This window comes from Ranitomeya variabilis, chromosome 3 (assembly GCF_051348905.1).
Source record: "Ranitomeya variabilis isolate aRanVar5 chromosome 3, aRanVar5.hap1, whole genome shotgun sequence".
NCBI classification, from domain to species: Eukaryota; Metazoa; Chordata; class Amphibia; order Anura; family Dendrobatidae; genus Ranitomeya; species Ranitomeya variabilis.
In genome coordinates, this window is record NC_135234.1 from 250964717 (window position 1) to 251036805 (window position 72089).

Below are 72089 nucleotides of genomic sequence, written 5' to 3' on the forward strand. Positions count from 1 at the left end.
TCGGTCTACCGGTTACCGGTATCTGCGCTCTATCAGGGAGGTAGCCCAGTCGCAGCTATTGTCCCTTGTTGTAACTCTCCTGTGCTTTGCTCTCGGCACGTTAGCTAAAGGCTGTTCTTCCTTCTGTATTTCGCTATCTAGGAGCTACAGCACCTCAGGCCCCTCACCTGTCCTTCTGCCTCAGACTGCTCCAGTCTGCTGTCCGGCACCAACTTCCTCACTGCCTAGCAACTGACTAGTACCTAACTCCTCCTCCCAACCAGAGAGAGCAGTTCCCCTGAAGTTGGGTGTAGAGCTCCCCCTTCTGGCCTGGAGTCAGAACGGTGTTATATGTGCTAATTACCTGTTAAGAGGAATCTTCCATTGCTTCCAAATGTGACATCTCCCCGTGAGGAAAACAATGCCACTGTAAAAACCAGGTCCCTGGGGCGTCACACTAGATAAATATTTAGCCCATTGTGATTAAACCTTTAAGGGCCAGGGATTTTTTAAAGTTTTTTTCACTTTTGTTTTCATTCTCAACTTTTTCCAAGAGCCATACCATTTCTATTTTACTGTTGATACAGGCATATGAGGACTTATTTTTCACAGGAGAGTTGTAATTTTGTAATACCATATAATGTAATATAAAATCTGAGCAAAAAGTCCAAATGGGGTGAAATGGTAAAAAAAAAATACAATTCTGCCATTGTTTTTTGGATTTTGTTTTTATAACGTTCATGGCATGATAAAAATGACCTGGAAACACAATTATCCAGATCTGTCCGACTATGGCAATACATACATTATTTTTCTTCTGTTTAAATGGCAATAAAAATTGTGAATATTGTAAAAAACATTTTTTTGCTTGACCTATTTTCCAAGACCCATACCATATTTTTTATGTTGTTCATGAAGCTAAATGAGGGTTTGTTTTTAATGTGGTGAGCTAATCTTTTACTTGATACCAATTTCCCGTACATACAATGCTTTGATTGCTTATAATTATTAGTGATGAGCAAATACATTCGGCACTATTCGTTACTTGCAAGAATAGTATTTTATTCAGGCTATTCATTACTCGGTATCACTCGAGGTATTCACCTCAGTATAGTCAAGTGACCTTCCCAGCATGTTTGGCACTTTATTTGCAGCCAATGAACATGCTGGGCTGGCTTGCCAATCACAATAATGCTGGTGCCATCTTTGGTCTGGCATTACTGTGATTGGCTGGCCTTCCAGAATCATAGGGACAATTTAAAGGCTGCCGATGCCATCTTGCGCACATTGCAGCCGGAAACAGCATAGGGAAAGCGTAGTTCCAGCATAGTGTGAGGAAGTGACCCCTGTTACAGCTAGGGGGGCACTGTTTGTTCTCCCCAGGATGCGCACAGAGGCGTAGTGAGGCCATGAGAGGGGTTGTAGTCGCAGGTGTAGCTGTGATTACAATTGTTAAAAGTCCTGTAGTATTGAGAGGTTTTAGAATTGAGTCTGAGGAGTCTCAGGTGTGTCAAGGTCAGAGTGAGGCCTGACAACCCACAGCATACACAATAGTGCTGCTGTCCATGATGACTGATCATGTATGTGGACAGGTCTTGTTCCCGGAGATGAACCAAAGGTAGACTGTCCTGTGCCGAAGGAAGGACTGACGTATGTCACAGCTGCAGACAGGAGGATGTCAAGGTCTGTGTAAGGCTGTGAGTAGAGACTGTGATTCAGCGGTGCAGGACACCCACAAAACTAGTCAGAGGAGGACTAGCGTGTGTAGTGACTGCAATCTAAAGATCTAAAGCATGCTGTTATGAACTGGTGTGAATTGAACACTGAAGTTATATGCATTGAAGTTATATGTTTGGAACCTTTTCTGTGTGAAGATAACACATTATATAGACTTTTATGTTTGAACTTTGTGGGTCACTGCCTCTTCACTGCTACTGGTGCCTTACAGTAGTGAGAGTGAAAGTAGCATAGGGAGAGTGATTGGAGATTATAGTGAGCATTATTTATTCAAAGAAGCTCTTTTAAGAGCTGAAGATTGTCAAGAGATTACTTGTTTGTTAGGTGAGGATTTACAAAAGGAGAGATTTAATATGAGGGAGGTGAAAGGCAAATACCTGGGTGTTCTGATCATTACAAGTACATGTTGCAGATCTCTACTATTTTCCACTTAAAATACATAATATTTGTCTAGAAGTTGTGCAACTGGTGCAATCTAGGTAGAGATAATTGTACGCGAGAATTTAGCAGGGGCAATAATCTTCATTACTCCGCATTTGGAGTATGTCAGCAAGCTGATTGAAAAAAATCACAATTTCCTATCGGTTTAAAAAATAGCATATCTTTATCTAGCAGTTGTGCAACTGGCGCAATCCGGGTACAGATAATCTTACATGACAATTTAGCAGGTGCAATAATCTTCATTACTCCATATTTGGAGTATGTCAGAAAGCCGACTGAAAAAAAATCATAATTTTCCACTGGTTGAAAAAATTGTGTATCTTTATCTAGCAGTTGTGCGACTGGCGCAATCTGAGTACAGATAATCGTACGTGACAATTTAGCAGGGGCAATGATCTTCATTACTCTGCATTTTGAATCGATAGGGAGTGCAAGTTTCACCATAGCCTAATGTGCCAAGTTTACACAAAGTACAAAACATTAGCCACATAGGGTACACATACATGACCACTAAGTACTTATTGCAGAAGCAGGAGGAGCAAGCGATTTCATGATCAAAATGGATTTGAATGATAAGGGATGGATGTTAAGACAATTTACCAAACAAAACATGTGGGCTGCTTTTAAATTACGTTGCTGTCATCCGTAGGGCTTATAAATTTGGCAGAAATCCAGCCCTTGTTCAATTTTAGAACAGTCAGCTTGTCTGCATTTTCCGTTTACAGACATGTGCGCCTATCCCTTATAATTGCACCAGTCAAACTAAAACCCCTCTCAGACAACACACTTGCAGCAGGGCATGGCAGCACCTCCAAGGTGTAGAAGGAGAGGTCGGGCCAAATGTGGAGCTTGGACAATGAATAGTTACAGGGTATTGAAGAATAAGGAAGGACACTGGTATGGTCACTTAAGCAGTCATTCACTATCTTGGTCAACTTCTCCCCTTTCGTCATATTTACACTCACAGATAACCCTTGCTGATGTGATGTTCTCATGAAAATGGCCCAGTTGGTGGGCATTCCCCCCCACTGAGTTGCACCTGATGTTTGTGGCCCTCCCATGTAATCCTTGTGGCTGAAAAGCAGCATTGTCTGAGAGAAATCTTTTGAGCAAGTCTTCCACAATGGCCCTCTGGCATACATGCATTGAAAATGGCACTTCTGCCTCTTACATGAGAGAAGCAAATTTCTCCTTGTACCATGGGTCAAGAAAGGTGCACAGCCACTATTTAATGGTGGACAAAATGTGTTTAACGCAATGTTCTTGGGAAAGGCATCTGGAGATGAACTCTGCCATGTGTGGCAGACTACAAAGAGTCAAGGAACCAGGAAGAACAGTAACCATCCTCTCCTCCTCACGACACATAGCCTCCTCATCAGGCCATCCATGCTTGAGAGGCATGAAGCTGGGATTGGGAGTCCCCTCTGTAGCGCAGAGGAAAAAATCATGTTCCTCCTCCTCCTCCTGTTCCTCATCATCACCCTACTGTATGTGGCCTGCACAATATTGCTCCATAGTCACCTGCTTCCTCTTTCAGATTCTGCAGCAAACTCTCATAATAGCATCATCAATGCTTATCATCTTGGTGCAGTACATTGGAATTCAGAGACTGCCCTCTAATGCTCACTAAGCTTTGCCAACATATGAAAGAAAGAATTCCAGTGTATGAGCAGGTCACAAATCATTCGATGACAAAGAAAATTAAAGTGCTGCTGCAATGAAGCTAAACCGGTGAAAGCCTGAGATGACTTTTGGAAATATACGTTGACACGGCGTACCTTTGCAAGTAGGTCTGGCAAGTCAGGGCTTGTTTTTAAAAAACGCTGCACAACCAAGCTCAGCACATGGTCCATGCATGGAACATGTACTAGCTTGCCGAGCTTTAAAGCTGCCACCAAGTTATGCCCATTGTCGCACACAACCAGACATGGTTACAGGTTCAGCAGGGGAGAGCCACTAATCGTTCTTTTCTTTTAGCCCTTTCAACAGCTCGGCTGCATTGTGAGCTTTATCACCTAAACAGATGAGTTTCAGCAGAGCGTGCTGCCGCTTTCCCAAGCCAGTGCTGCAGATTTCCTAGCTGGGTAGTGATGGGGAGGCTAGCTCCGCTGAGGATGAGGAGGAGGAGGAGAGAAAGGAATTGGAATACGAGTAGACCCTGAAGGAATTTGGGCCCGGTATTCTTGGTGTGGGTAAGATGTGTGATGTCCCAGGGTCAGCACTCCACTTTCTCATGACCGTCATTAATGGTGCATGTTGAGAGGCCTGACAATTTGCAAGGGAATGTAAACAGTTCCTCCTAGTGGCCAGTGTTGGGGTCATATGCGCTTGGACAATGAACTGGACGTGGTTGCTTACTGTTATGTCTGTGCAACTGCAGGTTGTGGGCAGGAGGCATCAGCGCCTGCTTCACGGACAGCAGATTGGGAAGACCATAACACAGGGGAAGAGGCAGTGGTTTCACCATCAAAGATTTTATACCCAGGTGTTCCGCCCACCTACTGCTGGTGCTTGGTTGCCATGTGCTTTTGCATGCTGGTGTTGCTCAGGTTGGCAGTGTTCTTGCCTCTTCTTCGCTTGGTTTGTCAGACGATGCAAATTACAATTGTTTGTTTGAAGGACTTTCAGAAAAAGCTGCCATACAGGGGAACAACGCACCCTTGGCCTGTTATCTAACCAAGTGGGGGGGGGGGGGGGGCTCTGTTGCACAGTTGACAAAGTTCTCCCTCTGGTCAAACCACTACCTCTTCTTGCCTGTTTTTGTGCTATGTACCAATCCCTGTATGCACTGCTGTGCTCGCTAGGCATTCCACCATACCAGGTTGGATCAGTGGCCTCATCATCGACCACGTCATCTTCCAATTCATCAATCTGATTCTCCTTTTGAGTTGCGATTTTAGACTGACCTGATGACAACTGTGCGTCATGATTATCATCCACCTCTTCAGACATGAATTGACCTTCCCCAACGTGGCTTTCTCCTGGCCGTGGGTGCTCAAATGTTTGGATATCACTGTACTCCACCACCTCATGACCCTCTTTAATGGTGAAAGTTGAAAGGCCTGACAAATTAGAAGGGAACGTAAATAGTACATCAGAGTGGCCAGCTGGCTGACCATATTTTGATAGGAAGCTGAACGAGATCCAGTTACCTTCTGATCTGTAACACGGCCTTGACGGGCACCACCACATCCACGTTCCTAAACATCAACTTTTCTCATATTGAATGCTTTAGGCTTATGAAAAAAAAATTCCTGGCTTTATTTTTGACAGGTATCCTCACAGAGGTGTTATGTACAAATTCAATATATCTAGCAATGTGTGGCAATTTTTTTAAGATATCAGCTTTATTACACAACGCAATGGCAGACACACGGAAATTTTAGATAAATAGTCACGTTTGCATATCTCTGCAAGCTTTGTGCCAGTCACACAACTGCTAGATAAAGATATGCTATTTATTTAACTAATAGAAAATGGGTAGGCTTGTGCAGATAGGTCAATAGCACTCCTGGCTCTTTCCCTAGAGGAGGCTGTTTCCAAGTAAAATGAGGCTAGTACATGTTCCTGAGATGGGTTTCAGGCATGACAACTGACCACAATACAGGCTCTCGCTTGCATACACTGTATTCAGAATTTTATTCTAATGCTTTTGGTGTCTGGTAGAATCCAGTTTACTGACATTGATCATACAGCTCCCCCAACTCCTGTATTATATTCACCTTACAGCGGCTTCACACGCTATGACAGTTGTTCCATTGAGATTCGGTGGCAAAAATGAAATGTGGAGCTTATAAAACACAGGTTTTACAGCATCTGCTGGCCCTCTGCTAATTGTTAGCGAGGAACGCATAATGACATGGTTGTGGACATGGTGGTGGGCAAAGCCCAAAATTCAAATGGGCATGTTTAATCTGGCACTGTAAAGTGATGGGGAATACGTATTCCACTATCTGGCTAACTATTTGGCATGAGGGAGGGACCTCCCGAATGTAGGAGTGAGAGCACTCCCAAATGTATGATACAGGGCCACTTGAGGGCCCTTACCAAACTCAGGTTCCACAGCACCTGCTGGCACTCTGTTAACTGTCAGAGAGGGCCGTATAATGACATAGCTGTGGACATGGTGGTGGTGACGGGCGATGCCCAAAATTAAAACGGGCATGTTTGTAATGGCATTGTAAAGGGATTGGGAAAATGTATTCCACTATCTTGCTCACTATTTGGCAAGAAAGAGAGTCCTCCCAAATGTAGGAATGAGAGCCCTCACAAATGTTAAAGTTAAAAAATAAAGCCAAAACACTCTGTGTGAGTGTACGCTAAAGGGGAGGTATATATATATATATATATATATATATTTTATTTTGTGTTATACAGTGGGGGAAATAAGTATTTTAACCCTTGCTGATTTTGTAAGTTTGCCCCTGACAAAGACATGAACAGCCTATAATTTTAAGGGTAGGTTGATTTTAACATTGAGAGATACAATATCAAAAATAAAATCCAGAAAATCAATCATAAATTTATTTGCATTTTGCAGTGAGAAATAAGTATATGATCCCCTACCAACCATTAAGAGTTCTAGCTCCTACAAACCAGTTAGATGCTCCTAATCAACTTGTTACCTGCATTAAAGACAGCTGTCTTACATAGTCATCTTTATAAAAAGACTCCTGTCTAGAGTATCTGTTAGGCACCTTGGAAGACTTCAACGGAAGACTTCAACAATGATCGATTATATTATATACTGCAGTTCAACAGTATTATGACCTTCACTGGAGGGCCAGGATGGCAGTGACCGGGGTCTTCAGCAGACCACCAGCTATCATAGTAGCCCATCGGTTGTCCGAGGTAGATAGGAGCTGGGGCGGACGAACATTGGCATGCATCTATTTAAATGCCGATTTCAGAGATTGAGAGTGGTGTTTAAGTGGGTAATTTCACTGGCCAGAACTCTGTTCCGACCATGGTTGCTCAGAGACTAATGTGAAATGATGCAAACTAAATCTTATACAGAAAGCTATACTCCAGAGCAGGGTTTATCAAACTTTTTCTACTGGAGTTCACTAGACATTCCCAGTTGATGCCTGGCGCCTTACTGATGAGGTCTGCCACACAGGTTAAGAAGCATGGCCCCAGGTGAACTAGGTGATTTTTTACAGTTTTATTTGTCTATTATTCTGCGTGCCTTTGATGGCATGTTTCATGTTTTCTTGTCATACATTTTGTGGGCGAGTCTGTTCAGTGTAAAAGGTGAAAGGTTTGGATTGGAAAAAAGCAAGAACATCAAAGCAAAATTAGTTACGTAATTCTTGCGTGATATACACTTGCATTTCTGTTCAGGCTGAAGTGACATTTAAAATAATAGTTATCTATGGATAATAGTTAAAGAATAAGTCAGTGTCAAAAATATGCAATTTTTGATGAAGGATGGAGGTAGATGAAAGAAAAAACAACTCTTGAAATTTTCTATGCATATTTTCTTGTTGGCATAATCTTTGGGTGCATACAATGTTTTGATCGCTAATTTTAAGTATTTTTGCTTTACTAATAACGTGGCACTTAAAGATTAGCTTAAAGGAGTTAACTGACCAGTGAAAACAAGAACTCCTCTATCCACATGCTGATCAGGGGGTGTCCCTTAGAGAATGAATGGAACTCCATAGGGAATGAATGGGATAAAGGTTGAGCATGCGCATTGCAACACAATTCTAATGGAGATAAAACTTGATTGGACACCTACTGATCAACAAGTTATTACCCATCCTGGGATAGGTGATAATATGTCTTCACTGGAGAACCCCTATAATTTTCTTTCTGATTTTTCATATATGCAGGCACTTGAATTGCCTATGGATCAGTGAGATTACACATGCTCAGTCCCCATTGATAGCATGATAGACTCCCAAGGAGTGTCCAGCTCAGCAGACAGGAGTGCACAGGAGAAAAACTTGTGCTGTTTGTTGAATCTGTATTTTAATCTGTGTGTGTACTCTATTAGGAGCTCTACATTCCTGTCTGCTGAGCTGTGAACTTCTTGGTGTGGTTCTAAAGACCCAGAATCCCACCAATCTGCTGGAAATTCAAGTTAAAGCCAAACCTGAAAAATCAAGAAGAAACTTTAGATACTTTATAAATTTAAATGGCTTGTAACCCACAGGTTTGTTAAAAGCTTCAATACTAAAGCTATTAATCTAAAGCAGACAATAAAAAGCAAAAATTAACAGACTTCAGCTTTTACCTACCTAATGGCCCATCTTCAGAAAATAGCTTATAGAACAATGTTGCTAATATTATGGCTTGTAGTTTTAGAGGATTCCCCAATGTATGAAACCTGATGACAGCACTGGGTTGGTACTAAATTGCTTGACTTGTGAAGACAAATTGTTATGTAGGGATGTCCAAAAATGTCCGCACTGGTTCCAAGCCTAGGGTCCTTTGGTGGCTTAGAACTAGGCTCATTTTAGCTGTTTTAACTTATGCATTTCAATCTGCTCCTGATGGTGAATGAGCTACCTTGAAATAATTGCATTTGAGAAAGAACGCTGTAGACACAATCAGGCTCCAAACCCAAAAGATATGTATTCAGAAAACAGGCAAGTTATATATAAATCGCTCAAATAAATTTATTGAAGACAAAAAACATAAGACACAAGGGAATTCAAGAAAGGTTGATTGCTGTATATGATGATGTTGATGCATCTTCCCACTATCAAGTAAAGTTTTGGGTCAAGCAGTTTAAGTCGGGTAGGGAATCAATTAAAAATTACCCCTTTTCAGGTCGACCTGTCAAAGCATCTTATAAAGAAATGTGCTGTAAAGTGGAGGCCATAATTTTGGAAGATTGTCAGATCAAAGTCAGTGTTATAAATCATGAATTAGGCATTTCAGTTACCACAGTTTCTAGTGTCATTCATGATGTTTTATGATGTCAATGGTCAATTCCGGTGGGCGCCACAAATGTTGATACCTGAGTAAAAACAGCAATTTAGCCAAGAGAATGTAGACATGCTTGTAGAAAATCCAGGAGACTTCTATTCTCTAATTATCAAGGGTGATGAAACATAGGCCACCATAATAATCCTGGCACCAAACAAGAGTCCATGAACACAAGCACAAGGGGTTACCAACTTCAAAAAATTTTGTGTCCAACAGTCAGCTGGAAAAATGACGGTAACAGTTTTTTGGGATGCAGAAGGCATTTTATTACTAGAATTCATGCCACACAAGATAAGAATTACTGGAGACACCAATGCCTCAATAATGAATTAATTACATGAGGCAATCAAGAGAAACACCGTGGGAAGTAGTCGGCAGGTTTGTTGCTGCTTGTCGAAAATGCGCCAGCTCACAAGTCTCACAAATCACAAGCTGCTATCAGAGAATGTGGCTTCATGGAACTTAACCATCCTTCCCACAACCCAGACCTGGCTCCCAGTGATTATTTTCCATTTCAGAACGATTTCCAGATAACAATGCATCCAAAGAGGCAGCAACAGGGTTCTTGCAGCTGCAAGATGTCTCCTTCTATTCTTCTTCTTTTGTAACCTAGAGGCATCCGATCACTGGAGGAAAAGTGGAATGAGTGTGTTGAAGTCAAATGTGATTACATTGAAAAGCAATAAGGTCAAGTTTGTCCGAAAATTCTATTTTCTTATTCAGGTAGATAAATTATTGAACACCCCTCATATGTATTTAAATATAGACACTGCATGGAAAACTATGAAAATATGTATAATAATATTTAGCAATCAGTCTGAAGTATAGAAGCTGAGATGTCAGTCTTCACTGCCTTCTGCATTGATCCTGTTATTATGCATTTATCTTGCAGATGCAGACCCCTTAATTTGACATGCATTGTGATATGCATGACAGAAGAAACACATTGCAGTGCTTGCATCAGCAAGCACAGATGTGTTTGCTATCCTCTGCAATGACCCTGCCAATGCTTTGGAGCTCATACATTGTCCTCTTCAATTGACAAGCAAATTGCAGTGTCACTGCAGTCTACTATGCACTCCAAAGCAGCCAATATATAACTGAGGTTGCGTACTGCAGACTGATTATGTCTGTCGAGCACATTCTCAGAGAAATGGTCACTCGATTTAAGACAACTTCAAGCTCATCAAGAGCGGAATGACATGTTACCCTCATTTTATCTTTAGTAGAGAGGTAGATGGACATTACAGAGCAGGAAGGGTGCTGGCATGTCAACAGTGGATCATTTAGCCTGCACCCATATTCGTTCAGAGAAGAAGCACGGATAATGAAACTATGTTAGACAAGCATTGAAGACTTAGGACATATGAAACAGGGTCAAATAGTAATGGAAATTGCTAATAAAAATAACTATGTTTATGCTATTTTTATAATTTATGAAGTGGTGCATGCTCTTATTGTATAGGAATTGTTAGTAATTCTGACAGAGTCCAATATTAACCAGTGTTAAGTAACTCAGCAGCATATTATAGGTTTGCATTTATTTCTTTTCATTGTTAAACCGAAAGGATGCAAACAAAAATGCCAAGACTTTATTATTTTACAATTAAATTTTTTACCTCTACAAAGGGGCTTCCAAAGCAGCTTCAGCTACAGGCAAATCAGCCCTGCTTCAATGTCAGCTGTCACTGATAGGGCTGTTCTAGATGTAGTTAGACCCAGCAGCTATCGTTGTTTTCCTCCGGAACCAACAGAGGCAGCCAAAAGAGGCAGCCACAGTACGTGTAAATCGCTTTTGTCTTTCTTCCTTAGGTGCTCAGCTGTCTCTAGCAGCATGAAACCTGACATTCAGCTGCCAGTCCACCCAGTAAAAATGTAATGTCTTATCTTAAGGACTGTCCACTACCCATAACATTTCAGTGGGTGATCCTTAAGTTGTAAAGTAGCTTTGGTAATCAAAGTTTACATATGTGTTTTAGGTCATTACCCTGCCGCAAAAGGAAATCTGCTACACTTTTTAAGGAAACTTGACAGCTGATACTTGCTGCCTGAAACATGGGCAGCATTTAACAGACATTGGGTCCATCAGGGGCGTAATGATTGTGGTTGCAGGGAATACGACTGCTACCGGGCCCATGAGGGAGGGGGGCCCAATGATTGCTGCTCCTATTTCAGCTGGATGTGTGTCCGAGGATGCATATCCAGCTGAAAAGCACTGCGGTGCAAAGACCTGCTGGGTCCCTGCATTGCAATACACTCCCAAAGCCAACCAAGGGATTGAAAATGCTACAAAGGCCCATGCATCTGACAACAAGCAGGTAGGGGCCCATGTCTGCAATAAGAATGTTTGATGTCACAGAAAAAGCTGGATAATGTACAATAATAAATCTAATGTTCATGCTAGAATAACATATTTCCTTTTATTGCAATAATATATTGTGAAAAGAAAACAATACAGTATTCCGATTAAGCTCTATGCTACTAATACAGAAAAAAAATAAAAATGCATTCACATCTGAAGTGAATTATGGCCATATATGGCAGAAAATCTCACTAGATGTTGGGAGGCCAATGTCCTGGCTGACTGTAATGCTTCTATTTTTTTAAGTCTAAAGTGAGTCATTAGTTGGAATATCACAACCCTATCTGTTTTTAAAAGAGCAGTGGACTGCACTCTTCATTGCGGGTGCACAATTATATAATGCATTGCTATGGTTCAAAGTGTTGAGCCCTTGAGGACTGTTTGCAAAACAGTTCAGAGAAGCTGCTATAAATTCAGCACTCAGGCTGATGAGAATTACATTTATTAGAAAATGGAATAATTAAATTACTACAAAAAATAGTGTTATGTTCCAGATATGTTTCATTGCAAAATATGCTGGTCAGTACAAGTAACTAACCACAATGGTATATGCCAAATGTTTATCATGATGCCCTCATGAATTTCTTGGCCTCATTTTGTGGACCTTTGTATTTCGCTAATAGACTCCCATAACTGTTGCAGATATTAACAAAAGTCCCAGACAAAGTCCTGGAGAGTTGAAGTTTACACTAAATGCTATGATTGACTATTCTGTTAATAAGAACTAGCTTAATCATGTCCTCCAGCAGTCACTCAAGCAATCCAACAGATGTGTGACAGTTGCATACAATTGGCCTCATGGGTGACATGTCACACGTGTGTGAGGGTTAATCACAGTTTACTGTATTGTTGGAGATTTGTGATGTAATATATGATCTGGCCAGTAGAAGGCATCAGCAAGGGACAGGAGTTGGAGCATGGGGGTTTTTGGCAGTTGGTGGGCGGTTGGGAGGAGCGAAAGGAGAGTCCAGTTGAAAGTAAATCTGCGATCCTTGGAGAAAGTCTAGATAGAGCGGTGTTTCTCTAGATCTGCTGTTGGTGACTGTGGGACCAGTTGTTAGGTTTGACATGAGCCGTCTCGGCAAGGACAACCAAGTACACAGCATCTTGGGCTATTCCACTTGCGGACTCATCTCTAAGGACTTAGGGAAGCCCTTAGTTGGAGAGATCGGCATTCCCTAAGAGGTTGAAGAAGGTATTTTTATCTCTTAGGACTTAGGGAAGCCTTGCATTCGGGAGATCAGCATTCCATAAGAGCTTCATGTTTGGTACTGAGCCCAGCAAGAACACTTTTATTTCAGTTTCAGGACACACCGGTACCATCTTATGTGCCACACAACCATATGGATGCAGCTCTTGAATGTGGGTGTTGTTTATGTAATTTTTACAGGTGAAACTATTTTTTTTAAAACCTCCTACAAGCTAATCCAATTGACGTAATTTATTAAAATATAACTTTTAGCATTTAATTTAAAAGTCCCAAAATCATACAATTAGAGTTTCATTAAAAATTTAGAGTCTCACAGCACTGGAGGTTATTAGTATAGTTACTATTCAATTATTTGATTTGTCCTATATTATTATTATTTTAAAGTGTACAATGTCTCAATTATGAGACACTTTCTTCCTAAATAAAATTGTTGCTGAGTAATGACACCTGGCTATTCCTATAGATGCTATTGTTTTTAAACAGTTTGTGTTAAGCTAATACTGATTACTAAAGATGAGCGAACCTTTCAAGGTTCGGTTCAGCTCTGTGAACATCCCGATGTTTGCTGAACATGTTCGGCCAACGGTTCAATGAACATATCTGAACCCTATTGAATTCAAAGGGAGGCAAAACAAAATGCATAGACAACACCTTCTGGAGGGATAAAAAGCTGCCAAAACAGCTCAAATTAGGGGTAGATACCAGGAAAAATGTTATCAATTGACCCATCATTTGCTTTATAAATAAATGAGAAAATAATAATTTTTTTTATTACCAGACAGACAAAACTGATGGCTGCGGGCTGCAACTCTCAGCTGTCAGCAACGCTGGATATCAATAATAGAGGGGTCCCCATACTGCTTTAATTATTTAAGTAAATAATTTTAAAAATGGCATAGTGTTCCCCCATTTTTAACAACCAGCCAAGCTAAAGCTGATGGCTGGGAGCTGGTATTCTCAGGTTGATAAGGGGTCATGAATATTGGCCCCCTCCAGTCTAAAAATAGCAGCCCGGAGTCATCCAGAAATGAACATCTCTTGGCCCTTCCCACTTTCCCTGTGGTGGTGGCAAGTGGGGTTCATATTTGTGGGGTTGATTTCACCTTTGTATTGTCCGGTGACATTAAACCCACAGGTTAGTAACGAGGAGGGGTCTATAAGACTCCTATCCATTACTAATCCTATAGTTATATTGTAAATAAACACATACCCAGAATAAAGTTCTTTAATAGAAAAAATGACACAGACTCCTTTAATGAATCTAAATTAAACCATACTCACGTCATCGCCCAGTCCACAGAAGTCATGGTCTCCTGTAACAGAATTAAAATAACATACATTATTCCTTACCTGTCCTCCAAGAAGATAATAATGATACTCCAATCAGCCACAGCCTGCTCTCGCTGTTAACAGTTGACTACAACTCCCAACATTGTCCCCTGCTAATGCTCATCACAGTGCGAGCAGGGGACAGTGGCACGAGCTGTCTTTACTTCAGCATGCAGTGCCAGGGAACAGGGTGAACAGTACTGCTGATTTCCAGGCGCTGTTATGTGTGACATTGATGATACACAGATGTCATCTGTCATGATCCAGGATGGGATTTTGTCTTTGTCCCATCCTGATCAGACAGGGGTTAATTGTTTCGGCCTCTCTCTGGCAGAGGGCGGCTATTTAGTTGCCAATTGATTTAGGTCTGCTATCAGTTATACTCCTGCCCTTGGCTGAGTTGGTTGACCTCTTGCGTGCCTGTGCCTTGTGCCTGATATCCTGTTGCTTGTTTAGTTTTGACCCGGTCCGTCTCTTTGTGTGTTTGTCTACTGTCTTGGTACTGTGTATTTGCCAGTTCTGGTTTTCTGACCCCTTGGCTACGTCATGACTACCCTCTGCCTGCTTCTCTTGTACTGCGCTGTTCTCTCTGTGTATAACCCCTTGGCTACATCCTGACTATCTGTTCTGTCTAATCCCTTGGTAACTTTATCCGGTAGTTACCCTTCTAGGAGTTTTCCTTCTGCTCCTAGCTCTCGGAGCTTAGGCCACACCCCCAGCAGTCAGGTGCTTCAGATCCTATCTGACCTGAAGCAGTCTCTCTCTGCTAATGCTTCCTCTGAGAGACCTGTGGAAGGATCCGCCCCTTGGCAGTCACGTGCCCTCGTCTTCTGCAATAAAACAAAAAACAGAAAAAATAACAATATCCCTCATCTCTCCGTCATTCTGACCAATGCCAAAATCTTTATCTGGGGATTAATAGTTTTTAACCTGGACGGTGCCAAGATGCGACCGTCCAGGCTGAAAACCACTGGTGAATGAGCTTTTGCGAGCACAGCCTCAGTGACCTGCAGTGACTTCACTAAGGCTGCGTTCTCAGCTGGGCTGAACTCCTGTGACCTCAGTGAGATCCCCGCTAGCACCGTGAGAAAGTCGCATGGTGCAGAGGAGAGTTCACCGTAGTTCACCTGGAGAATTTCACTGTGGTGAATTTGAATGGCGGGGTACTCTCCAATTCACTGTGCAACTTTCTCACGGTGCTAGCAGGGATTTCACCGAGGTCACTAAAGTTCATCTAAAAACACATCCACAGTGATGTCACGACTAGTCACTGATGCTGTGCTCACAGCAGAAAATTCATCAGTGGTCTCACCTTGACACCTTCCAGGTTGAAAACTGTTAATTCCGTAGGCATGGATTACGGTATCGGACAGGATGATGGAGAGTTGAGGGGTATTGTTGTTTTTTATTTGAATTCTCTTGCAGCAGACAATGGCATCTGTAACGAGGTCGTAAGTATGGTTTAATTAAGATTTATTGAAGGAGTCTGTGTCATTCAATTAAAGTACCTTAGTCTTGGTGTGTGTGTTTTTATACAATATGACTATGGGGTTAGTAATGGGGGCATCTTATAGATGCCTCTCCAATACTAACCTCTGGACTTGATGTTACCTGACAATGCAAAGGCGACATCAACCCCCCCAACTATTACCCCACTTTTCACCGCTACAGTGCAAGTGGGAATAGCAAGACTAAGTGCAAGAATTGGTACATCTTAGAGATGCACCATTTCTAGGGCAGCTGAGAGTTGATGTTTTTAGCCTGGGGGGGGGGGCAATATTTGAGCTAGTACAGCCATGAGTCTTCTTAGGAATGATGCAACAAATTTTTCACACCTGGATTTGGAGATACTCTGCCATTCTTCCTTGCATATACTGTCCAGTTCTGTCAGGTTGGTTGCTGAATGTTGGTGGACAGCCATTTTCAGGTCTCTCCAGAGATGCTCAATTGAGTTTATGTCAGGGCTCTGGCTGGGCCAGTCAAGAATGGTCACAGAGTTGTTCTGAAGTCACTCCTTTGTAATTTTACCTGTGTGCTTAGGGTCACTATATTGTTAGAAGGTGAACTTTTGGCCAAGTCTGAGGTCATGAGCACTCCTAGAAGAGGTTTTCATCCAGGTTATCATTATTTGGCCACATTCATGTTTTCTTCAATGCCAACAAGTCGTCCTGTCCCTGCAGCTGAAAAACACCCCCATAGCATGATGCTGCCACCACCATGTTTCACTGTTGAGATTGTATTGGGCATGTGATGAGCAGTGCCTGGTTTTCTCCACACATACCGCTTAGAATTATCACCAAAAAGGTCTATCTTCGTCTCATCAGATGAGAGAATCTTATTTCTCATAGTCTGCGAGTCTATCATGTGTTTTTTTTAGCAAACTCTATGCAGGCTTTCTTATGTCTTGCACTGAGTAGAGGCTTCCATCGGGCCACTCTGCCATGAGCTGGTGGAGGGCTGCAGAGATAGTTGACTTTGTGAAACTTTCTCCCATCTCCCTACTGCATCTCTGGAGCTCAGCCACAGTGATCTTGGGGTTCTTCTTTACCTCTCTCACCAAGGCTCTTCTCCCACGATTGCTCAGTTTGGCTGGACAGCCAGGTCTAGGAAGACTTCTGGTGGTCCCAAACCTCTTCCATTTAAGGATTATGGATGTCACTGTGCTCTTAGGAACCTTGAGTACTGCAGAAATTCTGTTGTAACCTTGGTCACATCTGTGCTTTGCCACAGTTCTGTCTCTGAGCTCCTTGGTCAGTTCCTTTGACCTCATGATTCTCATTTGGTCTGACATGCACTATGAGCTGTGAGGTCTTATATAGACAGGTGTGTGCCTTCCCAAATCAAGTCCTATCTGTTTAATTAAACGCAGCTTGACTTCAATGAAGTAAAACTATCTCAAGGAGGACCACAGGGAAATAGGCAGCATGTGACTTAAATATGAGTGTCTGAGCAAAGGGTCTGAATACTTAAGACCATGTGACTTCAGTTTTTCTTTTTCATTAACTTTGCACAAATTTCTACATTTCTGTTTTTATCAGTCAAGATGGGGTGCAGAGTGTATATTAATATGAAAAAATGAACTTTTTTGATATTTTAAAGTGGGGTATCTCCGTCACACGCTTCACCTATCTGTGGGCTCAAAATTGTGGCACTTGAGACCTCCATTGAACTGTTTTTGCTGTGTCTTGGCCTCATTATTGACACCAGTTTGCTGGAAAAAAAACAAAAAATACAGGCCAGATATTTAAAAGTGGGGTATCTCCGTTACATGCCTCACCTATCTGGGGGCTAAAAATTGTGACATTTGAGGCCTCCATTGAATTTTTTTTGCTGTGTCTTAGCCTAGTTATTGACTCCAGTTTGTTGAAAAATAAATTGCTAGCTACAGGACAGATATTTTAAACTATGGTTTTCCCACACATGGATCACATATAAGTTCACTCCAAATTCAGCCATTGTAGTGAACGTGGAAAATATTGTACTCCATTTAAAATGGGCAAGGCGTGTGGTAAGGGACGGGGAAGTGGACGTGATGTTGATGGTGCATGCAGAGGCCGAAGCCATGGGCAAGCTGAAATTGGGCCCCAACAAACACCCACATCTTCTTGCTCGGCCTTCCTGTCCCAATTACTAGGGGACGACAGCAGCACACCATTATTGAACCGAGAGCAGTGTCAAAAAATTGTTGGTTGGATAGCGGATAATGGTTACAGTCACTTTGCCACCATCACCCTGTCTTCCACACAGTCAAGTCTGAGTAGCCGTGAGTTTGGACCACATATTCCTCACCGTGATCCTCCTTTCTCCCACCATGCCAAGTGCCCGGAGACAACTGATGCCACACTTGGACACTCCGAAGAGCTGTTCACTTTTCCATTTAGAGACTCAGGCCTCTCTCCTGGTCCACTTGAAGCAGGGCAAGATGAGATCGCATGTAGCAATGCCCAAATATTTGAGCAGCCATGGTCACACAAATGCGACAGTGGGAACGTGTCACAATAAGTGGATGAAGATGAGACACAATTGCCAGAAAGTCAAGAGGACGACAAGGGTGTGGAAATGGAATACGAGGTGGTGGATGATATAGTAACTGACCCATCCTGGCAGGAGGACATGCAGAGCGAGGTCAGCAACACACAGAAGGAGGGAGGCGTAGCACCTCAACAGACAGGAAGAAGCAGTGTGGTGGCTGCAGACAGAAGGTGGGCAACCGTTCCCTGTAACACCAACACAATGGAAGTTGGCAGTACAACTGTTAGGTCTTCCTGAGTCTGGTTGTTTTTTAAAGACTCTGCCGATAACCCCAAACAGGCCATTTGCAACACCTGCCATGTCCGCATCATCAGGGGTAGCAAAACTACCAGCCTGACCACCACCAGCATGATCAGGCACATGGCAGCAAAGCACCCGACTTTGTGGGCTGAACCCCAGGGTCCAGGAACAGTGTCTGCGGGTGACACCACTGCTTCTTCCGCTGTTGTGCTTGCCAGCCAATCCCCTGTCTATGGTGCATGTGAAGATGCCTCCTGCAATGTACCTGTCGTTGAACACACTCAACTAGCACCATCATCAAGCACGTCTTTGTCGCAGCCCAGCATTCAGTTGTCCATACTCCAGTCCTTGGAACGCAATCGGAAATACATTGCCAATGCCCCACAGGACACACTTCTAAATTCTCACATTTCTCGTCTGCTTACGCTCAAAATATTGCCTTTTAGGCTCGAGGAGAAGGAATCTTTCCACAACCTGATGACAGCGGCTGTCCCAATGGATTCGGTCCCCAGCCGCTACTATTTCTCCTGGTATGCCGTACCCGCATTACACAAGCACATGTCCAACAACATTAGCCATGCCCTCAATAATGCTGCTACTGGGAAAATCCACCTAACCACGGACACGTGGACAAGTGCTTCTGGGCAAGGACAGTACATCTCACTGACGGCACACTGGGTTAACATAGTGGAAGCAGGGACCCAGTCGGACCTTGGAATGGAACACGTCTTCCCAACGCTGAGGATTGCAGACCCTACGCCAATCAGGGTTTCCCCCATAGTCCACAACTCCTGCACCTCCTCCTCCTCTTCAGCCTCCATCTCTGAAATGACCACATCAGTCACAAGCTGGAAGCACTGCAGCACTGCCTCAGCCAAGTGGCAACAGGCTGTGCTGAAGCTAATATGCTTAGGTGACAAACCGCAAAATGCTGAAGAGTTGTGGACAGCTCTGAAAGAACAGGCAGATCTGTGGCTCACACTGCTGAACCTACAGCCAGGCATGGTCATGTGTGACAATGGCTGGAACCTGGTGGCCGCTCTGAGGCGAGGCGAGCTCACACACGTCCCATGCCTGGCCCATGTGCTTAAACTTGCTGTTTAATAGTTTCTCAATAGCTACCCGGAGCTACCAGATCTGCTTGTCAAAGTACGCCGCCTGTGTGCCCATTTTAGAATGTCAGCTACAGCTTCCTTCGCCCTTGCCATGCATCAGCAGCATTTGCAGCTTCCAGCTCACCGACTGGTGTGTGATGTCCCCACGCGTTGGAACTCTACACTGCAGATGTTGGAAAGGATTTGTGAGCAGAAGAGGGCAGTTGTTGACTACCAGCATCAACATGGCTGTCGGTATTCAGTTCAGACTCCACACATAAGACATCAGGAGTGGACATGGATGTCAGACATATGTACCATCCTCCAAAACTGAGGACTCCACCTAGATGGTGAGCAGCGATGATGCCATTATTAGCCTCATCATCCCACTTCTTTGTGTTCTGAAACACTCTCTGCTCACAATCAAAGAAGATGCATTGCAGGCGGAGCATGATAAGACAAACCAAGGAACCATACAGAGTGATTATACACAGCCCAGGCTCATCTCATCCCAACGTGTATTGGGTGACAATGAGGAAGAGGAGGAGAAAGAACAGGAGCTAGTTTCATGCGCTATAGACGGTACTACAAGCCCAACTGTCATACGGTCCGTTCAGTGTGGATGACCTGAGGACAGGGAGGAGGACAAGGAGGAGGAATCATGGTCAGTCATCCTCTTTTTGAGGACAAAGAAGTCTTGTCTGTTAGCAGTCTGAAAATACACCAAAAACAGGCAGAGATGCTTACCTGTCTGAATGGGCCTCAATACAAATGCACAAGCAAGGCTATTTCATTAGGTATTGCACCTGTGCATTTGCTATTTTGTTTGGGTCCGCTGCACACTGCTTGTGCATTTGTATTGAGGCCCATTCAGACAGGTAAGCATCTCTGCCTGTTTTTGGTGTATTTTCTTGAATTTTTCCTTTTTTGGTGTTTTTCCTGTTAGCAGTCTGGCATGTATGGCTGAGTTTATGTTACACTGCCTTTCCCGTGACCCTTGCATTCTCAAAATTTTGGGTGACAGCCATTATTGGGTGGTGACACTTCTAGACCCATGCTACAAGGAGAACTTTCTATTTCGTATTCCAGAGGCAGACAGGTGTACTAAAATGGTGCAGTCACAGAAGGCCCTTGTTGCGGAATTATTAAAAAAATTCCCATCTGAATACACAGACAACACTGTTTCTTGGACAACCAAGGAGTACAGGCAAGAGAGACACAACTCAATCCGGCAGAGGCAGGGGAATACTGACAAAGTTCTGAGAGAGTTTTCTCTGACCCACCCATCGCACAGGCCCTGAGGTGTGGGGTACTCTCACAAGGAGTGCAATGTTTTGGAAGATGCTGAGGGAGTACCTTGCTGACTGTACCAACGTCCTCCATAATTCCTCTGTGCCTTATAATTATTGGGTATCCAAGCTTGACACGTGGCATAAACTGGCTCTCTACGCCTTGGAGGTCTTGGCCTGCTCTGCCGTTAGCGTTTTGTCAGAGTGGGTATTTAGTGCCGCTGGTGGAATTATAACTGATAAGCGCATCTGCTTGTCAACTGTAAATGCTGACAGGCTGACTTTTATAAAAATGAACAAGGGATGGATTGGGCCAGATTTCTCAACACCACCGAATGATAGCAGCGTAACATAAACTCAAATCTAGTGTTTTGTTTTGGGAGGTCTATTCCCATGCACCTCTTGACACCCACACATGGGTGTATGCTTACTGATTTGGCATATTTGCTATTGTCCTTCTCCTGCTCCTCATGCTCATCATCCACCACCACTAGATCACCAGAGTGACCATGGTCTGTAATGCAACACCCACATTATTGTTTTTAAGGGTGTAAGGGTGTTTATGATGCCAGTAACAATTTTTTGACAGTATGTTGCTGTATACCCCCCCCAGGGGGAAATGTTTGTCAGCCCATACACTTAGTGCCTTGGCATTACAAGTATAGCAGACCCGCTCCTTTGTAATGGGAAGAGATTTTTAGGAGGCCCTCCTCCACGTATCTTCATCCACCACCACTAGATCACCAGGGTGACCGTGGTCTGTGATGTAACACCCATGTTATTGTTTTTAAGGGTGTTTATGATGCCCTTAAACAAAATTTTTTGACAGTATGGTACTGTATAACCCTCAGAGGGAAATGTTTGATAGCCCATACACTTACTGCTTGGGCATTGCAAGTAATGGAGAACTGCTCCTTTGTAATGGGAACAGGTTCTTAGGAGGCCTTTCTCCATGTCTCTTCCAAGGGGTATTGGGGTGAGTCCAAATTTGGGGCAGGCATTGCATTCAGTGCATAGGCAAACAGTATAGGAGACCCACTTCCTAATAATGTGAACTTTGTTGGTTAGTCAGCAATTCTCCACTGCCAGTTCTTCATCCTCAACACTGCAATTGTTTACTGCTGGTTCTTCAGGCTCAACACTGAAATGTTCCACTGCCCGGTGCTCATCCTCAACACTGCAATGCTACAATGCAGGTTCTCCGGGCTCAACACTACAGTGCTCTGCTGTTGGGTGTCCAGCCACAACACTGCAATGCTCCACTGCTGGGTCTTCATCCTCAACACTGCAATTCTCCAGTGCTGGTTCTTCAGGCTCAACACTGCAATGCTCCACTGCTGGGTGTTCAGCCTCAATACTGCAATTCACCAATGCAGGTTCTTCAGCCTCTCTGACCTCTGACCTCTCTGACCTTTCCAGCGCCTGCGCACTGCAGTACTTTGCTCTGCCCTCAACAGGGCAGACAAAGTACGCCTGCGCCAGAGCCGCGGCGTAAAGACCCGAAGAGGACGTCATGGAATGAAGATGGGAGGCGCCGGAGCGGACCGGAGACACCCATCCGACCTGACCGCACCGGGACCGCCCCTGGGTGAGTATAATCTAACGTCTTTTTCTCCTCTTTCAGGTAACATCGGGGGTTTATCTACAGCATTACAGAATGCTGTAGATAAGCCCCTGATGCCGGTGAGCTTACCTCACCAGCCATTTTGGGGGTGACAGGTTCCCTTTAATAATGGGAACAACAACGCATAGCCGGCTGATGCTTCTCATAGAATCGTGAGGACCAACTGCTTTCCCTTTAAGAATATTACAGTCCGCCTGATGGCCCTATAAAAATAGACTTTGTGACTTTGAGTCCCTCCTTCATAAATGAAGCAGGATATGTCACACAGCACATGGCCAGCTAAGGTTGTAAAATGTTAAAATTACATTTCCCAGTGATTGCATTTGTCTTGGTTGAAAGCAATGCTAAAGTTCAAAAATGCTATGTGTGAATGGATCGCCCCCAGGTGCAGGGCAGTGGGGTACTTGGTACCGGGTCCCTCTGTCTCGGTTCTGGGGATGTCACGGTGGCCCGACCCGGTCCGTGGCCCTGCTAAGGGGCGCCCAATTAAAGGTGATAGTTTGTCAAGTGTTCGTGACGCCACCTGTGGTATTCGGTCAGGGTGACCGACGCTGCTAGGGGTCCGCTGGGGTGATGGAATGGCAGCTAGATGGTATACCTTCCCACAGGTGAAGTATGTCCCCAGGGCTTCCCTTGATGAGTAGGTGGTAATGGTGGATGTTGTAGGGTGCGATGAATAACGAGGACACAAAGGTTGCAGTCTCTTTACCTTTTACTGAAGACTTCAGCATCCACAGTCCAGAGTACCGTTCACAGGGCTGGCTGAGTCCGGCCGGTCCGAAGGCACATCCAGAGTTCCCTTTGCAGGTGGAAATCAGTAGCCTTCCTACTAGCGCCTGTGTGTTGTAGTACCTCCCTGCTGAGCACCCTTGTAGGCTCCTACAGTGCTCCGTACCTCTAACAGGGGCCACCACGTGACGTACAGGACACGTGACCCGAAATCTCCGCAGATCCTGTCAGCTGCAACGATTCTGAGCGCTCAGCTCCCATTTACTTCCTGCCGCACGGGCGGCTGTCACCGGCCAGGACAGCACGCCGGGGAACCATCATCTCTGAACGTCGCTGATTGTCACAAGGGAAGTAATAACCAAGTTACAACCTTATAAGTGCACGTGTGTTGCTCCTGCTGACTTTCTTCAGACCCAGGTGTCTACACGCTGAATAGTACGTATGACCTTTCCTGGATTACTATCGCGTGTCTATACATAGAAGCACAGCTCCGCAAGCCTTGATGGAATTAGCTTTTGTTTTTAAGTTATAGTAGTTCTCCTAGTATCGATTTGTTTATTAAACTGCCTAATATATAGCAATATACTTTCCGAGCAGTATACATATACACATCTGTTCCCCCCTTTTTTATCCTTGTCCTCAGAGTCCGAAGGTTAGAGTTAGAGTCTGACTCATATACGAGTAACCCTATCGCTTCCAGTACTGTCTCCCCTCCGACAGGTAAATAGTGATTATTTAATTTCTATGCATTTTTGAGCGCAGGTATAATTCTTTATTGTATTTATCAGAGTTTCTTTTCGCCCTGTGTGGTTTAAGGGCTATACTAGCTGCTTTTTTATGCTTTTTTACACTAGCGCCGCTACACTACCATTCTAAATCTCTAAACAGTAGAACAATGTACCACAACTTCAGAGTCTGCTAAATGTATCTGAAGGTCTATTCCAGTCAAGCGGGGGTTCTGATTTTCTTCTCTTGCAATCCCATGAACAGCTCTTACTGAAATGTTGCTTTGTTTTCCAGACCTTATCTTGACCTCCACTGTTCCTGTTAACTGACATTTCTTATTTACATTTTGAACTAAGGGTACTGTCACACTCTGCAACTTTCCAACGATCACGACCAGCGATACGACCTGGCCGTGATCGTTGGAAAGTCGTTGTGTGGTCGCTGGAGAGCTGTCACACAGACAGCTCTCCAGCGACCAACGATGCCGAAGTCCCCGGGTAACCAGGGTAAACATCGGGTTACTAAGCGCAGGGCCGTGCTTAGTAACCCGATGTTTACCCTGGTTACCATCGTAAAAGTAAAAAAAACCAAACAGTACATACTCACATTCTGGTGTCCGTCAGGTCCCTTGCAGTCTGCTTCCCGCTCTGACTGAGTGCCGCCGTAAAGTGAAAGCAGAGCACAGCGGTGACGTCACCGCTGTGCTCTGCTCTTTCTTTCCGGCCGGCAGTCAGTCAGAGCGGGAAGCAGGCTGCAAGGGACCTGACTGACACCGGAATGTGAGTATGTACTGTTTTTTTTTTTTTTACTTTTACGATGGTAACCAGGGTAAACATCGGGTTACTAAGCGCGGCCCTGCGCTTAGTAACCCGATGTTTACCCTGGTTACAAGCGAATGCATCGTTGGATCGGTGTCACACACACCGATCCAACGATGACAGCGGGAGATCCAGCGACGAAAGAAAGTTCCAAACGATCTGCTACGACGTACGATTCTCAGCAGGGTCCCTGATCGCTGCTGCGTGTCAGACACAGCGATATCGTATGGATATCGCTGGAACGTCACGGATCGTGCCATCATAGCGACAAAAGTGCCACTGTGAGACAGTACCCTTAGGCAAAGGTAACTTGAAAACGCTTTGCTATCTTCTTGTAGCTTTCTCCTGCTTTATGGGTCTTCACCATGTTCATTTTCAGACTGCTAGGCAGCTACTTAGAAGAACAAGTGTCTGCTATTTTTGGTACAAGGTTAGAGGAGGCTGCATTTTTATAAAGCTTGGAAATTTTCATCACCTGGTCTTTCCTAACAATGATGGTGAACAAGCCATAACCCTAACAGGCTAATTAAAGGGAACCTGTCACCCCAAAAATCGAAGATGAGCTGCATCCACCGGCATCAGGGGCTTATCTACAGCATTCTTTAATGCTGTAGATAAGCCTCCGATGTATCCTGAAAGATGAGAAAAAGAGGTTATATTATACTCACCTAGGGGCGGTCCCGCTGCAGTCCAGGTCCGATGGGCGTCGCGGTCCGGGGCCTCCTATCTTCTTATGATGACGTCCTCTTCTTGTCTTCACGCCGCAGCTCCGGCGCAGGCGTACTTTGTCTGCCCTGTTGAGGGCAGAGCAAAGTACTGCAGTGCGCAGGCGCTGGGCCTCTCTGACCTTTCCCGGCGCCTGCGCATATGAGTTCATAGACACAATTGCAATGTAGCGGGAACAAAAAAAAAAAATAATTCTGGCGTTTTGACTTTTTTTCTCATTACGTCGTTTAGCAGTCAGGTTAATTATTTTTTTATATTGATAGATCGAGCGATTCTGAACGTGGTAATACCAAATATGTGTATGTTTTATTTTTTTTCATTGTTTAATTTTGAATAGGGCAAAAATGGGGGTGATTTGAACTTTTATATATATTTTTTAAAATATTTTTTAAAACTTTTTTTAACTTTTGGCATGCTTTATTAGTCTCCATGGGAGACTAGAAACTGCCATAACCTGCTCAGTCCTGCTACATATGGGTGATGATCTGATCCACTGTATGTAGAGGAATTGCTGACTTGCTATGAGTGCCGACCACTGGGAGGCGCTCATAGCAATACGGCAGTGACAATCATAGAGGTCTGCTGGAGATATCTGTTTGTCAGGCCAACCCATCCGTGACCCGGGATCACGTGACGGGGTCACCGATGGATGGGATTTCCGGCGTGCTTGCCAGAGGCGCGCGTTCAATGCCTCTGTCAGAGTATGACAGCGGCATTTAACTAGTTAACAGATCGCGATTACACCCTCGGCTGTTATAGGCACATGTCAGCTGTTCAAAACAGCTGACATGTGCTGGAAAAGATGTGGGTTTAGCGCCAGAGGCCACATCAAAGGGAGGGAGTCCGGCATCGGTGTAGTATTACACCCGATGTCAGAAAGAGGTTAATGTAGAAAATGAAAAAATATATTTTTTGTGCCTAAAATACAAAGGAAATGTGTTATCTTTAACTTTAGGCCTTTTAGAGATGATTTAATCTTCAACTTGCTTAACTGTTCACAATTACAGTAATTTTTACCAGGGGTGTCCCATCTATTACATGCCACTGTATGTTCCCCATCCTGGTCCCATCATGTTATGTTTGTTCCACAACCTGGTATATACAGGTGCTTCTCACAAAATTAGAATATCATCAAAAAGTTAATTTATTTAAGTTCTTCAATACAAAAAGAGCAACTCGTATATTATATAGAGTCATTGCAAACAGTGATCTATTTCAAGCATTTATTTCTGTTAATGTTGATGATTATGGCTTACAGCCAAAACCCAAAAGTCATTATGTCAGTAAATTAGAATACTTTATAACCCCCACATTGAAAAACTATTTTAAAATCTGAAATGTTGGCCTACTGAAATGTATGTTCAATAAATGCACTCAATACTTGGCCGGGGCTCCTTTTGCATACATTTCAGTAGGCCAACATTTCGGATTTTAAAGTCATATTTCAAGCTGGTGTTATAAAGTATTCTAATTTACTGAGATAATGACTTTTGTGTTTTTATTGGCTGTAAGCCATAATCATCAACATTAACATAAATAAACACTTGAAATAGATCAATCTGTTTGCAATGACTCTATCTAATATATGAGTTTCACGTTTTGTATTGAAGAACTGAAATAAATTAACTTTTTGATAATATTCTAATTTTGTGAGAAGCACTTGTACCTGTACCTAGACTATTAATGAAATCAGTGTGCTATATTAGTCCTATATATAGCCTATTAAGTTTTTTGTTACTGCGTCTCCTGTTGACATGAGGTTCCTTATCCTATTTTAACTGTGCTCTATGATTATTAATTAATAAAAGATTTATATTTTATTCATAATTGATTCTATGTTCACTTCTTTGATCCAGTGATGTACTTTCCTTGGGCCATTATGCTCTAGTTTATTGTGAAGTGTAGTTCTTCTAGGTTAGGGTTTTTGGGCAGTGTTATGTTTATTGGCCATAATATACCTACAGGGACAGCTATAGTCCCTCTATTGCCAGAATGCCATCATTGGTCGCAATATTCCTACAATGACAGCTACCATCTCCCTATGGCCAGAATGTTCTTATTATCCACAGTATACCTACAGTGATAGCTACAGTCACCCTATTGCCAGAATTCCCTCATTAGCGCCAATATACCTACATACCTATATACAGTATCTCAATTTTATTTTTGTCCTGTGTTATAAAATACAGGGCGGAATAAAGCTTTCTGTGACGTTACTGACAGACTAGATATTTCAGTATTTTGTCTCTAGGGTTCTTTGAGAAACCTGAGACTAAGGCTGGTGAGGCTTTGAGGATTTGAGTATGCTCTGTGACCAATTGCTGCAGGCTAAGGGCAGTAAGTAAGGTACTATTTGTGCAATTTCTACTATCCCAGGTGTGGTCACAAATACTCATTGGTGAAATGTTTTAAATCCACATTTCCATCTTACTAAGGTGACCAGATGAACAGATGACTCTGACTGGTGACACCGACAACTAATAGAAGGTAAGAAATCATAGACAACACATCAGAATCAATCTCAGTCAAGTGTCTCATTCTGGAATTATCTTCAATGTCCTTTGTGACTTCTGAGATATTATCATTTTCCCACATTACTAGTAAATGATAATATTGGAGATGTGCTCATTTATATTACAGCATACAAAGTGCTTATAACGATGTCTGGGGATCCTCATGGGCCAGCCAGCATATACATGAAATACAATATTGGTAACAGGCATACTAAATATTTTGAATGGAAAATATGGAATTTTAAAGGCAATTTGATACAATTTTTGGAGATATTTGATCATTTTTGGACTTTTTTTTATAGCTCCCTCTAAAATAAAAACAAATGCTTTACATATACATTTTACATTAGTACATTGATGTCATTTATTTTTGTGTTTATTTTTTGTACACCTGCTAACATTATTAGCTAGGTTTTTTGCATTCTCACTTTAAATATTTTAGGGACAAGAATCAAATCTGTGGTTACTTACTGATATGGCCTAAATGAAACATCTTATATTTTCAGACAGGAAATCTTGTCTTTAATATTAGAAAGTGCTCTATCATGGCAGATTTCTCTTAATGGGAAATTGCTATTTCGGACAACCTCCACCCAAAATGTAAGGTGAAGGATGAAAATTTTGTAATTGGAACAGTTGTGGAAAAAAAACACCTACATCAATTATTGAGTTATTCTGTCATATGTTAGATTGTACTTCAGTATGATGATATAATAAATATGCTCATTGATATAAGGCTAAACATCTACCTTCTGTTAGTGGAGATGGCTGAGGAGCGTTTTCAAAATTGTCTGGTCTCACAAGCCACGGAATAGAGTCATGATGTAAGGCAACTATCTTCTGTGAATGGTACATAGGAGAATATGCATCATCAAAAGTCTGCTCTCCCTTTTTCCCATTCATAAGGCCACATACAGATTTCCATGTGCACCATACCATAAGTTTTTTTTTCCATTTTTTTCATGGATAGACTGCATACCTTTTATAGTTCAATGGCTGATTACATGACCTTATTTTGTTGCAGACCGAGTGGTCTGCCCAAAAAAATGAAGACATGTTCTGTTTTGATCTGGGCCACAGATCAAAATTAGTCATACAATGGATCCATGAAAAGCACTGACAGGACAGATTGTCATCCGTGTGTATTTCATGTGCTGTCCGTTTGAACAATGAAGTGGATAGGAGAAGCTTTGAAATTAATTTTTTTTGCATACAAGAAAATCACTGATGACACATTGATGGTAAAAACTGAAATGCTGACAGAACAATTAAAAAATTCAGATACGAACTCTGATAGAGGTTTTTTTTTTTGTGGACGTTTTTTAACCAGAAAAATTGCTGACATTTGAATGAGGCTTAAACAGATATTTTAGCAATTCTACCAATATATCCTAGAATACAAGACAAGATTTAACAAAGGTAAACCATTGTATTTGGCAGGGGGTGCATACGTAAATCGTGGTGCACCATTGCAGAAGTTCTAATCGGGCCCCCCTCCCACACAAAAAAATATTAGGTGGAGTCACAGAGGAGCATATCTCACAACTCTGCAGCCCTTACAAGTAATTTTCCTCCTATTGAAGCCCTAGACTAACCTGTTGTTACCCACTTAAATTATGATGCCGATCCCAACAAAAATGCTCCCCCAAACACAGTATGATACCTCCACAGGGAATTCCTGCACAGTACCCTCCACCTGCACAGTATGATGACCCTACTGTACCAATCCGGCAAAGTATGGTGACCTCAACACAGTATAATGCTCCAACTGTGACCCCAACACAGCCCACCACACAACATGATGGCCCCCACACAGCCCTCCATGCAGGATAATGGCTCCCACTCCCTCCACATGGCATGTTGGATCCCACACAAACCTGCACATTGTATAAAGGCCCCTGATATCCCTCCATACAGTAAAAAAACGCCCCCACATAGCCCTCTAAACTGTATAATGGGTCCAACATAGCCTTAAATATAAACACCAGTTCCAATATGAGATTAGTCATATGGAAAGAGGAAGAGACCCATCAGTACATCAAATACATTTTTATTGGAAAATAACTCTACTTAGCGGACCCTGCTAAATCCAGGATTAATAACCAGTTAGTATGCAAGTATAATTTAAATAGGATGCTGCCGCTGAACTGTACAATAAGCACAGATTGAGCTATTAATAAACTAATGTGTATCCAAAGTAACATCAAAGGTTTTGGTGACCCATAGTTACAAATGAGCAGCTCTCCTTATATTATATATGACCCATCTAAGTATAACTGGGCTAGCAGTAAGCTAGAGAGTAAGATTGCATACGTTAGTGATTGTTATCAAGGGGAAACACCATAATATTACAATACCTTAGATATGGATGACAGCAGGAGCAGCGTGTCTGGAAAGAGCAGAGTCCCGCTCACCCCGACGTGCATTTCACCTCTTGATTCTTCTGGAAGCATATAATATAATGAGCTCCACATATCCTTCCATTTGATACAATGGGCCCCATATAGCCTTCCATATAATACAACATCCCACACATAGACTTCCATTTAATACATTTGCCCCACATAGCATTCCATATAATAAAACAACCCTAAATAGCTTTCTATACAATATAATGGCCCCTCACATAGTTTTACATATAATATAATGGCCTTCACATATCCTCCATTTGTTATAAGGGGCTCCGCATAGCCTTCCATATAATATAATGACCCCACACATAGCCTTCCATTTAATACATTTGCCACACATAGCACTCCATATAATATAAAAACCCTCACAAAGCCCTCCATCTATATATATAATTGTCTAAGGGTTTTTCTGTCTGTCTGTCTGTCTGTCTGTCCTGGAAATCCCGCGTCTGATTGGTAGAGGCCGCCAGGCCTCGACCAATCAGCGACGGGCACAGCATGGCGACAATGATGTCATAATGGAAATCCTGCGTCTCTGATTGGTCGAGGCCGCCAGGCCTCGACCAATCAGCGACGGGCACAGTATCGACGTAGATGTCATAATGGTTGCCATGGCGACGATGATGTCATAAAGGTTGCCTCGACCAATCAGCGATGGGCACAGTCTGCCGCGAATTCTGGAATCATCATTGTCCATATACTACGGGGACATGCATATTCTAGAATACCCGATGCGTTAGAATCGGGCCACAATCTAGTATAATATAATGACCTCCACATAGTCCTCCATTCAATATAATGGGCTCCACAATGTACTCATTGATTAAAAAGAACCTAAAACAATATACTCACCTCTCCTTGTTTCTCTCTCTGCTCCGGTCTTCCGCAGCGTGTCTTCCACAGCTTTGCACTGCTTGGCACAGCGGATGCAGTGTAGTGACGTCATTGCACCTGGTGCGCTGAGATGTTAGAGCGCAGACATGCAGGGAGAATGATGGAAGAGGGAGCTGATAGCCTCATCCTCAATCATTGCTTTCAACTGTATCGTGGGCCCCATAGCACTTGATCTGCCACCATTGGCAGCACGCCACTAGTCCTCAGTGAGTCATGCCTAGAAAAATTTGTTAGAGATTTAGCTTAGATATAACATATTGGTCAGGCCAAAATCAATACAACAACTATTTGGCCCAGGTTATGCTGTTCAGATTCAAGATTCAGCATTGGAAATGGTAGTCAAACAATGAAAACATATACAGTGGCTCTAGAAAGTATTCAGACCCCTTTAAATTCTTCACTCTTTGTTTCATTGCAGCCATTTGGTAAATTCAAAAAAGTTATTTTTTTCTCATTAATGTACACTCTGCACCCCATCTTCCAAAAAAACAGAAATGTAGAAATGTTTCCATATTTATTAAAAATTAAAAACTGAAATATCACATGGTCATAAGTATTCAGACCCTTTGCTCAAACACTCATATTTAGGCTATGTGCACACGTTCAGGATTTTTAGCCTTTTTTAGCGTTTTTTGGCTGTTTTCCGCCGAAAAAGTGCTAAAAAAACGCTTACATAAGCATCCCATCATTTTTAATGCATTCCGCATTTTTTGTGCACATGCTGCTTTTTTTTCCGCATCAGAAACGCATTCCAGAAAAAAACGCAGCATGTTCATTCATTGTACGGAATCATGTGCGGTTGGTACCCAGGGTGGAGGAGAGGAGACTCTACTCCAGGCCCTGGGAACCATATACCTGTAAAAAAAAACAAAAAAACAATTAAAATAAAAAATTGTGATATTCTCACCTTCCGGGGGCTCCCGCTGCCTTCCCGCTCCTCGCGATGCTCCCGTTCCCAGTAATGCCAATGTGACAATGACCTGTGATGATGTAGCGGTCTCGCGTGATGCCAAGTCATCTGGGGTTATTGCCGCGAGGCATTACTGAGAATGGGAGTGCTGCCGAGAGCATCACGAGGAGCTGGAAGGCTGCGGGGGACGCCGGAAGGTGAGAATATCACGATTTTGTATTGTTTTATTATTTTTAACATTATATCTATTGATGCTGCAAAGGGGTCTGAATACTTTCCGTACCCACTGTAGGCCATGTTCAAACATTCGGTATTTGGTCAGCATTTTACATCAGTATTTGTAAGCCAAAACCAGGAGTGGAACAATCAGAGGAAAAGTATAATAGAAACATATGCTCCACTTCTGTATTTATCACCCACTCCAGAAATGGCCGGAGCGAGGCCGCCCAACCCCCTCACCCAAGGCCTGAAGCGGAGGCCAGCATGACAGTGGGTTGGAGGTGGGTATTTAGGGTAATTTAAGGGAGGGAACTATGGAGAAGGGTTTTATGGGTCAGTTGGGGGAGGGGCCTGGCAGTTCCCGCTCTCCGAACCCTGAAGCATCCCGCCCTCCCGCCCCCTTTAGGTTTTTATATGAATATTGTGTGGTAGGTCATGTGTTTATTTGCTTTTACGGGTCACTGTGGCCTAGGCGGCTGGGGGGAGTCCTTGGAGTTGGTGGAAAATTGGTTCGGGGGATCCGTTGGCTTATGGGTCCCCTGTTTTTTCAGAGTTTAACTGGGTTCGGACCTGGTGAATTGTGGTGGGGACTTTCGGCTAGTGTGGCCGAATCCCCGGGTAGTTATCGTGAACAGTTAAACCTTTGAGTTTATTGGTGCTCCCGAGCCAGGGTGGTAACGGCTGGGAGTAATTCTGTGTTTACTGTTATGTTCACAGTTATTGTTATGGGGTATTCGCCAGATTCTTTGTAGCTTCAAGGACTCCTCCTAGTAAAAGATGTGTCTACATTGTGTGTAATTATTATTTATTTGTTGTGTTAAAATAAAAAGGCTGCTGTGGCCAAGTTATTCCAAAAGTAATTATTGTCATGTGTTTTTTGTGTGAGTTGGAGTGTGGATGGGGGCTGGGGTGGTAGATGGGGAGGTGGTGATAGGTGGGTTTTGGAGGGAGGGAAAGGGGGTCCACCCGGGATACCCAAAGTATCGACAATGCCATTGTCATGGTTTTGGCTTACAGATACTGAGGTAAAATACTGACCAAATCCTGAACTTGTGAATGTGGCCACAGATATATAACGATAGTTGTCATAGTCAGAGTTAAAGTAATATTCTGATTTTGTGACCAAACTTTCCAGATATTACTTCCTGCAATGATAGACAGACAGATAGCTGTATAGACAAATATGTCTTGCCATTTGTAATGTACGACCATTGAGAGAACTGGTATTTGAAAGAAAAAAAAATTAACTAGTGGGACAACATTTCTACCCTCAGCGGTATATCCATTCACGGACATCACTAGCCAAAGTAATAATGTTTGCCATATAATTTCAGTTCAGTGAAGAGTTAGTATTGAATAATACCAGCTTATGATAAATGGAAGGATTTAGCTTTTCAGACTAGCAAATATATACTTGTGATATTCAAAAAAATACAGAGAAAAATAAACATCTGAAATTCTTTTTAGGACGACGTCAATCAACATGAACACAATCAACTTCTTGCTGGGAGCTTTCACCCTGGCCATCTGTTTCAATGTGTGCCTTTCACAAAGTAAGTACTTTATATATTTTTTTAAAGGGAATCTTTTGCCAAGTTTTTGCTACCCCATCTGAGAGCAGCATGAAGTAGGTGCAGAGACCCTGACTCCAGAGATGTTTCACTTGCTAGGCTGATTGCTAGAATTTGTATAAATTCACACTTTTATCTGGTGCAGATCTTACAGTTCTCTGAAGGCTGAGCTGTGTATAACCCCGCCCACACCACTAAATGGCAGTTTTCTGCCTATGTACTGTACACAGAAAGCTGCCAATCAGTGGTGGGATGGGGTTATACACAGCTCATAGTGATGCTTGACTACCTGACAGCAGGTTTACTAGTCCCCTAATCTCCTGCTGATAAGACAGTAATTTTAACAAAACTACACTAAGCAGCCTAGTAAGTGATGCATCACTGGAATCAGGGTCTTTGTTTCTACATTATTCTTTCTCAAATTTATTGGCAAAAGCCTAGCTACATATTTCCTTTAATTACCATGTCTGTTATACATTTATTGAAAATAAGTATCACAAAGGTGAGATAAACAAAAATGTGGCAAATGTTTCTATAAATTCTAAATATATATAGAGGCTTGATGGTCTTTGATTTTAGTGACCCAAATTAGCTTCTTCCAATCTATTATTACCACCATATCTTTATTTTCTGTTCATTTACATTTACCCAACCTTCTAAACTGTTCATCTATAACAGGGGTGGGGAATCTTTTTTCTGCCAAGGGTCATTAGGATATTTATACCATCCTTCAGGGGCCGTACAAACCCCACCTACAAAGTACATCCTGACTCTGGCACTGGTGTTAGGACATAATCTTTCATTGCATGCCCTTCACTGTTCAGTAGTGAACACTGCATGCGTGTGCTAAGAGCAAGAAGAAATTAATGCGCTGGTTGTAATCAAAATACACCTCCCTTGCCAAGAATGCGGTCCCTGAGAATCTGCCCTGGGGCCTGATAAAAGGTCATCGAGGGCCGTAAATGGCCCTGGGCCTGAGGTTCCCCACCCCTGATCTATAATTCATTCATGCTGATCAAGTAATTTTAATTCGTTTTTTTTCCAAGATTTGTTATAGTCTAAATTTTAGACATGCTTTACTTAAAATAAGCAAAATGAGCCATACTTACCCAGTGTTCCAGCACTGCCTCTCCGACACTGCACTCAGTCTTTGGATTACAGGGCTGATATCAATGCTTCAGCACATAAACCACAGCAGCCAAACACTAGAATCAGCAGTGATGCCTCTGTCATTTTTAGGGATTGCTCACATCTCCGTATAAATACACCGAGTGTGATATGATACAAAAAAATCACATTTCACTCACACCAATGTTATTCAATGAGGCAGTGTTAAGGTATGTGCACACGTTGCGGCTTTTGCTGCGGATCTGCAGCAGATTTCTATGTGGTGTACAGTACAATGTTAACATATGGAAAAGAAAAACCGCTGTGCACATGCTGCAGAAAAAAAACAGACGGAATCACTGCATTTTTTTTCCGCAGCATGTCAATTCTTCGTGCGGAATCCGCAGCGGTTTGGCACCTGCTCCATATTAAAAAAACGCAGGTGTAAAACCGCAGCAGAATCCGCACAAAAACCGCGATAAATCCGCAGGAAAAACGCAGTGTTTTTGCCCTGCGGATTTATCAAAATCAGCGCGGAAAAATCCGCACACCAGGATGCAGCGTGTGCACATAGCCTTCATCTGCAAGTTTTTCCTCAGCTGTAATCGGGCTGAGGAAAACATCGCAGCATGCTGGAAGTGGTCGATTAAAATGTCAGAGATTCACCAATGCTTGTCAATGGTTGTGATAAAAAAAAAATCAGACGGCACACGGACCATTCATATGCTGTCCAATTTTTACTCACATATCTCAAAAAATATTAGACAGAATATAGATAAAATAGATAGATATCCTGCATATAAATAATGTCACACCTCTCATGCATATTATACACTTACACCCTTTAGTGCCTTTCATGTGTCACTAAAGGGTGTCTAGCCTGGTTTAACTTAACAAATAAATCATTGTAAAAAAACAACGTGGCCCCCCCCTATGTTTGATAACCAGCAAAGATAAAGCAGACAGCTGTTTGCTGATATTATTATGCTGGGTTATTGTGCCCTTCCCAGCTTAAAAATAGCAGCCCGCAGCTGCCCCAGATATGGAGCATCACATTAGATGCCCCAACTCTGGCGCTTAGCCTCGGCTCTTCGCAATTACCCTGATGTGTTGGCAATCGGGCTAATGGTAGTTTTGCTTGTTGTCAGCTGTGAATTGTCCAAAAGCACAGTTAACATCAAGCCCTAGTGTTAAGGTACCTTCACATTAAGCGACGCTGCAGCGATAGCGACAACGATGCCGATCGCTGCAGCGTCGCTGTTTGATCGCTGGAGAGCTGTCACACAGACCGCTCTCCAGCGACCAACGATGCCGAGGTCCCCGGGTAACCAGGGTAAACATCGGGTTACTAAGCGCAGGGCCGCGCTTAGTAACCCGATGTTTACCCTGGTTACCAGCGTAAAATGTAAAAAAAACAAACAGTACATACTTACATTTGCGTCCCCCGGCGTCCGCTTCCTGCACTGACTGAGCGCCGGCCCTAACAGCAGAGCGGTGACGTCACCGCTGTGCTGTACTTTCACTTTCACTTTACGGCGCTCAGTCAGTGTGGGAAGCGGACGCCGGGGGACGCGCAGGTGAGTATGTACTGTTTGTTTTTTTACATTTTACACTGGTAACCAGGGTAAACATCGGGTTACTATGCGCGGCCCTGTGCTTAGTAACCCGATGTTTACCCTGGTTACCAGTGTAAAACATCGCTGGTATCGTTGCTTTTGGTGTCAAACACAACGATACACGCCGGTCTGACGACCAAATAAAGTTCTGAACTTTGTTCAACGACCAGCGATATCACAGCAGGATCCTGATCGCTGCTGCGTGTCAAACTAAACGATATCGCTAGCCAGGATGCTGCAACGTCACGGATCGCTAGCGATATCGTTTAGTGTGAAGGTACCTTTAGTTATGGAGAGGTATCTATCAGACCCCCAATAGTAACCCAGTTAGTAAAAAGAAAAAACACACACACAAAAATATTTTATTTTAAAAAACAATCCCTGACTCTTTCACTGGTTCACAAATTTATTTGAAAAAATAAACCCATGCAGGTCCAACGTAGTCCAGGGAATCCGATGTAGTACACAAATGGAAAACTACAAAAAACTAAAAAGAGAGCAATAAAAACAAGACACTGTCACTTGTTCACCAATTTATTATCAGATTCCCTGGACTATGTCAGAGCTGCATGTTTTTTTAAAATAAATTGGTGAACCAAAGAAAGCCAGCAAATGTTTTTTTAAATAGAATATTTCTGCATGTGTTTTTTTTTAAGTTTTACTAACTGGGTTAGTAATTGGGGTGTCCGATAGATACCTCTCCATTACTAGCACAAGGGTTTGATGTCAACTGTGTCTTTGGACAATTCACAGCTGACATCAACCCCCAACTACTATTACCCCAATTGCCACCGCACCAGGAAAATCAGGAAGAGCCAAGGGAAAGCACCAGTGTTGGCATCTAATGTGATGCTCCACTTCTGGGACAGCAGCTGGAAGGGAAAGTTTTAGGCTGGGACTTTCCCAGCCAGATAATTTCAGCCCACAGCAATCTGCTTTACCTTTGGTGGTTGTCAAAAATAGGGGAAACCCCACATCTTTTTTCTAAATCATTTATTTATTACCAGGCTAATTAACAGGCTAACTATCCTTTAGTGCCACATGGAAGTCACTAAAGGGTGCAAGTTTATAATATGTAGGGGTTTGTGACATATATCTGCAGGATATCTATCTATCTATCTATCTATCTATCTATCTATCTATCTATCTATCTATCTATCTATCATATATCTAATATCTTTTTAGCATCTACCATATCTCATATAAGATTGCTTAATTATTTATGACAATTAGATTTAATTTACATAGAGTATTACTATAGTATGTAAAAGATGATGTCATACGCATGTCATATGGATGGTAGGCAAGAAAAAAATGCACACCCGCATAGCACTCACATGACATACGGAATGACACTCGTATGACACTAGTCAAATTTTCTGGCTGGGAATCTGAGCGATTTTATATACACAGATGTGAGCGACCCCTTAAGCCGAGAATACACATAAAAAAAATCTTAGAAAATCCCTTAAATTCCCTGTGGCACTGCCTTCTGTTTCCTGCTGTGAATACACCAGTGCTCGCTCAATTTTGGCTCAGCACATTTTTTTAACTGTAATCTAAGCCTGGACACAACCTTTTGCCCTACGGTGTTGGATGAATACTCACATCAGAGAACCTAATGTTCTATAACATTCCATATTTCCTTTTATTTCTTTTACTATAGGTTCTGAACCTTTAGGAACTATTCAGCAATTTATTTTACATGCTGTGCAAATGTGGATGCTTTATTTTATTAATATTTTTTCTTTTGCTTTGTTTTTCAGACTTGACATCAAGTAAGTATTCAGCGAGCTGTTCTCTGTGGACTAATGGTTCATTCTCATTAAGAAACACTTTTATTATAACTTATCTGGGAAGATTTACTGATCTAAATGTGCCTGTTTGTTCTATAACAATACATGCCTTGCACTACATTCTTTATGTGATATAGACTCTTTTTCCACCTTGCTCGGCAAGGGGTCATGGCCTAGTGGAAAGTAAACATCGATTCGGGGAAGGTTGTGTGAGCATATATGTGACAATGACTGCCAAATTTGCTCCGAAATTTTGGTTGCCACAGATCAAATATTGCTGACCTGTGATGGCCTTTCTGGATCTTACATCCCAGTGTTTCTCGTTTCCCAGATATGTTGTGATCAATTCTACTGTGGACCACTTTGGCTGTACCCAATGGCTCCCTGCATCAGGAAAGTTAGGGGTTGGACAAAACCACACCTGTCAGACAGTTCTAACATATGCTAAGTCCATAATGAGAGTACCTCTTTAATACATTTTATAGTTTGTCTCTTTTTCAATTAGAAAATTAAAATATTTGGCTAGATCTCAATCAAAAATAGTTCCCCTTTTAGATGATCTCATTCACATGTATAAATGCATATGGGACCAAAACAAATAGGCACATGCGCTTTTATTCCAAGAACTTTAGAAAGGACCAGTGGTTAGGGACAGACTGTTACTAAAAAGCAGCCTCGACACACAAACTCCACCAGCCTATGTACAATATGAACCCTCCTCCCTCTTGCAATAAAGAAAAGTAGCAGCGAGCAATGCAAGGTTCAGAAAATATTGCTTTACCTTGGCATGTCCTTCAGCACTCCCTTAAGGGAAATCTGTCAGCCGGTTTTCTATCTAATCTTGGAGCAGCATAATATAGCACAAGAGAGCCTGATTCCAGATATGTGTCACTTAGGTTACGTACAATTGTATTAGTACAACCAGTGTTTTATCAGCAGCATATTATCACTAGAGGACAAGGTGTTTGGTGCAGACAAGTCCAGCTAATCTGTGTAACCTGACCCCCACCACTGATTGGCAGCTTGCTCACAATGCACAATGTACACAGTAAGTTGCCAGTAAATGGTGTACACAGAGCAGCTTTCTGAGCTATGCTACAGCAAAACTACACCAAACAGTCCAGTAAGTGATACTTCAATGGAATCAGGCTCCCAGCAACTACATAATTCTGCTCTCAAATAGACATAGAAAAATTAGATTCCCTTTACACAATTAAGTATGCAATTAACGCAAGAATTAACATGAAAGCGGAACATAGAAGTACCTAATTATATGGTCAAGGACAAATGTACATTACCACAGTACAACCAACAATGAAACCAATAATGCTGCCATACAATGACCATATGGTGATCAGATACCTGTCTACACAGGCTCTTTGCAGACAATTATCATACTGCACTTTACGACGTGAGGAAATACAGACACGCTGACAGAACACACAGCAATTAGAACAATCAGGATAGGTCATTATGATATATTAATCAGATTGGTGCGGATCAAACAGCTGGCACTTCCACTAATCAGCTGTGTTAAGCTCCCGCTAGAGGGAGATGTGTACAGTGAATGTACCTGAAGAGTACAGCTCCATACATATTAGAAATTAATAAAACATATATAGGTTTGTCACCTGCGCTGTTAAGTAGTGCTCCTATAACTGTACTGTAGAGGTGTATACATGCGCTGTTAAATAGTGCTCCTATAGGCCTGTGCTATATAATAATAATCTTTATTTTTATATAGCGCTAACATATTATGCAGCGCTTTACAGTTTTACACATTATCACCGTTGTCCCCGATGGGGCTCACAATCTAAATTCCCTATCAGTATGTCTTTGGAATGTGGGAGGAAACCGGAGTGCCCGGAGGAAACCCACGCAAACACGGAGAGAACATACAAACTCTTTGCAGTTGTTGTCCAAGGTGGGATTAGAACCCAGGACTCCAGCGCTGCAAGGCTGCTGTGCTAACCACTGCGCCACCGTGCTGCCCATATACTATGCTGCTATATACATATATACATACATATTGTAGAATACCCGATGCATTAATACAGGCCACGCAATATATAACAGTGGCCAGGCAGTATATAACACAGCCCAAATAGTATATAACACAGCCCACGCAGTATATAGCAGCCACGCAGTATATAACACAGTCAACGTAATATATTACACAGGCCATGCAGTATATAACAGTGGCCACGTAATATATAGCACAGGCCACGCAGTACATAACACAGCCCACATAGTATCTAACACTGGCCACGTAGTATATAGCAGCCACGTGGTATATAACGCAGCCCACGCGGTATATAACACTGCCCACGTGGTATATAACACTGCCCACGTAGTATATAGCAGCCCATGTGGTATATAACGCAGCCCATGCAGTATATAACGCAGCCCATGCGGTATATAACACAGCCCACGCGGTATATAATGCAGGCCATGCGGTATATAACGCAGCCCACGCGGTATATAACGCAGCCCATGCGGTATATAACGCAGCCCACGTGGTATATAACACTGCCCACATGGTATATAACACTGCCCACGTGGTATATAACACTGGCCAAGTAGTATATAGCAGCCACGCTGTATATAACGCAGCCTACGCGCTATATAACACTGCCCACATAGTTTATAGCAGTGTGGGCACATATCTGTGTTAAAAAAAGATAATTAAAACTAAAAATAGTTATATACTCACTCCCTGGGATCCAGTGAAGCTGTCCCTATGCGCGCGGCTGCACCATCTTCCATTCCCAGGATGCATTGCGAAATTACCCAGATGACTTAGTGGTCTCGCGAGACCGCTAAGTCTTCTGGGTAATTTCGCAAAGCATCTCTGGTAACGGAAGATGGCGGCCGGCGCAAGCGCATCGTCGGACTACGAAGGGTGAGTATAGCAGGTTTTTTTAGAAATTATTTTTAACATTAGATCTTTTTACTATTGATGCTGCATAGGCAGCATCAATAGTAAAAAGTTGGGGACACACAGGGTTAATAGCGCGGTACGTTACCGCTGGCATTAACCCTGTGTGAGCGTTGAGTGGAGGGGAGTATGCGGGCGCCAGGCACTGACTGCAGGGGAGTATGGAGCGGGCGCTGGGCACTGACTGCGGGGGAGTAGGGGAGGGACTAATCGGACTATGCCCGTCGCTGATTGGTCGCGGCAGCCATGACAGGCAGCTGGCGAGACCAATCAGCAACGCGGGATTTCCGTGACGGAAGTTGCAGACAGAAAGACGGAAGTACCCCTTAGACAATTATATATATAGATATTTCAGTATATGAAATCTGGCAAATATGCGGCACTGTCACTTTGTTCCTTAACCACCATGGTGTTTTGCTGTAGTCAGGATCACATGTCATTTATTAAGTCACTTGATCTCAGTGGGCTGTGGTGACTTTTTTTTTCCAAAATAGCATGAAGACTCAATGCAGCAATTGCTCATCATTGTCACACGCTACCAATTTGGACACTTGAATTACTTCCGAAACAAAACGCTGTAGTTTCATGAAATAACAATAAAAAGCTCATATTAGTATCTATAGTTATACATATTTTATCTGTGTATACTTTTGTATTGTAAATGAGTAATTTAAATATTTTTAGTATCTTAGAAGCCTTTTGGCCATATTTCTTGGCCATTAAAAGATGCCAGAGTTTGAATTTATAAATGATTAAGATAGACATATATATTAGATAAATTTCTGATAAAACTGACAAATTGCAAATGATCATTCGGCAATAAAATATGTGGGGGACAGCAGAATTCTGCCATTGAGTAAAGCAAGAGTATTTAATTTGTGATCTTTTTCTTTTGCAGATGCAAAAACATGCAGCGATTGTAACACAACAACCAGTGCTGATTGCAATGCGAAACAAGGCTACGTAATGTGCTCTTGTAAAAGTGGTTTTATTGGAAACGGTCTAAACTGCACAAGAGTGGTGTTTTGCAACACTGCTTCATGTTGCTCTCCGGGATACACATGGGATAGTACCCAAAAACTATGTGTGGATATTAATGAATGCCTAAGTAGTTCATTGTACACATGCCTTACCCAAGCTGAATGCATAAATAAGAATGGCATCTATATTTGCAATGCAGTCAAGAACCCAGTTTGTCCTTCAGCCCCCTGTAGTTCTGATCAGGATTGTGTAAGGAATGGCGCTGTCCTGAGTTGTGTTGATCCCTGTACGAATTACCAAGAGATTGATGGATCACAAAGACTTTACACCTTAAACTCTGTAGGAAGGTTCCCCACTGACAGATACTTGTTCGGGTGGTACCGCTACGCAAATGGCCTACGTTTAAGAGAAGGATATGTTGGCTGTCTAAAGTGCGGTTCTGTTGAGCCCTACACTTTGAGCAGCCATCCATCAGTCAGTGATGGTGTGGTATCAGTCCCCCTTCTGACGAACGGACTAACAGCGAATACAACTGGACCATCTATAATGGTGAAAGCTTGCCCTGGAGGATATTACGTGTACAAGTTTGCCGGACTGATGAAATTTGAGGTCTATTGCACAGGTGAGTTTCTAGGCTTAGCCAGCACTTTGTTTTCTAATTTTGTATTTGTAACATTATTTATATAAATGGTTAATATTAGAATAACACTGCCCATTTGCTCACATTGCAGGCCTCTATGAGAGTAGCTGTTTCCAGGGAAAATGTCAGCTGGCTTATTATCTTTTCAGGGACATCGGAAGGAAAAGACGTGATATCTCTAAATATTCTTCCTCCAGATTTTAGGACTATTAACTCCATTAACTCCTCCCTACTCCATGATATATATATATACTGCTACGAGCTGCTCTATGAAGGAAACAGCCATCAGACAGATTTTGAGAGTGCTGCCTTTGTACCTGTTCAACAGCAGGAGTTTTGCAGTATATCACATGAACCATCAGCTTTAGGGCTCATACTCACTTGCGCGAAACTCAGATGAGTCTCGCACGGCAATCCCCGGCACTGCACCTGGCACAGAGGAGCGGAGCGTGCGGCTGCATGTATTCCTATGCGGCCGCACGCTCCGATCTGAGTGCCGGCAGCAGCGCCGGGTATAGCCTTGCGAGACTCATCTGAGTTTCGCGCAAGTTAGACTAAAACAAAAAGTATAAAAAGTTTAATAAAACGTCAAAAATATATATGAAAACATCACCTTTTCCCCTTACTAGTTGCTTTATGATGTAAAAAAATCAATCAAACAATAAAAAAATGCTGAAATGGTATGGACATGGCAGTAATGACCCACATATTGTTTATTCTGTATGGTGGACGGTGTAAAAAAAAATTCTAGAATTGTTGTATATTATTTGTCAACCTTCCAAAACATTGAATAGCAGGCAATCAAAATTTCATATTTTCCCCCAAATTGTACAAATGAAAATTAGAAAACTCTAAAAACTTCACTTACTGAAAAAATAAAAAAAGATTTGGCTCTTAGATTATTACAACACAAAAGCAAATAATGTAATTTTTATGACAGTATTATTATCAGTGTAATTAGTCCAAGTCACAAAATAAAGTTATCACATCACTTATACTAAACAGCAAATGTGTAAAAATGCGCATAAAAAATACATAAAACACCTCCTTTTTTTTTTTACTGAAAATATTATTATGGGCGTATGTCCGACTCCTAAATAAAAAAACGCAACAACAATGCTACATATATTGGGGTTCCCTAATACTGACGTATAACTCGGACGAGTGCAATGTTTCATTGGATATGTTATACTATGGAACAGTGTCGACTAGTCAAATCGGCATGAGAAAAAAAATCTCTGCAGACTGTGATTGGCAGCATATATTGGACTGCGTGCACCCATAATAGACTGTGGGTGCGTGCAAAACATCGGACTGCACTCAGATGTCATCTGAGTGCAGTCCGACATACGTCGACTCACACAATGGAGAACATGGAAAAATTAAGTTCTTCGTCTTGTCCACACCTGTGATCTGATTTTTGCATGCGAGAGAATTGGATCACAGTAAAATGACACTTGGCTCATGCTCGCAGCAGATTTTGAGGAGAGAGAATCATTGGATGCTATTTACTAGTGTGAGCGCACCCTTAGTCAATGCATACGACGAACATATATGTCATTTACTTATGGATTTTTATTGATTTTATATTCAGAAATAAAAACCACCCCAAAAGCTTTTTCCAGATTAATAAAAATGGATCTACCTTCTTATTTCAGTAAACCGCACCCCCCATGTAAATGGGGCTGAGCTGTAATAATAGACTCAATCACTGACAGGGCTAACAGCACAATGCAATGCAATCTATGCGCCTCCCTCAGTCCTGCTACTAATCTTTACTGCTGGGGAACGTGCTGGAAAACATCTTCTTCATCCTCTGTCATAGGATGGTATATTCATTCTGCAGAAGGAGTCTTCTCAGCAATGCAGCCTTCTGTGCAGAGGCCCAGACCGCTCTCCGACTAGTAGGCCATAAACGTATGTCTATTTGGCTGATCTACAGTCAGTGGAGTGAAGAACTGGGTCATTGGTGACAAAGGGTCAGCTCTGTAAGGATAGGAGTCACCTCCACAGCCACTGGCAGTTTCTGAATGACTCTCACTGGGAGTAAAATGTCAGTGTTTGGCTGCTGATACGGCTGATACCCTGACCACCAGCACTGAAAAATTATCTGTCATCAACTGCATTAAACTGATTTTACCATAGGAATGTGTTCACTTGCATGTGAATATATGTTTAATAGGGATCTGTTTGGGGTCCAAAAGAGCTGCCATAGCCAAATGATCCAGTTCACCAAAGAGACATTTTGACCATCAATAGTGAAGAACGTAACTTAGAATGTGCATCTGCCAGCATTTAACTCATTTGGTGCAAGCTGCACCAGGTGAACACCAGGTGGCACCATACTATGTAAGCCAACATCATAATGGCACAAAATCAATTTTAAAGGGACTCTGTCAGCACAGGACGCCTGTTCATAGTAAGTCCCACCGCTCGGTGCTGCATGTGCTATCATTTAAATACACTACTCAGTGCCAATCATTCAAGTACACCTTCACACATGCTTGTTTTCCCTCAATCTTATCTCCCCTTATCTGATTGACAGCTGTGGCCTTATAGAGCCAGAAAAGGGTGGAGCTAGATGGACACCAAGCAAGTGGGAAGGGGTATTTAGATGATTGGCCCTGCTGTGACGCAGTACTGGGTTTGAACAGTCATCCTGTCCTGAAAGAGCCCCTTTAACAGAAAGTGAATGGCAAACACTCATTTTTAATGATTCTTACAATAAATATGTTATTTAATAGTGTAATAATCCCTTTGATAACATACTTTCCAAAAACAATTCTTTGAATGTAATGACTATATTTTATTCTTTTGCAGATTTTGCTCCAACTACTACTACAACTACGACCACCACCAGCACCACATCAACAACGACTACTACACCAACAACAACTACTACTACTACTCCAACAACAACCACTACAACACCAACCACTACATCAACAACAACCACTACAACACCAACTACTACACCAACAACAACTACTACTACTACTCCAACAACAACCACTACAACACCAACCACTACATCAACAACAACCACTACAACACCAACTACTACACCAACACCAACTACAACACCAACTACTACACCAACAACAACTACTACTACTACTCCAACAACAACCACTACAACACCAACTACTACATCAACAACAACCACTACAACACCAACTACTACATCAACAACAACCACTACAACACCAACTACTACATCAACAACAACCACTACAACACCAACTACTACACCAACACCAACTACAACACCAACTACTACACCAACAACAACCACTACTACGACTACAACACCAAAAACAACCACTGCTTCAACAATTATATCTACTACAACACCAACACCGCAATCTACAACAACCACTCCTACAACTACTACACCTACAACAACCACTACTACCACTACTACACCCACTACAACACCAACAACCCCCCCACCTACAACAACCACTGCTACCACTACTACACCAACAACAACCACTGCTACCACTACTACACCCACTACAACACCAACAACCCCCTCACCTACAACAACCACTGCTACCACTACTACACCTACAACAACCACTGCTACCACTACTACACCCACTACAACACCAACAACCCCCCCACCTACAACAACCACTGCTACCACTACTACACCTACAACAACTGCTACCACTACTACAACCACTACAACACCAACACCCCCCCCACCTACAACAACCACTGCTACAACTACTGTATCTTCTACAACTCCAACAACATCCACACCGACAACAACCACTACTACACCTACCCCAAAAGTAAGTACTATGGATACAGCCACAACACCATCTACTACAACTACGACAATAGGAACTACAACTCTAACAACTCACTCAAGTACACCAACAACACCATGCGACAACACAACATTTTCTCTACCTACGTTACCAACACCTTATACTCCTAAAGAAGAGAACATAACTGTCACCAATGTGCAAAGTAGGAGCGTATTAACTGTCCAAATTTTAACCCAACTAATAAACAACCAAGAGGCAAAAATCCTGGAAATAAATGAAACCACAACTGTTAATATTGATGTGAAGACAATTAGTCCTAGTAAAATCTACATTAAGACAACAAAATCTGTTTCCCCTACCTCAATATTAATTTTTATTGGTAGTGATGGCCCCCAAACTTCTAGGAACACTACTGACCCTGTAATCACCACAACTGAAAGCACAGCTGCAAATACTGATGCCTTTAATCCTGATTCTTACTGTAGTACGCCAGCACAGACCAGCACTAGTACAGAGACATCCACAATAGCTGGAAACACCTGCTCCAAGGTCACATCAGCCTCCACCACCACCACCATTACTACCACTGAGGAAGAGATTGTAGTAGGCCCTAACGGATTTGCCAAAAGCTGTACATTCCATTAAGTTTCTAAATCTTTATTGCCACTGTTTTTTGTCTTTTCTTAACAAGTGAAACAGTGAAACTTCCATTAGTCTTTCTGTCTGAAACAACTGCAGTAAGGTACACATTTATGAGAATGTACAGTATAGTATTTAGAGAGATTATGTTTGTATGATCTACATATACAATAGCTATATATATATATATATATATATATATATATATATATATATATATATATATATATATATATATATATATATATAATGAGTAGTATTTTACCCGCTTTAAATAAACAAGGGCCGGGGTTACATTGGCTTTCTGATTAAAGAAAATTTGTCAGCATGTTTTTCCTATGTAATCTGACAGCAGCATGAGGTAGACTCAGAGACCCTGATTCCAGTGATGTGTCACTTAGTTTACTGGGTGCAGCTGTTGGGATAAATTCAGTTTTCTCTGCTGAAGATCTAGCAGAGCTGAGATGTTGAGCTGTGTTTAACCAAGTCCACACCACAGCTTTCTGTGTACATTGTATAGTAGAAAAAAACTCTAAGGAGAAAGTAGCGCAAATAGGGTGTTATTTGACATACAGTTAGAGCTATTAATCAGATTGTACTAACCTGATCTAGGATTTAAAAGCATTTTTAAATTATTGCACAGCTGATCCACTGGTTGTCAAACCCATAAGAATGAAGAAGATTTGTGGATACCACTCATGTTGCTGTGTATGTTAGACGCCAATTCTCAGGAATTTACTCAAGCAGGCGGTATTTATTCAACGCGTTTCAAAGTGTCAACCAATTCTTCTTCATGTGGCCATTTCCAGATGAAGAAGTGTTTGAATACAAACCACATGTTTGGATAAATTCCTAAGAATTGAGGAGGTATCCACACATTTTCCTTATCTACATTGTATAGTGTCAGAGAGCTGCTAATCACTGTTGGGGGCCTGGTTGGACTAGGAGGCACAAGACAGCTTTTTCTCTAGTGATAATCTCCTGCTGATAAAATACTGACTGTATTGAAGCAGCAAAACACAGCCCAGTACGTGACACATCACTGAAATTAGACTGTTTTGCACTACATCATTTTGCCTTCAGATTACATAGTAAACACCTGCTCACAGATTCACTTTAACATAATTATTGAAGGCTTCTCATGTGTCCTGCAATTAATTTTTCATTTTGTAAGCATTATTTGAAAAGAAAAGCTTACAAGTCTGTTGTAATTAATTATATTATGACTGTAGTGTCAGCTTTCTATCTGTATGGCTTTCCCATCTATGTTAATAATCTATTGGGTGTAAATAAAGGTTTGTTTCTTGCACACTTTCACTTTGCATATTTTTATTTTTATTTTAATAGCACAGGCACATAGGAGGCTTCTATGGTGCTCCACACCTCCAAATTACAGTGCGGTAGGGACACCATGAATCCACACTGTAGCAGTTGTTATATGTGCAGTATGGAACTATTTTCCCCTAGAAGTTGGAGGCTAACATACTGGTATGCCCCATGCACCTCCACGGAATCTCATTATTGCTACACCCAAAACGGGACCACTATATAGCTGCTATTGCAAAGCCTTTTATGCAAGTGCTTCTCACTAAATTAGAATGTCACCAAAAAGTTAATTTATTTCAGTTCTTCAATACAAAAAGTGAAACTCATATATTTTATAGAGTCGTTACAAACAGAGTGATCTATTTTAAGAGTTTATTTCTGTTTATGTTGATGATTATGGCTTACAGCCAATGAAAACCCAAAAGTCATTATCTCAGTAAATTAGAATAATTATCAAAAAACCTGCAAAGGTTTCCTAAGCTTTTAAAAAGGTCCTTTAGTTTGTTTCAGGAGGCTCCACAATCATGAGGAAGACTGCTGACTTGAAAGATGTCCAGAAAGCAGTCATTGACATACTCCTCAAGGAGGGTAAGCCACAAAAGGTCATTGCTAAAGAAGCTGGCTGTTCACAGAGCACTGTATCCAAGCATATTAATGGAAAGTTGAATGGAAGGAAAAAGTGTGGTAGAAAAAGGTGCACAAGCAACCAGGATAACCGCATCCTTGAAAGGATTGTTAAGAAAAGGCCATTCAAAAATTTTGGGGAGAATTACATGGAGTGGACTGCTGCTGGAGTCATTGCTTCCAGAGCCACCACACACAGACGTATCCAGGACATGGGCTACAAGTGTTGCATTCCTTGTGTCAAACCACTCATGACCAATAGACAAGGCCAGAAGCATCTTACCTGGGCCAAGGAGAAAAAGAACTGGACTGTTGCTCAGTGGTCCAAGGTGTTGTTTTCAGGTGAAAGTATATTTTGCTTTTCATTTGGAAATCAAGGTCCCAGTGTCTGGAGGAAGAGTGGAGAGGCACACAAGCCAAGCTGCTTGAGCTCTAGTGTGAAGTTTCCACAATCAGTGATGGTTTGGTGAGCCATGTCATCTGCTGGTGTAGGGCCACTGTGTGTTATCAAGACCAAAGTCAGAGCAGTCGTCTACCAGGAAAGTTTAGAGCACTTCATGCTTCCCTCTGCCAACAAGCTTTTTGGAGATGGAAATGTTATTCTCCATCAGGACTTGGCCCCTGTCCACACTGCCAAAAGTACCAATACCTGGTTTAAAAACATCAGTATCACTGTGCTTGATTGGCTAGCAAACTTACCTGACCTTAACCCCATAGATAATCTCTGGGGTATTGTCAAGAGGAAGACGAGAGACACCAGACTCCACAATGCAGATGAGCCTGAAGGCTGCTATCAAAGCAACCTGGGCTTCCATAACGCCTCAGTAGTGCCACAGGCTGATCACTTCCATGCCACGCAGCATTGATGCAGTAATTGATGCAAAAGGTGCCCTGTCCAAGTACTGAGTGCATTTACTGAACATACTTTTCAGTAGGCCAACATTTTGGATTTTGAAATAATTTTTCAAGCTGGCGTTATAAAGGATTCTAATTTACTAAGATAATGACTTTTGGGTTTTCATTGGCTGTAAGTCATAATCATCAATGTGATGGTGTGATATGCTATGTGGGTATCATTTTTGTGTATATTTCTATTTTACTTATTTTCATGGTGTTCTCTTGTAGAAGGACTTATTTGCTAATTGATGAATGGCTGTTGCTGCCATCTGATATCAGCCCCCACAGTACAGTATTGTTTGCTAATTGGGTTTTCATTGACTGTAAGCCATAATCATCAACATTAACAGAGATAAACACTTGAAATAGATCACTCTGTTTGTAATGACTCTATCTAATATATGAGTTTCACTTTTTGCATTGAAGAACTGAAATAAATTAACTTTTTGATGATATTCTAATTTAGTGAGAAGCACGTGTATTTAACTAATCTGACTACCATTACACTTTTCACTGCTGTATGAACTTGAAGGTTAGGTTCAAACTTCAAACTATGATGGAAAAAAAGATGGTAAAATAGTACTCTGATTTTGCCACAGGTTTTAAAGCCACAATTTTAGGAAATGTTCCTTATTAATATTTAAAAAAAAGGGTTAATTCTTTTTAAGGTTGTCAGTACAGTTATTTCCTTTTGACGTAAAAAAAAGCACTTTCTTAGGATAGATACATCTACGTCATCATATACTGGCATTGTTTTTATCACTCTTAGTTTCATTATCTGGTATTTTGTTTCTATATTTTTTTCAACATATCTTTGCAGTTAAAGGGGTTGTCCTGTCACAACACATTGATCGCCTATCCTTAGCATAGGTAATCAATATTAGATCCCTGAGGGTCCAGCACTAGGCCCATTCACTTATCAGCTGCTCGTGTCGCTGGTGGCAGCCAAGTGTAAACACTTTAAACAGAGCTGCAATATGTAATTTAATTCAATGTATAGCTGTAAGGGGTTACAGGGGACAGCTTATACCCTGCACCTGCTTCTCTGTCCCTGAAAGTGCTGGTATATCTTATATGTTTGGTATATTCTGACATATATACGTATTGCTATGTTGTATAATGCCTTGTATCATAATGCTGCTAATGCACATTGTTCCTGTACTGTACAGATATAGGGACAGCGTAGTACTTACTATAGATTAGCCCACTAGAGGAGGGCACAATAGGCTAAGATAGGAACTAGTTAATTAGGAGGGGCCAACTGGTGTAAGTTAGAGAGAGCTTCCTGCATTTAGTTAGTAGGGCCTGGAAGCCCGGACAGGGCAGTTGTGCCATGCAAGTTTCTAGGAAAGGAGCCCAGCTCATCCAGGGCCTAGGAGCATTGGTCATTTGGGAGACAAAGGAATACAGGGCAGCTTCAACATGGTTGTGGAGCGCCCCCAGACGCAGGGCCGCGGGGTACTCGATACCGGGCCTCTCTGGCTCAGTTATGGGGTTGTCACAGTGGCTAGACCCGGTCCGTGACCCTGCTAAGGGGCGTCCAATGAAAGATGTGATGATGGTGCGTGGTGCAGGTCGCGATGAATAACGAGGACACAGGGTTGCAGTCTCTTTACCTCTTTACTGAAGGCTTCAGGATCCTCAATCCAGAGTACTGCTAACAGGGCTGGCTGAGACCGGCCGGTCCGAAGGCACATCCAGAGTTTCCTTCACAGGTGGAAATCAGTGCCTATCTTCTAGCGCCTGTGTGTTGTAGTACCTCCCTGCTGAGCACCACGGGATAGTCCTCACAACTGTTGTGTCTGTTTCTGATGTTCTTCTCTCACAACTCGTATCTATTCTGATGTTCTTTCTCCATCCCCCAGATGATATGGATAGGACGCACCCGCATGACGGGTAGGCCTGGAGTTCTTCCGCGACCCTAGCGTCGCCCCTCTCCCACAATTGCCCCCTATGTCTTCTTAGGTGATTTAGGTGAGACAGCGAACCTAAAATTAACTGTCCTGCCGCTGTTTGAAGTATTGCTTGGAGCCTAATACTTCCTCGGCGTTCCGGCCACCGGCTACGCGCCTCAGTAGGATGTTGCCTCGATCTTACGGCACGACTCCTACTGGCTTTATCTCCTTTTTGCTGCAATCTTGTTTCTCACTTCTCCACAGTAGACCTTGCTTCTTTTCCTTTCTTAGGATGCCACCGCATTCGAGTGCAGGCGCGGCTCCGTAACGTTCTGTTCTGTTCGCTAGGCCACTGTCAGGATCCCCCCCCTGACAGAGACCCCCCTCAATCTTCCCCTGCAACACCCTCTGCCACAGGATGTTGCTTGGTTCCAACCCAGTCAGCTTCTGACTAACTTCCTATCCAGCCCCCCAGTTTTACCAGATTGTGAGGAGTGGCCTAATGCATAGAACCCTTTGCTCCCCCTGGTGGCCAGAGTGTGAAGTGTAATGTGTGACTGTGATACCTGGTCAGGTGAACTCCTTAAGTGCCATCAGACGTACCTTCACTCCCCTTAGCGGCGGAGCGTCAGTACTGCAACGACCAGGACTCTGGGGCGCTGCACTTGCAGTAAACTACGTGGGAAGACACCTAAATGTCCGGTGTGAAATGGACAGGTAACTCCTGAAGGTAGTTAGGCTGGCCAGACAGAACGCTGCTGTTCTGGAGATGACGGTACGACCCTGCAATATTCCGGGAGGTGTACGGGACGGCACAGGGAAAGGAAAGGTTATGATGTGTGAAGGATCCTGTGTCGTACCTGTGATTGACCTGGACGAGCTGAGACAATAAATAAGTTGTTTGTTTGAAAATGAATTTGGACTTTGCCTGTCTTTGCACGATATTTGATAAAAGAAATCCCAACAGATTGGAGAGAACTCGGATGTGCAAGTAAGCAAGTCATCCCACACACAACAGAAGGGACTATGTATTTATGTGACGGAGGGCCAGGGTGTGCAAGTACTACCACCCTCAGCCACGACTACCTCCCTGGACTCTGTTACACAGCAACCCCTGACAGGTACTGCAGAACAGTACTTATTAGAGCAAAATACAGCTGATCAGTGAGGTCACTTTTTGAACGGCAGCAACCGTTCTCATACTGACGACCTATAATCATGAAAGATCATCAATATGATGTACGTGGATAACCCTTTAAGAGAAAATAATACACTTTATAAAACACATATATAAGATTTAAGACATTATTTACCAGTGTAAATTTCAAATTGAAAAATTAACACTGTAGTTTGCCAAAATAAAGATAAAATCTTCACTCACTTAACCTCGGACCTGAACCCAATAGAAATCAATGGAGACCCGAACTTTAGTGCTTTAAAATGCCTGTAAAATGGTCATAGTGAGAGCTAGGGGACTGCAAAAGGAAGCTAAATGGGGGTAAGAGCAGGACAAGTGTCCTGCAGACAAATGTGTATAGGGAATTTTTTTAAATTTATTTTACTCACTTAGGCTGGTTTCACACTTGCGTTGTGCCGAGCTCCATTAAGCCCCACCCACTGCCGCACCTCTTCCATTCAGCTCCGCCTACTTCGGCATGCGTCCTGCATACCTATCTTTAACAATGTGTACACAGGCGAATGTATGTGGATGCCTCCGCATGCATCGTTTTGAAGCTGCGCTGAACTGCGTCGAACGCAACATGTTGCATTTTGTTGCAGTCGGCGCAGCGTCAAAATGACGCATGTGGAGGCATCTGCATACATTCACATGTTAAAGATAGGTACGCAGGATGCATGCCAACATAGGCGGAGCTGAATGGAAGAGGAGCAGCAGTGGGCGGTGTTAAAAGGAGGAAGTACGAGGAAGCATGCAGCCCTCTGCAGATCGGCACAATGCAAAGTGTGAAACCAGCCTTGTATAGTGCTATTAATTCCACATTGATTTACAGACACTTCCCATTGGGGCTCACATAAATCTAAATTTCCTATCATTATGTCTTTGGAGTGTGGGAGGAAACTGCAAGACCCTGGGAAAGCCCATAAAAAACGAGGAGAACACACAAACTCCTTTCAGATGTTGCCTTGGTTGGATTTGAATCCTGGACCCCAGCGCTGCAAGGCTGCAGTGCTAACCATTGACCACTGTGCTGCCCTGACTTAATCTTGAACAAGGAGGCAGAGGTCCAAGTCAAGCAGGAGGTTGTAGATGAGGATGAGGAGTAGGAGGTGGAGGTGGGGGTGGAGGTGGAAAAGCTGTTGGAGGAGGAGGTAGCCAACAATGTTTTTGTGTTTTTTTGTTTTTCTTTATTATTACATTTTTTTGGGGTACTCTGAAAACTGGCAGTGTAATAATTTGCTGGCTCCTCTCTCTGTATACAAGCCATGCAATTCTCTGCAATTTTTTTGGGGTGAAAACAATGAGGAAAACAACAAATAGGAGATGTAGCTGTTTTGCTGGAGGTAGTGATGTAGCTGATACAAGGAGAGATAGGCTGTGGTTGATCTGTGAATGCTAAGCGCCCAAATGAAACACCTTCCTCTGGTACAAGCAGGTGTTAGGAGGTTGTTCTGTGTAATTTGGTAGGCCCGAGTGCTGTTGGATGAATGGTGAGACTAGAACAAGTACAGGTAATTTTGGATTGGTTGGTTGAGAGTGCCTTCAAACCCTTTGCTTAGTCTTCCATCTGGACCTCTGCTGAAAGCACAGATACTGCATCTGCGACCTGTGGGCATCTCTCTTCCACCTCACCCCTTTTGATGACTCTGCTTGCTTTGGTCCTGTGGGCCATCCACCTAGCCTTGCTCCACAACTGGAAGAGAGTGCACTGATGTGCAGTTCCAAGAGGAGCAGGAGGAAGATGATCGCTTACTCACCCACAACGCCATCTTCCAGCGTCCCTCTGAGCGTACAGGATGTACGCGGCCGGAGGAGGGGTTCGTCGCTCGACGTCATCAGGAGGTGCTGACGGTCAGGGAACATGGAACGATGTTGAAGAATTGCGCGTCCAAGCTCCTGGGGGAAGCCCCGACGGAGCGCCTAATCGCCTCAGCTTCGACAACGCTGCGGTATAACAGAGGTCAAGGATGTCAGAGAATTTTTCTTACAAGAATGGTGCTCAGTCGGTAGTCACAGCTGATGCTGCAGCCGCTGGATCCTGGATTACCTCACAGCACACAGCCACAGATGAAGAGCATTTTTCTTTCCAGCAGCCACATTCGCTTCCTATTGGGGCTTGAGTGTCGGCATTCAGGACAACATTGAGCCAGGTCATCGCTCCAGGGGTGAGATATTAATATTAAATGTGCCCCTGTCTGTCCCATTGGTAAATATGAAAGCCTTAGGGAAAGAGGCTTTTGAGGATTATTTGGGTAATAGCATATCTAAGGCAGTACCCAGATCTTCCTCAGTAGACGCTAATGTTAGCAGCTCTGGTGTGGTTTTAAAACCCAGACTTCCCTATGTTCTTTTGAAGGAAAAGCTCACTTGTGAGGTTTTCGCCTTTAGGCTTTCACTTGAGCATTTCTTTAAAGGAACAGATCTGGAATAATGATTTTGTTGAGTTGTTTTCCCTTTTACCATCTGGTAGGGAACAGCAAAATAGATTGAATAGGAAGGATGATTCTGATGACAAAAGGAGGAATTCTCCTATTAAATCTTTCAATAACTGGCTTCAGGCCTTTTCTATATATTCTGCTGTCATTGGTGAGAAGCATCCTGGCCTTTGTTCAGGTTTGTTTCAGCATTTGGATTCTATTTTGGAGGCATATCGTAATTTTGGCGGGATGGCATGGTTGTTATATGACGAAGCGTTTCGTCAGAAATTGTCCATGTATCGCAACTTATCTTGGGGCTCCAAGGATGTTGGGTTATGGATAAATATGATGTTACCTCAGAGATCTTCTTCTAACAGGCAAGTTTCCAATGCCCCTGTTAGAAAAGGAATATGCTTTGCTTTTAATGAGAATAATTGCAAATGGGCACAGAATTGCCGTTTTCGCCATGAGTGCTCCTTCTGAGGGGGATCCCACCTAATGTTGAAATGTTTCAAAAAGCAATTACAAACTGGTCAACATGGTAATTTCAAGGACCCATTTTCAAAAGGTTGACTCCGGTGAACCTGGAAAAATGGTCCCTTGGCTAGAAGCATACCCAAATCGGGAGATTAGCAGGCTGCTTTATAATGGCTTTCTTAACATTTTTTTTGTCCCCCCATTTTCAAGTATAGGTTGTAAAGTTATGGCTAATTTTCCTTCTGCTCTGGAATTTCCCCACATTGTTGAAGAAAAAATTATTATCTCCTTTGGGAATTGTACCCAAAAAGGAACAAGGGGCTTATAGGCTCATACACCATTTGTCATATCCTAAAGGTTGTTCTCTGAATGATGAAGTGGACACTGATAAATGTTCAGTTAAATACACTTCATTTGATGTAGCCCTAGATTTGCTTCAAAGGTTTGGGCGTAATGCTCTTATGTCAAAATCAGATATTAAATCAGCTTTTCGTCTCTTACCTGTCAACCCGGAAGGTTTCAGTTCTTTGGGTTTTTCGTTTAAAGGTAAATTGTTTTTTGATAGGTGCCTTCCTATGGGTTTTTCCCTTTCTTGCTTTTATTTTGAGTCGTTTTCTACGTTTTTGCAATGGGTGGTGGAATCCAATTGTAAAATTGGGGTTTGTTACATTATTTAGATGACTTTTTATTTATTGGTCCGGAAGATTCTGACATTTGTGATTCATTGTTAATTTTTTTTTTGGAGATTTGGAGCTACAGTCCTTATTAGGTCTTTTGAATTTTGCCCTTAGAATTGTTCCTATAGGCAGGGTTTTTTCTACACGACTGTATGCAGCTACTGCAGGTTATTCCAACCCCAATTCTCATATCAGACTGGGCAAGGAATTGAAGGAAGACTTGAGGATTTGGCTGAGTTTCTTGTCTCGATTCAATGGAAGAGCAGTTTGGCAAGCTCCATTTGTGAATGCAGAACTGTTATCCTTGTCCTATTTTTCTGACGAACAGCTAGACCTTGGTGCTGTATTTGCTACTCATTGGGTTTTTGAGCGTTGGCCAATTTCATGGATTCGTAGGAAAATCATTAAAAACCAGACAGTTTTATATTTATTCGCAAATTTGCTCTGTATTCATCTTTGGAGTTCATACTTGAAGAACAGGAGGATATTGTTTTCCTCTAGTAATCAAGGTTTGGTTTTTGCCTTGAATACTTTATCATCTAAAAATAAGTGGGCTTCCCAAATCATTAGGCAGATTATTTTTCTTTGTTTGGATTTTAATATTTGGTTGAAAGCTGTATTTTCTCACAAGGTGAACAATAGTAATGCTAAATTTGTTTGTCACCACCAACAGTCTCTGTTCCTGAAAGAGGTTCCAGATGCAGACACCAAAGGAGCAGTCTGCCCTCAATGGATCTGGGACATTATTCAGGATTAATTCCACATTTTATTAGGCAGTCTTTGTCAGATAGAACGTGGGCAGATTACTCGGTTGCATGGAATTCATGGGTGAAGTCTTGTCTGAGTAAGGATTATTTGCATGAGATATGCACTCTAGAGATGGCTATTAATTTTTTAGAAAGTTTAGTTTCCCAGGACTTATCTTACTCAACTTTAGCAAAAAGCGTTGCAGGAATTTCATTTTTCCTTAAATTTTTAGGCAAGAAACCAATGTCTGAGTTATTTCATGTTAAACAGTTTTTAAAGGGATTTAAGAGATACAATTTTAGGCCGGATGTTTGTAGACCTATATCCTTTCAATTGCTTAAGGATCTTTCATTAACTCTTTCTTCAGTTTGCAGGGATGGATTTGAATCCTGCCTTTTTTCTACGGCTTTTTCATTAGCACTTTTTGCAGCACTGAGAGTTGGCGAACTGGTTTCCCAGAATAAATCTCTCCCTTCTGGTCTGTTTATTGATGACGTGAAGCTTTTTAAATCTCATTTGATGCTATTTATAAAAAGGTCGAAAACAGACCAGATAGGTAGAGGTTCTTCATTACGTTTGAATTCCATCGCTTTTAATGTTATTTGCCCAGTGTTGAATACAAAAAGATGGCTTTTATTGTGTCCTAAAATGGAAGGCCCATTTTTTATTCATTCTGATGGTTTACCTGTGACAATTTTTCAGTTTAATGCGATACTCAGAAAATGCCTAATTAATCATCTTAATTTGGCTGATTTATAGATTATTTCACACTCATTTCGTATTGGGGCTGCTACTGAGGCCTCTAGGTTAGGTTTTCATGAGGGCAATATAAAAACGGTCGGACGATGGAATTCCAACAGATTTAAATTGTATATTCGTCCAAATTTGTATGATTTCTAATATATTCTTCGTTTTTTAGGTTTATTATCAGTCTGGATCATCGGGCACTCTTATATATTTTAGGCTGAAAGAAGGGCGAGAGTAAGATGCTATTCTGAGAATCTTTCATTTAACTCTTATTCTCTTCAGATTTTGTGGCATAGCAGGAGAGGAATGCAATGGAAGAATTTAATTGGTGAGATGCGAAAGTTAGCTCAGTTATGGCCCAATCTGGACCTGGTAATTCTTCATTTAGGTGGAAATGATCTGGGTAAAATTAGCACATTGAATCTTTTAGCTGCAATGAGGAGAGATATTTCCATTTTGAGAACTGAGTTTTTTGGTTCAATTTTTTTTTTTTCTGAGATTATTCCTTGGTTTTTATGGCTAAGAAAGGATATGCTATGTTTGGAAAAAATTTGAAAATGGGTTAATCGTAATATGGAAAAGTTTATACTTTTAATTAATGGTTTTTCTTCTAGGCACAAAGATTTGGAGGATGTAATTCCGGGTATGTACAGGAATGATTTGATTCATCTTTCTGATGTTGGCTTGGACATCTTGAATTTGGATCTCCAAGCCATCATCGAAAAATGGCTTTGGCGTTTTGGGGGGCCTCGCCTTGTTAAGGCTTGCCGTTTGGTAAAATTGCCCGGCTTTCCGTGTGGATTTGGTATTGTTGGTATGAGTTAATTCAGTTATTAAGTTTAAATGGATTATTCTTTGGCTATTGGATTGGAATATAATTTTAAATAAACAAAAGGTAACTCAAAATAAACACCAAGGCCATTTTTATTCCAAAACAATCTGGTGTCATGTGTGATTTATTTGGGTTAATTACCGTATATACTCGAATATAAGCCGAGATTTTCAGCCCATTTTTTTGGGCTGAAAGTCCCCCTCTTGGCTTATACTCGAGTCATACCCAGGGGTCGGCAGGGCAGGGTGAGCGGGGGCTGTCTAATTATACTCACCTGCTCCTGGCGCGGTCCCTGCACATCCCTGGCTTCCCCGGCGCCAGCAGCTTCTTCCTGTACTGAGCGGTCACATGGTACCGCTCATTACAGTAATGAATATGCGGCTCCACCTCCCATAGGGGTGGAGCCGCATATTCATTACTGTAATGAGCGGTAACGGTGATAGCTCAGTACAGCAAGAAGCAGCAGCACCGGGGAAGCAGGGACTGCAGAGCGCCAGGAGCAGGTGAGTATAACAGGGATATTCACCTGCTCCCCGTTCCAGTGTCGTTCCATCTTCAGCGTCTTCTGCAGTGACGCTGAGGTCAGAGGGCGCGGTAACGTGGTTAGTCCGCACCCTCTGCCTGAACATCAGTGCAGAAGATGCTGAAGATGGAGCGGCGCTGGAACGTGGAGCAGGTGAATATAGCAAGTGCCAGGGGTGTTATGATCCAGTGACCTTGGAGCCGCATGAGACTTTCTCAGGAGTAGGTGGAACCTGTACTGACCGCAAACCCTAAACTGTCACCGCAACTAGAAGTAGCCGTGGGGTGTACCTAACACATCCTAGACACCTCGACACAGCCGGAGGACTAAATACCCCTATAGATGGAAATGGGAATTCTATCTTGCCTCAGAGCAGAACCCCAAAGGATAGGCAGCCCCCCACAAATATTGACTGTGAGTATTAGAGGAAAGACACATGCAGGCAGAAATCAGGATTTAGCAAAAGAGGCCACGCTAGCTAAATAGGAAAGGATAGGACAGAATACTAAGCGGTCAGTATTAAAACCCTAAAAATATCCACAGCAGATAATACAAAAATTCCACCATCTAATTAAAGACATGGAATGTATATCTGCATCTCCTGAGAATCCAACTTGACTGAAATATCCAAACACAGTCTAAGCTGGACAAGAAAAAACATTGAATAGTACTGAACTGTGAAGCACACAGCATGTGTGCTGTAGAAACAAAACCAGACACTTATCTTTGCTGATTTGGCAGCAGGGCTGGAGGAACCAGACAGAGATGCAAAACCTCCAAGAACAATGGACAACTGGCAAGGGCTAATGAATCCTGCACACCTAAATATCACAGTCAGAGCTGCAATCAGCAGGGACACCTGCCCAGGATTGCAACCCAGGGACAACTGCATTACTACCAACAACCACCGGAGGGAACCCAAGAGCAGAATTCACAACACAGGGGGCCTGAGCAACTGAGAGGTGAGTATGTGATTTTTTTTTTTTATCGCAGCAACAGCAAATGGGGCAAGTGTCTGTATGGAGCATCTTATGGGGTCATAATGTTTGTGCAGCACTACATGGGGCAAGTGTCTGTATAGGGTGATAACGTTTGTGCAGCACTATATGGTGCAAGTGTCTGTATGGAGCATCTTATGGGGCCATAATCAACGTTTGTGCAGCACTATAGGGGGCAAATGTATGCATGGAGTATCTTATGGGGCCAAAACGTTTGTGCAGCACTATATGGGGCAAATATCTTTATGGAGCATCTTATGGGGCCATTATTAACGTTTGTGCAGCATTATGTGGGGCAAATGTCTGTATGGAGTATCTTATGGGGCCATAACGTTTGTGCAGCACTATATGGGGCAAGTGTCTGTATGGAGCATCTTATGGGGCCATAATCAAGGTTTGTGCCGCACTATATGGGGCAAATATCTTTATGGAGCATCTTATGGGGCCATAATAAACATTTGTGCAGCATTATATTGGGCAAATGTGTCTATGGAGCATCTTATGGGGCCATTATTAACCTTTATGCAGGATTATATGGGGCATATTTTAATATGGAGCATCTTATGGGGCCATCATAAACTTTATGGAGCATTATATGGGGCTCCTGATTCAATATGGATATTCAACACTTAACCTACTGATGTCTTGATTAATTTTACTTTTATTGGTATCTATTTTTACTTTTGACATTTACCGGTAGCTGCTGCATTTCCCACCCTAGGCTTATACTCGAGTCATTAAGTTTTCCCAGTTTTTTGTGGCAAAATTTGGGGGGTCGGCTTATACTCGGGTCGGCTTATTCTCGAGTATATACAGTTTTTTGGGGCTTGTGTTACCATGGATGCCCTCCCCTTTGAAATAAAAGGGGGGTCACATGATAACACAGCCCTAGACCCTGGTATATTTCTGTTATGGCATTTTGCTTGAGGTGGTTTTATAAAAAAAAAAATGATGAGGATGACAATTTATTAAAGGGTTAATTATCTGTGGTAAGCTGTGCATCGCACGAGCAGGTTCAATCTGGTTTTAGTGGGTCTGTTTTTCCCGCAATTTTATTGGAATATGATTGGTAGCTATTAATAGTACTTATTATGATTGGAAGTTACAAAAAGTGCGGAAAGATTCATGTTATAACAACAGCTGTTTTGGGCGGTTATACAGCAGTCACCTGAAGAAAACTGAAGATCCCGCCCTCCCTGCCTTAATTTTATTGCTAATTTTGGTTGTCGTGTCGTTTATTTGTGGGAAAATCGCCCGGCTTTCTGGGTGAATTTGGTATTGTTGGTATGAGTTAATTCAGTTATTAAGTTTAAATGGATTATTCTTTGGCTATTGGATTGGAATATAATTTTACATAAACAAAAGGTAACTCAAAATAAACGCCACGGCCATTTTTATTCCAAAACAATCTGGTGTCATGTGTGATTTATTTGGGTTAATTATTTTGGGGCTTGTGTTACCATGCAGCTTTCTGCTATGTGTACACTGACAAGGAGGGCAAGCGTGAAGACAGGGTGGAAAATAATGGTGGGGATTATTATTACCGCATTTTCTGGCATAAAGATGACTTTTTAACCCCTGAAAATCTTCTCAAAAGTCGGGGGTCGTCTTATACGCCGGGTACGGTATGTGCGGAGCTGTGAGGTCGCCGCATATGGTGCAGGGAGGAGTCCCGGATGGTTCCCAGGGTCTGGAGAAGAGGAGACTCTCCTTCAGGCCCTGGGATCCATATTTGTGTAAAAAAAAAGTATACAAATAAAAAGTATGGATATACTTACCTTCCGACGGCCCCCCGGAGTTCTCCTGGTTCTCAGCAGTGCATGCCGCGGCTTCCGTTCCCAGGGATGCATTGCACGTCGCAAAGGACCTTTGTGACATCGCGGTCATTTTTTATTTTCATTCTTTTTTTTTACACGAATATGGATCCCAGGGCCTGAAGGAGAGTCTCCTCTCCTCCAGACCCTGGGAACCATCCGGTACCGCTCCCTGCACACACCGTATAAGACGACATCCAGTGTATAAGATGACCCCCGAAAAGTTGGGGGTCGTCTTATACACCGAAAAATACAGGCTATTTATTTTTAGAACCATTGATTCCATTGGTGCTGTATGAAAGGAGGTGCTACATACAAAGCACAAATAGAAATTACAGTGAACAAAGTAATAGTGACATACAGGTACAGAGGGGAGAGGACCCTACTCTTGTGGCCTTACATTTTACAGTATAATGGGGAAAGTCACAGGAGATTGGGGGGCTGCAGCAGCTCTAGTGTTGGTGAGGTGGCAGTGGGGTCATTGCAGGCTGTAAGCTGCCCTGAAAACATGGAATTTCACGCTCAGAATGAAAGTTCAGAATATAGGTGATATTTGTATGTGTTGGGACACATAATTCTGCAGGAAGGGGGATACTCAGGAGAAGTCTTGCAGGAGATTGGATGAGAAACATACGATTCCAGGGGAGAGAAAGAGGTCTTGGGAGGAACAGAGATTAAGTGCTATAGTGCAGTTATATCAGGGAAGGACATTGTTTCCACAGAACCCACATTATTGTTTCTAGGCATATAAATGTCAAGCCTATTTCTAGCAGGTCCTTACCAAGATGTAAAGCAGTGATACCCTAAATCAGATCAGGTGAAGCAATCCCGAAGCACGTTTCGCAGGCGTAACGCCCTGCTTTCAAATAAGTCAGTGTTAGTAGCTTGAAGAGGATATGTTGTGAAATTGGGAGACAATGAAGGGATTTGCAGAGAGGAGAAGCAGAGGAGTAAGTAGCGAAGACAGAAGTGGATTAATAGCACAGCAGAGGTACAGACAGACTGGAGAGGTGTGATGATGCAATGGGTCCATCCGAGTGACATAGGCAGTTCGGAAGAAGAGGTTATAGTCAAGCTGCACCAGCTGCACAGCAAACGAGGGACCAGGGTGCAAAAGAGATCTTAGCCATTAAGTTAATGCTACTGTGCAGCACGGCCTACCCCTAGCATTTTCTCTGTCCATCTTGCCTCCTCCTACTACTCCACTTCCTCCATTATCTCATCTGGCCAGAAAGTGTAGGCAGTGTGTGAGCGCTTTTGATGCTCTCACCCTTCCGCTGCTTGCTTGACGTGGTGCAGTGTCACTTTGGGGGCGGGCGGTGGCATGGGGGGTTGGGTTAGTGCAACACCCCAGGTAACTGGTTGTTGCAGTGATGTTGCCTTCCTTTCGGGAAGGGTGATGCCACGCTTGGAGGCAAGGGAGATTCTCTCTATCAGGTAATCACTCACATTCAACACATCTGAATCTAGGCCAGGAGGGGGAGCTCAGGACCCGGATTCAGGGGAGCTTCCTTAGACTTTATGTATCTTGGTCTGGAGGAGGAGCCAGTGAGTTTGTAGAGGAGTGAGGAGAGGAGAAGGATGTCTTTAGCAGACGTAGGGGCCGAGCATCCACGTGGGAGCTGCGACCCCTGTAAAGAGAGATATCATGAGGAGTTGAATTGTGGAGGAGCTTAGAGGGAAGAATCACAAAGGAAGAAGAGGCTCAGCAGGGGAACAGCGGAAGGACACCCTGGGAGCTAGCGTGCAGAAGCTGGGTACCAGGAGCCTGAGGTAGTGTTGTTCTCCAGGACGCGCGACAGAACCAGAGGGCATAGGACTGTATGTCAATTGCCTGCACCAAGTCTGAGGTGAAGCAGTAACTTGAGAGCCCGGGTCATGATAGAGATCCTATAAACAGGCTCGCACTGCCTATCGTACAGACATCTGTCTTAGGACAGGAGAGAGGGGACTTTGAAACTAAGCTTCAAGCGGCAGGGACCTCGCCATCTTAGTGCAAGTAGGAAAGGCTTACGGACCTCACCTTGGAGAGGGATCTCCTATTACCTTCCCAGCACTTGGTACCCTGGACTGAAGACTGTATTCATCAATAAACCAGGTAAAGGCTGCAAACCTGTGTCCTTGTTCTTTGCTACACCATCCACCACCATCGGTGCCCTACACTAGGGAAGCCCTGGGGACCCCACTTCACCTGTGGGAAGCATCACCATCTTGCTGCATAACTTCACCCCAGAGGACCCCTTTAAGCAGCGTCGGTCCCTACTGACCGAAAACCACAGGTGGCGTCACGAACATAGACATTACAAATCCCATTAAAGACCTTTCCCTTAAATTGGGTGCCCAGGGCCACGGACCGGGTCGCAGCCACCGTGACATCCCCTTTAAGACCGGACCCGGTACCGAGTACCCCACGACCCTGGCGGACGACTCATTAGAACAGTTAATGATTTTAGAAAGAATAGAGGTAAAGAGAGATACCTAAAGTGCATGTATACTATTGCCAGGAGCCTCATCAACAAAATGGACGAATTAGAATTAATTTTGTTGGAGCATAATTATGACATCGTGGGGATATCTGAGACGTGGCTGGATGAGAACCATGACTGGGCTGTTAATTTTCAGGGCTATAGTCTGTTCAGAAATGACCATATAAATAATCGAGGTGGGTGTGTGTTTATATGTAAAATCATCCTTAAAACCCATCCTGGGTGATAATATAGGTGAATCTAATGATAATGTAGAGTCCCTGTGGGTGAAGATAAGGGAAGGGGGAAAAAATAATAAATTACTGATAGGGGTTTGTTATAAGTCCCCAAAAATAATGGAAGCAACAGAGAATATCCTCGTAAAGCAAATAGATGAAGCTGCGACTCAAGGAGAAGTCATTATTAGGGTAGGTGCACATGTTGCAGATTTCCTGCAGATCTGCAGCTTTTTTTTCAGCGCAGAAACGCTGCAGATACGCAAGTGATTTACAGTACAATGTAAATCAATGGAAAAAAAAATGCTGTGCTAATGGTACAGAAAAATCTGCACAGAAAACGCAGCAGATTCAAAAAAGGACCATGTCACTTCTTTTTGCAGATCTGTTGCGTTTCTGCACCCATTCCATAATAGAAATCTGCAGGGGTAAAAAAAAGGAAGAAATCTGCACAAAAATCTGCAACATGTGCACATACCAAAAAAAGGATTCTAAGGCTGGTTTCACACTTGCGTTTTGATCTGCAGCGTTTTTACTGAAAAAAAAGCATGCGTTTTTTTCCCCTATGTTTAACATTAACCCCTTCATGACCCAGCCTATTTTGGCCTTAATGACCTTGCCGTTTTTTGCAATTCTGACCAGTGTCCCTTTATGAGGTAATAACTCAGGAACGCTTCAACGGATCCTAGCGATTCTGAGATTGTTTTTTCGTGACATATTGGGCTTCATGTTAGTGGTAAATTTAGGTCGATAATTTCTGAGTTTATTTGTGAAAAAAATGGAAATTTGGCGAAAAATTTTGAAAATTTCGCAATTTTCACATTTTGAATTTTTATTCTGTTAAACCAGAAAGTTATGTGACACAAAATAGTTAATAAATAACGTTTCCCACATGTCTACTTTACATCAGCACAATTTTGGAAACAAATTTTTTTTTTGCTAGGAAGTTATAAGGGTTAAAATTTGACCAGTGATTTCTCATTTTTACAACAAAATTTACAAAACCATTTTTTTTAGGGACCACCTCACATTTGAAGTCATTGTTGTCCAATTTGTCCTGAGTACGCTGATACCTCATATGTGGGGGTAAACCACTGTTTGGGTGCACGGCAGGGCTCGGAAGGGGAGGAGCGCCATTTGACTTTTTGAATGAAAATTTGGCTCCAATCTTTAGCGAACACCATGTCGCGTTTGGAGAGCCCCCGTGTGCCTAAACATTGGAGCTCCCCAACAAGTGACCCCATTTTGGAAACTAGACCCCCCAAGGAACTTATCTAGAAGCATAGTGAGCACTTTAAACCCCCAGGTGCTTCACAAATTGATCCGTAAAAATGAAAAAGTACTTTTTTTTCCCCAAAAAATTATTTTAGCCTCAATTTTTTCATTTTCACATGGGCAACAGGATAAAATGGATCGTAAATTTTGTTGGGCAATTTCTCCTGAGTACGCCGATACCTCATATGTGGGGGTAAACCACTGTTTGGACACATGGTAAGGCTCGGAAGGGAAGGAGCGCCATTTGACTTTTTGAATGAAAAATTATCTCCATCGTTAGCGGACACCATGTCGCTTTTGGAATGCCCCTGTGTGCCTAAACATTGGAGCTCCTCCACAAGTGACCCCATTTTGGAAACTAGACCCCCCAAGGAACTTATCTAGAGGCATAGTGAGCACTTTAAACCCCCAGGTGCTTCACAAATTGATCCGCAAAAATGAAAAAGTACTTTTTTTTCACACAAAATTTCTTTTAGCCTCAATTCTTTCATTTTCACATGGGCAACAGGATAAAATGGATCCTAAAATTTGTTGGGCAATTTCTCCTGAGTACGCCGATACCTCATATGTGGGGGTAAACCACTGTTTGGGTGCACGGCAAGGCTCGGAAGGGGAGGCGTGCCATTTGACTTTTTGAATGGAAAATTAGCTCCAATCGTTAGCGGACACCATGTCGCGTTTGGAGAGCCCCTGTGTGCCTAAACATTGGAGATCCCCTACAAGTGACCCCATTTTGGAAACTAGACCCCCCAAGGAACTTATCTAGATGCATAGTGAGCACTTATAACCCCCAGGTGCTTCACAGAAGTTTATAACGCAGAGCCGTGAAAATAAAAAATAATTTTTCTTTCCTCAAAAATGATTTTTAGCCCAGAATTTTTTATTTTCCCAAGGGTAATTGGAGAAATTGGACCCCAAATGTTGTTGTCCAGTTTGTCCTGAGTACGATGATACCCCATATGTGGGAGTAAACCACTGTTTGGGCGCACGGCAGGGCTCGGAAGGGAAGGCACTCCATTTGGCTTTTTGAATGGAAAATTAGCTCCAATCATTAGCGGACACCATGTCGCGTTTGGAGAGCCCCTGTGTGCCTAAACATTGGAGCTCCCGCACAAGTGACCCCATTTTGGAAACTAGACCTCCCAAGGAACTAACCTAGATGTGTGGTGAGCACTTTAAACCCCCAAGTGCTTCACAGAAGTTTATAACGCAGAGCCATGAAAATAAAAAATAATTTTTATTTTCTCAAAAATGATTTTTTAGCCCACAATTTTTTATTTTCCCAAGGGTAACAGGAGAAATTGGACCCCAAAACTGGTTGTCCAGTTTCTCCTGAGTACGCTGATACCCCATATGTGGGGGTAAACTACTGTTTTGGCACACGTCGGGGTTCGGAAGGGAAGTAGTGATGTTTTGAAATGCAGACTTTGATGGAATGCTCTGCGGGCGTCAGCTTGCTTTTGCAGAGCCCCTGATGTGCCTAAACAGTAGGAACTCCCCACAAGTGACTCCATTTTGGAAACTAGACCCCCAAGGGAACTTATCTAGATGTGTGGTGAGCACTTTGAACCCCCAAGTGCTTCACAGAAGTTTATAACGCAGAGCCGTGAAAATAATAAATGTGTTTCCTTTCCTCAAAAATATTTTTTTAGCCCAGAATTTTTTATTTTTGCAAGAGTAACAGGAGAAATTGGACCCAAAAGTTGTTGTCCAGTTTCTCCTGAGTACGCTGATACCCCATATATGGGGGTAAACCACTGTTTCGGCACATGCCGGGGCTCGGAAGGGAAGTAGTGACGTTTTGGAATGCAGACTTTGATGGAATGGTCTGCGGGCATCATGTTACGTTTGCAGAGCCCCTGATATGCCTAAACAGTAGAAACCCCCCACAAGTGACCCCATTTTGGAAACTAGACCCCCCAAGGAACTTATCTAGATGTGTGGTGAGCATGTTCAACCCCCAAGTGCTTCACAGAAGTTTACAACGCAGAGCTGTGAAAATAAAAAATCATTTTTCTTTCCTCAAAAAAGATGTTTTAGCAAGCAATTTTTTATTTTCACAAGGGTAACAGGAGAAATTGGGCCCCAATATTTGTTGCCCAGTTTGTTGTGAGTGTGCTGGTACCCCATATGTGGGGGTAAACCACTGTTTGGGCACACGTCAGGGCTCGGAAGGGAAGTAGTGACATTTGAAATGCAGACTTTGATGGAATGGTCTGCGGGCATCACGTTGCATTTGCAGAGCCCCTGATGTGCCTAAACAGTAGAAACACAAGTGACCCCATTTTGGAAACTAGACCCCCAAAGGAACTTATCTAGATGTGTGGTGAGCACTTTCAACCCCCAAGTGCTTCACAGAAGTTTATAACGCAGAGCTGTGAAAATAAAAAATAATTGTTCTTTCCTCAAAAATTATGTTTTAGCAAGTAATTTTTTATTTTTGCAAGGGTAACAGGAGAAATTGGACCCCAACAGTTGTTGCCCAGTTTGTCCTGAGTACGCTGGTACCCCAAATGTGGGGGTAAACCACTGTTTGGGCGCACGTCGGGGCTTGGAAGGGAGGGAGCACCATTTGACTTTTTGAACGCAAGATTGGCTGGAATCAATGGTGGCGCCATGTTGCGTTTGGAGACCCCTGATGTGCCTAAACAGTGGAAACCTTCAACACTAACCCCAACACACCCCTAATCCTAATCCCAACTGTAGCCATAACCCTAATCACAACCCTAACACCAACACACCCCTAACCACAACCCTAACCGCAACACACCCGTAACCCTAATTCCAACCCTAATCCTAACCCTAATCCCAACCCTAACCCTAATCCCAACCCTAACCACAACTGTAACCCCAATGCACCCCTAACCCTATCCGTAACCCTAACCACAAGCCTAATCTTAACCCTATTTCCAACCCTAGCCCTAATTCCAACCCTAACTCTAATTCCAACCCTAACCCTAAGGCTATGTGCCCACGTTGCGGATTCGTGTGAGATTTTTCCGCACGATTTTTGAAAAATCTGCAGGTAAAAGGCACTGCGTTTTAGCTGCGGATTTACAGCAGATTTCCAGTGTTTTTTTGTGCGGATTTCACCTGCGGATTCCTATTGAGGAACAGGTGTAAAACGCTGCGGAATCCGCACAAAGAATTGACATGCTGCGGAAAATACAACGCAGCGTTTCTGCACGGAATTTTCCGCACCATGGGCACAGCGGATTTGGTTTTCCATAGGTGTACATGGTACTGTAAACCTGATGGAAAACTGCTACGAATTCGCAGCGGCCAATCCGCTGCGGATTCGCGGCCAATCCGCTGCGGATCCGCGGCCAATCCGCTGCAGATCCGTGGCCAATCCGCTGCGGATCCGCGGCCAATCCGCTGTGGATCCGCAGCCAAATCCGCACTCTGTGCACATGCCATAACCCTAACCCTACCCCTAACCCTAACCCTACCCGTAACCCTAACCCTACCCCTAACCCTAACCCTACCCCTAGTTCTAACCCTAGTTCTAACCCTAACCCTAGTGGAAAAAGAAAAAAAAATATTTTCTTTATTTTATTATTGTCCCTACGTATGGGGGTGATAAAGGGGGGGGTTTATTTATTATTTTTTTTATTTTGATAGCTGTGATAGAACCTACCACAGCGATCAAAATGTACTTTGTAATGAATCTGCCGGCCGGCAGATTCGGCAGGCGCCCGCTATTTTGGAAGATGGCGGCGCCCATGGAGGAGGCGGACGGGCACCGGGAGCCTCGGTAAGTATAAGGGGGGGGAGATCGGGGCACGGGGGGGGCGTCGGAGCACGGGGGGGGGTGACATAGGAGCACGGGGGGAGCGGACAGGAGGACGGGGGAGCGGAGCACAGGACGGAGGGGACTACGGGACAGATCGGTGGCTTGGGGGGGCGATCGGTGGGGTGGGGGGGGTCACTTCAGTATTTCCAGCCATGGCCGATGATATTGCAGCATTGGCCATGGCTGGATTGTAATATTTCACCAGTTTTTTAGGTGAAATATTACAAATCGCTCTGATTGGCAGTTTCACTTTCAACAGCCAATCAGAGCGATCGTAGCCACGGGGGGGTGAAGCCACCCCCCCTGGGCTGAAGTACCACTCCCCCTGTCCCTGCAGAACGGGTGAAATCGGAGTTAACCCTTTCACCCGCTCTGCAGCGACGCGATCATTCCATGACGCCACATAAGCGTCATGGGTCGGATTGGCACGGTTTTCATGACGCCTACGTGGCGTCATGGGTCGGGAAGGGGTTAAAAACGCATGCGGTTTTTTTTGCATGCGTTTTGCCGCGTTTGACAACGCATGCGTTTTTTTGCTGCATGCGTTCTTTTGCAGAAATGCAACATGTAGTAATTTTCAGAGGCGTTTTTTTTGCCGCAAAAAAACGCATGCGTTCATTTGTGTTTGATTTGCGTCAAAAAATACATTGATGTCTATGGAAACGCATGCGTTTTTGCGTACATGCGTTTGCTTGCGTTTTAAACGCATGCGTTTTTATAGAACAAAACAAGAATACACCCTGATAAGCCACCCCCCACCATCAGGGTGATAAAGGGATCCAAACCCTAACCCTAACCCTAACCCTAGGGATCCTAACCCTAACCCTACCCCTAACCCTAACAATATGACAGTGAATACTCTCCGAGTTTATATTTTTAGTACTCTATAGCAATACCGTATATCTTGGGGTGTCCACATTGAACAAAGCTTTTTATTAGAAGAATGTCCTGGTCTCCAGGTCAACATAATAACCAATCCCTATGGATCCCTAGGGTTAGGGTTAGGAGTAGGGTTAGGGTTAGGGTTTGGATCCCTAGGGTTAGGGGTAGGGTTAGGGGTAGGGTTAGGGTTTGGATCCCTTTATCACCTTGATGGTGGGGGGTGGTTTATCAGTGACCTGGTGACCAGGACATTCTTCTAATAAAAAGCTACCCCTAACCCTAACCCTAGGGATCCAAACCCTAACCCTAACCCTACCCCTAACCCTAACCCTAACCCTAGCTAATTCTATTAATAGTGGGTTTTCTAGTTGATTTTGATGATTGGCAGCTGTCACACACTTCTCAGCATGCGTTTCAAAAACGCAAACGCAAGAAAAAACGCATGTACGTCTAAAAAACGCAGCGTTTGCACGCGTTTACATGCATTTTTTCACCACCTGCGTTTTTTTTCAAACGCTACAGATCAAAACGCAAGTGTGAAACCAGCCTTACCTGTGTTTTCTGCCAAGAAATGCAGAATCTGCACAGAAAATTCCACAGTCAAATCTGCAACGTGTGCACATAGCCTAATGGGGACTTCAACTACCCTGAAATACATTGGGGAGCAGAAACCTGCAGTTCCAGCAAAGGTAATCAGTTTTTGACAGCTATGAGAGACAATTACCTTTCACAACTGGTTCAGGACCCAACAAGAAGGGGGGCACTGCTAGACCTAATATTAACCAACAGGCCAGACCGCATATCAACTATAAGGGTTGGGGGTCACTTGGGGAATAGTGATCACAAAATAATAAGTTTTCATGTATCCTTTAATAAGTTGTGTAGTAGAGGGGTTACAAGGACACTAAACTCAAGGAGGGCAAATTTCCAACGGATGAGAGATGATCTTGGTGCAATTAACTGGGAGCATATCCTGAGACATAAAAATACACAAA

At 42.8% G+C, this 72089-nt stretch overlaps 2 long non-coding RNA genes across 6 annotated transcripts; one reads left to right on the forward strand and one right to left on the reverse strand.

The window, feature by feature from the left end:
* Positions 1–8778: 8778 nt before the first annotated feature.
* Positions 8779–31532, reverse strand: LOC143818138 (uncharacterized). 3 transcript variants are annotated; one of them, XR_013224333.1, is made up of 4 exons: positions 31052–31532; positions 30146–30228; positions 28538–28628; positions 8779–9722 (listed from the first exon to the last, which is right to left on the reverse strand). It is a non-coding gene; the product is annotated as an uncharacterized LOC143818138 (long non-coding RNA). The 3 variants fall into 3 exon arrangements; XR_013224332.1 differs by having other exon boundaries at positions 30146–30231; XR_013224334.1 differs by lacking the exon at positions 28538–28628 and having other exon boundaries at positions 30146–30231.
* On the forward strand, positions 12639–33823 carry LOC143818139 (uncharacterized). Of its 3 annotated transcripts, XR_013224337.1 has the most exons (4): positions 12639–12653; positions 23649–23725; positions 27711–27762; positions 33690–33823. It is a non-coding gene; the product is annotated as an uncharacterized LOC143818139 (long non-coding RNA). The 3 variants fall into 3 exon arrangements; XR_013224336.1 differs by lacking the exons at positions 12639–12653; positions 23649–23725 and adding an exon at positions 27558–27612; XR_013224335.1 differs by lacking the exons at positions 12639–12653; positions 23649–23725 and adding an exon at positions 27563–27621.
* Positions 33824–72089: the final 38266 nt, after the last annotated feature.